The sequence below is a fragment of the Pyrus communis genome, chromosome 16, assembly GCF_041283825.1.
Source record: "Pyrus communis isolate YQ-2024b chromosome 16, ASM4128382v1, whole genome shotgun sequence".
NCBI lineage: Eukaryota > Viridiplantae > Streptophyta > Magnoliopsida > Rosales > Rosaceae > Pyrus > Pyrus communis.
In genome coordinates this window covers 15,488,764-15,559,487 of record NC_142580.1, presented here as the reverse complement: position 1 = coordinate 15,559,487, position 70,724 = coordinate 15,488,764, and the positions used below count along the sequence as shown (strand labels likewise).

Below are 70,724 nucleotides of genomic sequence, written 5' to 3'. Positions count from 1 at the left end.
CAGCAGAAATGTTCGGAATCGACTTTGCTATCTATGTCGCATTGCTTCTCGTTTTCTTCGCACAACAGCGTTGGGAAAGCCATCGATTGATCGATATCCCAACACTCCACACAGACAACCCTCCAACCCTCATCCTCTATTTGGGTCCTCTCTCTCTCTCTCTCTCTCTCAATCCCGCTCCGCTGTCATCAGCATAACCAATCACATCTGCCCCTAATTTATTTCCAACCTTCTTGTTCTCCTCTCTTTTAAGAGAAATGCCCGCTTTGTCTCTCCCGCCGGATATCTGACTTCCGACCGCGACATCATCTCCCTCTCACTCATCCACCTCCGCCCTCGCTGCTATGGGCCCCCACCACCACTCTCGCCGCGAGTCCCTCTGCAGCTCCCTTCTCGCACCCCGTCCTGACTACCACGACTGTGACCCCGACCTCGTCTGGCCCTTTGGCAAGCTTGAGGGCATCGACCGCGATGACGTGCGTGAGACCGCGTACGAGATCTTCTTCACCGCGTGTCGTTCGTCCCCTGGCTTTGGAGGACGGAACGCCCTCGTGTTCTACTCCAACCACCACGATAACAACAGCAGTAATAGTAATGGTGGGGAGGGGAGCGGGTCCGGATCGGGGTCGAAGGTAAATGGGGTGGTGACAACGCCGACGAGCAGGGTGAAGCGGGCGCTCGGGCTGAAGATGCTGAAGCGGTCTCCGTCAAGGAGGATGGCGTCGGGCGCCGGAAATGGTGGATGGTCAAGTCCCTCCTCGCCGAACGCATCAAATAGTGGTGGCTCCCCCGGAATGTCTTTCACCTTGCCGCCCTCAAGGCCGAGGCGGCCAATGACATCCGCCGAGATTATGAGGCAGCAGATGAGGGTCACGGAAGGCAGCGATAATCGGCTGCGGAAGACGCTCATGAGGACCCTCGTAGGCCAAGTACGTATTTATTTCAATTTTGATATCTTCATGCATGTAAATGTGCTAAATGCATGATAATTAATTACAGATAAATTAGGTTTTCATCCATATTTTTGCTACTCCATTGATTAAAATTTTATTCCTTTTCAATTTTTGATTAAAGTCCTTAAGTTTTAATAAACGTTATTAATTATTTTAATAATAAAATATTTTTTTTATTTCTAAATATATTCATTTAGTTATAAATATTAAATTTTAGTATATTTATATTTATGGCTAAAGTTTTTATCATATATTTTTATTAGTCAGTACCCTTTTTTAATTTGCAACCCTTTTTTAATTTGTACCAATTTTCTTTTCATTTTTAATTTGTACCCATATATTAATTTCTTTTTGTGCCCATATTTATTTTAAAGTTTTATTTGTATTTGTACCCATTTTCAATTGTGCTAAATGTACCCATGCTAATTATATATATATATATATATATATATATATATATATATATATATTTATTTTATGTTTCAAAATATATCAGTAGTTATTTTTTAAAATATGTTAATAATTATGTGGGTACATATTTTCTTGGTATAATTTTGTGAAGGACAATATTACTCTAATATTTATTTTTAAGTATTTATTATATTTTGAAAATATTATTTGAATTTGTTTAAATTTCATAATTCATGGGACATTAAATGCATAATGTATGAGTTAAATCTCTTAAATGATGTTAAGGACCTCGATCAAAATATTTAAACAAACAAGGTTTTAGTCTAACAATTAGGTTGATTAGGTTAAGAACCGCAACCAAAATGACCCATTAATTAATGAATGTAAATTATAAAATTTAGCACAATGCGATCTAATAAATTAACAAGATATAGGGTTACTCAATTTTAAAAGGTAAGATAGGGATTTGTTTTGTGGATTTGAAAATTGGGAATAAGCATGAAAATCACACATGAAGTTCTGCAATCCCAAAGTAAAAGTTTGGTTTCTCATTCTCATCTTGTTTAATTTGACTTGTAACAAACAATGATGGATGAGAATGTTATGTAATATCCCACATCGTCCAGAGGAGTGGATCCTCCAAGCCTTATATGTATATTCTCATCTCTACCTAGCACGAGACCTTTTGGGAGCTTACTGGCTACGGGTTCCGTAGGAACTCTGAAGTTAAGCGAGTTCGTGCGAGAGCAATCCCATGATGGGTGACCCACTGGGAAGTTCTCGTATGAGTTCCCAAAAACAAAATCGTAAGGGTGTGGTAGGGGGCCCAAAGCGGACAATATCATGCTACGGTGGAGTCGGGCCTGAGATATGGTGGGGGCCCGGGCCGGGATGTAACAGTTATATTCTGTAGTTTTTTGTATTAAATCTCGTAGTTTCTTCAAAACTCTTTATATAAACTATTACTTTTATGACTTGTGACCTGATGCGTAGATATGGTACAAACAATTTTACAATGTCAGAAAATATGATGCATCATGCATGTATCACTAGTTCAATGACATTGATCTTGGTTGGTAATTAATCATGTCTTTCCTAATATATGATCACAGATGGGTAGGCGAGCAGAGACCATAATTCTCCCACTAGAACTCCTTCGACACCTAAAGCCATCCGAATTCAACGACTCCCACGAGTACCATTACTGGCAAAAGCGGCAGCTCAAGATCCTCGAAGTCGGCCTTCTTCTTCACCCTTCAATCCCACTAACCAAGTCCAACACATTCGCTTTGCGTCTCAGAGAGATCATTAGAGCCGGTGACACCAAAGCCATAGACACAGGAAAGAACTCAGACACCATGAGAACCCTTTGCAACTCTGTAGTCTCCTTATCGTGGCGTAGCTCCAACGGAACTCCAACAGATGTTTGTCACTGGGCTGATGGCTACCCCATCAACATCCACCTCTATGTTGCTCTCCTGCAATCAGTCTTCGACATCAGAGACGAGACACTAGTATTAGATGAAGTCGATGAAATGCTCGAGCTGATGAAGAAGACATGGTCGACATTGGGGATCACTAGGCCAATACACAATTTGTGCTTTACATGGGTGTTGTTTCAGCAATACGTGCAAACCGCACAGATAGAGGCCGACCTTTTGTGTGCTGCTCATGCTATGCTTGCAGAAGTGGCAAACAATGCCAAGAGGCCGGATAGGGAGGTTTTGTATGTCAAGATTTTGTCTTCGGTGTTGAGCTCAATGCAGGCGTGGGCGGAGAAGAAATTGCTTCGATACCATGATTATTTCCAAAGAGGGACAGTTGGCCAAATTGAGAACCTTCTCCCCTTGGCCTTGTCATCCTCCAAGATCTTAGGTGAAGATGTTTCAATCACAGAGAGGGGAAGAGGAGGGAAAGGTGAAATAAAGGTGGTGGACAACTCCGGTGACCGCGTGGACTACTACATTCGATCTTCAATGAAACAAGCTTTTGCAAAGGTTAATATGATGCAGCCTATTTGCTTCTTTGACATGCTCCTTAGTATTATATACGAGTAATGTTCTTTTACCAGATATCTAGCATGTTATGTTATTAGACTATAAATCAGGACTAGACACGATTTCATAATTTGGTAAAATAACAGGCCAATGTGACAATAGGCATTTCCCATTGCACCGTACAAATGTAATTGTGATATGCTTCTCATCTTCAATTTTTTCTGTAGATTATGGAAGCTAGGAATGTAACTGAAGTGGCAGAAGATGCCGTGACTGAAACCTTGCATCAGTTAGCTAAAGAGACAGAGGAGTTGGCCTTAAAAGAGAGAGAAAGCTTCAGTCCCATACTCAAGAGGTGGCACACAACTGCAGCTGGTGTCGCGGCCATGACACTGCACAACTGTTACGGAGCTGTGTTGAAGCAATACCTAAATGGGGTCTCCACGCTTTCAGGCGATGCAGTTGAGATATTGCAAAGGGCAGGAAAACTAGAAAAGGTTCTGCTCCAAATGGTGGTTGAGGACTCTGCTGAGTGTGAAGATGGCGGCAAAGCAATTGTTAGAGAGATGGTTCCGTACGAAATTGATTCCATCATAATGAACCTCTTGAAAAGATGGATTCATGAGAAATTAAAGAGAGTGAAAGAGTGCGTTCACCGAGCGAAAGAAAGCGAGGTATGTTTTACGCTTTCTTTATAACTGCATTTGATAAAAATCTATGTTTGAATTTGAGCTTAAGTGAACAAGGTATTTGTGTTGTAGACATGGAATCCAAAGTCCAAATCGGAACCTTATGCGCAATCAGCTGAGGAGCTAATGAAATTGGCCACGGAAACCGTGGATGACTTCTTCCAAATTCCGATAGGAATTACTGAAGATTTAGTTCAAGATCTTGCTGATGGGTTGGAGCATGTCTTCAAGGAGTATACTTCATTTGTTACGTCTTGTGGTAAGAGCCGTTATTTCATATTAGGGATCAGTAATTTTTTTTTCTAAATAAATTTATGCCATGTTATATTTCAGTACAACTTTAAGATTCTGGTAATGTTTTGTGTTGATCAAAGTATATTCCTTTCTCAGGTTCGAAACAGAGTTATATCCCCACACTTCCTCCTCTAACAAGATGCAATCGAGACTCGAAGTTCCTCAAGCTGTGGAAAAAAGCTAGCCCTTGTAGCATTGGAGCAGAAGACTTTCACCCAAACGGAACAAATGAAGGTCACCATCCTCGCCCATCAACGAGTAGAGGAACACAACGCCTTTACATCCGCCTAAACACTTTGCACCATTTCCTTTCCCACCTTCATTCTCTTGACAAAAACCTGTCCCTCTCACCTCAAATCATTTCTTCAACACCTCGAAGTCGTCATGCTAATAATCGCAAGAGTCAAACCAACGCCTCTTCCTACTTTGAACTTGCACAATCAGGCATCCAATCTGCCTGCCAACATGTCTCGGAAGTAGCTGCCTACCGCTTGATCTTCCTCGACTCAAACTCAGTCTTCTATGAGAGCCTTTATGTTGGTGATGTAGCCAATGCAAGAATAAGACCTGCATTACGAATTCTCAAGCAGAATCTCACTCTCTTAGGAGTAATTCTCACTGATAAAGCGCAGGCCTTGGCAATCAAGGAAGTAATGAGGGCCTCTTTCGAAGCATTCCTCATGGTTTTGGTTGCTGGAGGAAGCTCCCGGGTGTTTTATCGAACTGACCATGAGATGATTGAGGAAGATTTCGACAGCTTAAAGCGTATTTTTTGCACTTGCGGTGAAGGGTTGATAACCAAGGATGTGGTGGAACATGAGGCGGAGACAACGGAAGGGGTGATAGAGCTGATGGGGCAATGTACTGAACAACTAATGGAGGATTTTAGCATTGTGACTTGCGAATCAAGCGGGATTGGAGTTGTGGGATCAGGGCAAAGGCTGCCAATGCCTCCGACAACAGGACGGTGGAACAGATCAGATCCAAACACATTATTGAGGGTGTTATGCCACAGGAATGACAAAGCAGCAAACCAATTCTTGAAAAGGACATTCCAGCTAGCGAAGAGAAGGTGATGGGAATAATTTTTCATGTACATGTGAAATCAATGTGTTTGTATCTGCAGTGCATTCTAGTACTAACTTCCAACATTGTAACGAAAAAAGAAACATTTAAGGAAAAAGTGAGGGGGCTCATTGTATCCAAGTCTACTGAACTTTTAATGCCAAACCATATATACTATTGGGGATCGCAATGGAGAGATGATTGTACAAATTTGTCATCGTTATTTGTAGGCATTGATTGTTAATCCTCATGCCCAATTAGGACAAGTTGTATTGTACCACAGCCGTTGCGCGCAAATGGAGTTTCTGAAGTTCATTTTTTGCAAAACAAATCAACTTACACCGTTATTTGTCTGCAAAACCTAAACAAATTCAAGAGTTGTTTCTGTTAAGATATGTTAAGATATTGGCAAGCATTTGACAAGTTTATATTTTCTTTTTCCCATTTCATTGATGATTTATAATACAATCAAACATACATAAAGCTGAGAACAATCAAGAAGGTCACCCTTTACCCTTTTATCTTCAATTTCTATCTCATATCTCACTTGTTATTTGACCTTTTCTTGAATCACCTTTATTGGACGCTTTGTACGTCGTCTCCCTCAATTCTTCCGTGAGCACTTTTATCGAATCTGAAATTTCAGCCTTGTACACATACATCTTAGTCATAAACAAGAAGAAAATAACATTGAAGACGTTTAGTACCGCGAAAAATGCATAGTAGTAATCAAGATGAGAAGCATTAAGGTTGTTCAGAATCCATCCTTTGTGGCCATGCTTTTTGGTGATGTGAGAAACTGTCGAAAGAATGAAGCTACTAATAAAGTTTCCCATTCCTAAAGTGGTCATGGCAAAAGAAGTCCCAAGGCTCTTCATATTTTCAGGTGCTTGGTCGTAGAAAAACTCAATCTTCGCAACCTCTAGAAAAGCATCAGCTGTTCCCATAAGCACAAATTGAGGAAGTAAAACCAATATAGTGATGGGAACTTGTCCTCCACTCTCGACTACTCCATGTTGCTTTGCAAGATGAAGCCTATAGCTTTCAGTTAGAGATGCAACAACCATAATGAAAACGTGGAAGACCATTCCAATTCCCATTCTTTGGAGGAGAGTGATTCCTCTAGGGTTTTTGGTCACTCTTTGCATGATCCTGACAAAGAACCGGTCATAGAGCACAACGCTTACAAGCATGGAGAGTGTCACAAACCCAGCTAAACTTGCTGGGGGGATTTTGAAGCTTCCGAGTGATCGATTGAGGGTTGTGCCTTGTTTGACAAATAGGGTATTAACCTGTGCAATCATAGTGCTTGGTATAAATGTGGCTACCAAGATTGGAATCATTCTTAGCATTTGCTTGGTCTCTTCTACTTGGGTTACTGAACATAGCATCCATGGACTAGCTGAGCCTGTTTTCAGAGCAGCTTTGTTGAGGAACCTGCATGAATGTACACATTAATGTGGTAGTTGGGGACATAACCAGGATGACAACAATGTGGAAGGACTTGGCGGTGTTGTTAGCCTATAAGTTTGTGCTAAGCTAGAGTTAAGTTGAACAAGTATCTGCACACACGAAAGTTTAGAACATAAAAAGTATATTGGGTCCTTGTAGAGCTCGTTTAGCCCTCCATGTAGTCCCGTCCCTAATAGTAGCCTAGATAGTATAAGTAATTGTTTAAAAGAAATGTATGTACCCAAACCTTAGGGTTGGGGTGGAATCAATCCTGAAATTTCCCTTCTTTGCATACTCCTCCAAGTTAAGCTCATAGAGCTCCTTAGGGTCACTAGGGAGAGTCACCCTCCATTTCCTCAATGCAGCCATTAGGACCTTAGCCATCCTTGTGAAGGGACTTCCACTTGGCACCTTGTGCCTATAAAATGGTGTGCCAACTAAGAAAATCAAAATAGATATGAGAAGCCCAAGAGTGGGAAGCCCATATCCCAAGGCCCATCCCACATTGTCCTGAATGTAGACAAGCACAGTGTTGGCAAACAGCGTCCCAAAGAAGATGCTAAACATCCACCAATTGAAGAAAGAAAGCTTATGGTTCTTCTCCTTGGGGTCAAAATCGTCAAATTGGTCTGCTCCGATGGTTGAGATGTTGGGTTTGGTCCCACCTGTTCCAATGGCAAGAGTGTAAAGGGCCCCATAAAACACAGCTAAATGGAGGGTGGAGGCCTTCTTGCAGTTTTCCACATGGGGATCTTGGCAGGGAGGTGGTTTGAGGGAAGGAAGTGAAACTGCTAGGGTTAATACAGACATTCCCTGAAAATTATTCAAAATTTGCTAATCAGCATGCATATTTCCTGTGTAATTTTATTTATAAACATGTATTGTAAACATTGCCACGTAGTTAATATTCTACTGTTATAATGTGAAGAACGACATGGTTGACTGTTCTACTTTTAGTGTATATTATTAAAAGAAATAAAAAAAACAAATATACGTGTATAATTTTGGTAGAATAATAACATCACTAACAGTAATTCAAACACACATAAAAATTGTTGCCTAACTAATTAATTAGGGTATTCAATGAGATAATCCAACTGTCATGACTAATATCGGTCATTGATTGTTTTTTTAATAGGAAAAAACTACATTGGATGAATTTCGATCTTCTTGTGAGGATCATTTTCGATGATCTTTTAATAGTGTTCATTCATTGTACATTGTGCGGTCAAAATTTTTTTTTATTTTTTTATTTAAAATTGAATATTTGACAAAAATTGACCGTACGATATATAATAAACAAACACAATTAAATTGACGGCCCATTTTGATTGTTTAGGCTTTTGCTTTGATAGAAAAGATCAAAGGCTTAGATTTATAACTTTGTGATAGCCTTGTATTATTCATTAACTTACTATATTTTTAGTACGCTATATTTAAAAATAGTGGCTAAACATAGCAACACAATTGGAGATGGCGTAACATTATCCTCCTCGCACATGTATCCTGGCTTTAGGGTTTTAGAGTTGGACCAAAAAAAAAAAAAAAAGCTTTTAGATTTGGACCACATCCGCATGCATATGTTTATGCGGATTTGTGGAGTTGACTCAAGAGAAACGTACGAGAAATGCCACTCGGTATATATGTAAGGCCAAGTGGCATTTTATATGTGTATGCATGAGTGACGTTTTGTGTACTCACGCGATATAAGTGTAAATGAAGAATAACTTATATTGAACGAGGTTATTGTTACTGCAGTATCCTGTTGTAATAAATGATGATATGTATAAATACATGTCAAACTATTTAGTAAATCATGACGCTATATCACGGTAAATTCATTCTACATAATTTATTTTCATATATGTGACGTCCTATTAAGATACTTTCTCTTTTTCGGAATTTTTATTATGAAATTATCTCCAAGTGGCAAAAAATAAAGAGACTAGAACGTAGAACGTAGACATAGACAAAGACGTAGATGTAGACATACACGTAGACTTGGATCAGTGCCGGCCAGAGAAATTGAAGATGGCAAAGTCAGTTGTGACCTCAACACTCTAGATAACAAGGACGTGTTCCTACTACTAAGTACCTTATCCTTATAAAAACAGATTTTCCAAGTCAAACTTTCATACACCAATAATCCAAGCATTTTTTTACCAACGAGATTCATGAGTTCTCCATCTATATATCCAAAGTTTGAAGTTGAATTAATCTCAATAATTATCTAATTTGGCTTGCGTGCATGAGATTTTGTAAGATTGTCCGTAATTAATAATTAAATTGTGATCAACTATGTATTGATCAATTGATTGGTTTTGGTCTTATCGTGAGTTCTCCACTAACATAATTAAGGGTTCTTTTTTTTTTTTTTGGTCAAAATAATTAAGGGTTCATTAAAAATACCTGTCAATGCTATACAAGTTGTAATGGAATATAGAGAAATTTGGAGGATGAGTGCTGTTGTAATTTTCTACCCTAACTAATAGTTACCTAATATTTATTGAAATAAGGGATTTTTTATATTAAATTACTTAATAATTGGAAATAGTTTCTTTCTAGAATTGTCTGGCTTGTAGCTACTTAGTACTACGGTTTAATGTTATTCCTCTTCACTTCAGTGAGAGGTCTTAAGTTCGATTCTCGCCAAAGGCAAATTTGAACCACATTATTGCTAGCTCATTGTGAGGCTGAGCCCACCCCCTCCACCACCTTAGTGTAGATGATATCGTTTGTTCAAAAAAAAAAAATATTAGTTGACTTGTTAGGTTTGTTATAGTGTTAAAATAAGAATCACTCATTAAGTGAATCGTTATTTGAAATATGATCTAGTTTCATGGTTGGTAATATATCTTATAGAGTTGGATTTTGCCTAGATTGTGAAAAGAAATGAATCATATAAATTGAAAATTCTAGTTAAGTTGAAATACGATCCAGATTCCTGATTTGGTAATATATCATATAGAGTTGGATCTGTCAATATAAACATTTTTATGGCAACGTAAGTTGACACTAAAATATTTCCCTATATGTACCATACTATTACAAACAATATAACTATTCTAAACTAGATTAAGGGAAAGTACGAAGGTTTGAACGTGTGACACTATGAATTGAAGAGAAATACCCTATTCACTGCGGCAACATCCACCACTAGCTAGCTTATTAATCCATTACATATAAAAGTCTCATTATATCAAATGTTCAGTCATTCAGTCTTACATTAACTGACTGTGAATTTAAATCATCATTCACTTGTTTTCATTCAAGATTCGGATTAGTATGGTAAGAGCAATAACCCATTACATGTATATATTATTGGACTTAATTTGTATAATAACGGGGCATTTAAGTTTAAAATGAATGTAGAAAATGAACTAGCTATTGCAATTTTGACCTTAGAGATAATGGAAGTGCGTTGAAGTTTGAAGGGCATACGTACCGATAGGTATATTAGGGAAGAGATGAGGAATGTCCAATAACGACCGAGATGAGCATCGGCGACATATGCACCCAAAATAGGAGTGATCCAAATGGTGCCAACCCAATTGGTCACATTATTAGCAGACGTGACAGTACCTTGATGAAGCTTCCTTGTCAAATACAAGATCAAGTTGGCCGATATTCCATAGTATGCCATGCGTTCGAACACCTCATACACTGCATGAAATATATTATAATGTCAAAAAACCAAAACAATGGGGAAAGTAAAAGGTTACACACACAAAATTCAAATCATATCTGAATCTCATGATTGGTGGGCATTCAATATTGCATATAATAATAAAGTGCAAGTTGGGTATGTATGGGTATTGATATGCGAAAATTATGGTTTTGTGTATGGCATACTTTTAATAAATGAATGGTTGGTTATGCAGCTAATTAAGCATCTAACAACCAAGAATTTAGTTGCGAAAAGAATAGTGATACGTGACATTTTTGTATGCTTCGGTGTGTGTGAGAGCCAAATGTGCAGTTAAAGGTCTAACAAACAAATTTATCCGTCAAGAATCCAACACCGGTGCATACTAAAAAAATACTAGTCGATAGAGGTTGGAAGGCAAAGTGGTATAAGAGCTCGATCTGCATCCGGTGCATGTGATATATATTGTCTACAGAGGGTTTGTTTTCAGGGATTTGGATCCCATCCAGATCCTCCTTGTGAGGATCCTAGTGATCCTCACATTTTATCCGTTCATCGTACATCATGGGACCAAAAGTCATTTTGAATTTTTTTAATTTAAAATTAAACACAAACAGTGTCTAACGAACATTGACTACACGATGTACGATAAACGAATAGGATGTGAGGATTCCTAAAATCTTCACAAAGAGGATCTAGAGAGGATCTAATCTCGAGTATGCTAATGGATGTGCGTGTTTTGACTGATTGTGTAGACAGCCGAAGACAAAATAAACATCTTAAGTAGCAAGTTTTTTTTTTTTTTTTTTGAAATATGTGACTGCCATTAACAACTTTCTTTGAATATCTAAAGCAATGTATCTTTAAATATCTAGGCTAAGATTGATTAGTGTGCATTTTTCATTTTTAAGTAATTGTAGGTTTAACTTGTCGGGTAAGATCAAGTTGAACTTTCCATGAATGTCGCCGGACAATGAAAGAAGAGCAAATATAAAAGAGGATTGTATATCCTACATGCGACAAAGCTATGAGTCTATGACAAACATATATATATATATATATATATATATATATGTGCGCGCACGGGCGAGTTTTCTTGTGGTTGTTTATGATACAAGCAATATTAGCAGACAATCTAACGTATAATTTCGGATATATTGGTGTACCCATTGTGACTTTATAGTCTTGCAATGTATGTGCATATATTTACCTGTGTATGAGAGAGAGACAGATGGGTCGACCAGTGTAATGCAAAATAAAATGATCCCTGCACTTTGTTTTCCTTCTTTAGCACATTTTTGTTTTCAATCCGAATTTCAGGAGCAAACATAAATGTGTAAAAATTGAGAAAAATAATATATAAAAATCATTTCTCGATGCAAATAGTATGGGCAAAATAAATATTGTGAATTTAATTAATAAATGTAGTTGATATGAAAGTAAGGTACTGAGCTATATGGGTGTTGGTTGGGTGGTGGGTTGACACTCATTCATGAGCCAGTCAACCAATAACCAGTATTGAAGGTTATTCCAAAGTAGTAAAGCACTGCTAATGGAGGAAAGGTGAAGAACAATCCTAGCTTAATTTGGATTCTTTTCGAACATTGAAAAGAGAAATATCACTATAAAAATAACTATTTCTAACATACTTTCTGAGTCTGTGTCGATCACTCATGGTCACTAAACCACCACGGCAAGAGGGACACCTCGGTTTGAAATGCCCCTCCAAGTTGTATGGAACCACGGGACCGGACCTGAGATTTTCGAGCACTGACCAACTAATAACTTAAGACAATTAGATTCTATAATCCTTTGAAGCATGAGAGAGTTAAGAGAAGAGAAAGAAAACATACGAACAACAAAAGAGCAAGCAGTCCATCCCCCTCTCTTGGATCGAAGGACGGGGTTTCCTTTAAGATCCACGGTACCATCTTGTGTATACTCATACTCATCAACCCTCCTTTGCCCAGATTCCTCGCCTTCCATTATCTCTACCTTGCTTGTTTCCTTTGGCTTCTACTGCTAGAGGCTAGAGCTCCCCGTTTTATTCTCACTTCACTTGCTCTTGCTCCCCTTTTTATAGAGACCTCAAATTGAATAGGTTTTGTCATATCCAGGCCGCTAGAAGCATTTTCGTATTACAAAAATACAAAACTATATTTATTGTTTTTGTTTTTCAAAACGGAAATTGTAATTAACACTCTAAAAATCTAATAGCGTACTCTTAACTTTCTATATTTACTATTTAGAAAGCAAATTACTCTTAGGAGAAGTGCACAATTAAATTTTTGAAATGCAAATAATAATTTCCTTTCAAAAGTTGTTTTTGTAAAACGTTATACGAGACCCTTACTCTATAAAATATGGGAAGTGTTATTGACACTCCAAGTGTATTTTTCTTTCCAAATATAGACAGTTTGGAGTGTAGAATGAGATTTTTGAAGTGCTAATAACGATTCCCTAAAATATACTCAAAAGTAGTCATTTTTTCCGTTTGGGTTTTGTCAAAGAAAAGAAAGAACACATACAAGAATTTACTTAGCTTTGATAGGGACTTTATAGACAACTATCCATACATAACATTAATAGGGGTCAGGGGCCACTGGCTCTGCTTTGGCGTATTGTTTAATGCGAGAATAAAAAAATAAGCTAGCACCTCATGTGGTATCGGAACTACATAGGAAGAAGATTAGTCTGTCACAAATGTTTGGTGAGATACCTCCTATGTTCAAAAAATTTGTGATGGCTTTATTATTTATATATTTGTTTTACAAGTGATATTACTACTTGTTAGGGTAAAGAAAAACTTCACCAATAAGTCCAAAGCCCAATCGTTGTGGATACATCACAAGCCAAGCTTAAATTCATGCAAAATGTGCGAGGGATATGTGAATTTAGAATCATGCCACGTTAATAAAAATAATAATTTACAAACTGGATATTTGTAAACTCGTACCAAGCCCACACAAATCATGCATATTATGGTGCCAATCCATATCATTATTAGTGTGACAATAAATCATGCATGCTAGAGTGGGCTCAAGCCTCGTAACAGGGCTTGTCAAGGGGATCGTTGTGTGGATGATTATGGAGTTCATTGGGTCTATGTAGAATTAAGATTGTGGAGGATTTTGGGCTGCTTGGGAATACCAAAATTCAAGCCAATGAGCTTGGAAAGGTGAAGCCAAGCATTTCAGGGAACCCATGGCCGCCAAATGTCTTGTAAACAATCAAGCCGAGCACGTCCCTATAAAGTTTAAAGGCATGAGTTTCTAGTAATAGAAGGGGCAAACTTAATCAGATAGCAACTCTAAGCCACGTGGCAGCGACTAGATAAAGAACAGAGGTCTATGAAATAACACAAAGGCTGATAGGAGAAATGCTCGGGTCCGAGTCCCCACCAATTTCAAGGCCGAGCAAGGTGCTCAGCCATGTCATCCCAAGAAAGGACACAAAAGGGTCTACTCCAGTGGCCCCTCGTTGCCACATGTCGACCAAAGAACATAGGGACAACTAGCAGGTCTACTTTATGCATTGGGCGCATTAAATGCAAAAGAGGTGATAAGTTCAAACCCAGAGGCTGAAGGTTTAGAGGAATGCCTATACAAAAAAGGACGAGTAGTCTTTAGAAGGGGTAAGTGGAATTGAGAGGGAAATTATACTATTCTAGCCGACCGCTACTTGTAACCTTGTTCTTCATATGTATAAGGAACTCAGTGGATATACCCCAACTTTGAGGGGAACCACTTCAATCTTGTGTCTATTATCATTCATTTGCAAAGCCCTAGTCCATCAATGACCAATGTTTAATCCATTAATTTGTTAGCCTAATAGTTTTGAGCATTAATAATTCTAATTCCACGTGGGAAAGCTTGAGAGAAATGTCTCACCTGTCCATTTTCCCTAACAAACCAAATAGGACACTTAGGAAACAACGAAAACCTAAAGCTGGGTTGACTGAATCTAAAACGAGATCACGTTTCAGTCTAGAGTCATGCGCCTCATTAATACGCATAGAAAGAACATTTCCCTCTAAGCTCATATAAGAAAACGAGAGAGAAAATAGAGAAGAGCGTTGACAACGATGGAGTTGTTTGTGGAACTTGGTGCCAGAAGAAGGAACTCTGGGCAGTATAATCAACCTAGGCTCCACGAGGTTACCAACCTCCTGCAACATATACAAAAGAGAGCCTTATAGCTGCAACCATGAAAAAGGAAGGAGAAGACTTAGGAAAACAGGACGAAGAAAGGAAATCAAGGGGTTCCCTAACCAGAACTTGGTGTTGAGGAATCCCTTCACCTATAAATCAAAGAAGTCAGTATGCTAAAGCAACAACAAGGAGGGGGAAAAGAACAAACTAAGGCAAGAACGTACAAAGTAGAGAAAGCTTCCTCTAAGTGCAGGAAACCCTAGTTTTTTAGGGATTAACTTTCCTTTCATTATGAGTCTTCTTATAAGCTTTCGTAGTCCTTAGAAAATCCCCAAAATAGTAGAAACCCTAGATTAGTCATCCTTAAACCATGCGAACAAGCATAGTATATTTCTCATGCTAAACTAGTGAACTTTTAGCTTCCATGCCACGCTTCACCCAGATAATTATTTACTGTAATTATTCAATCATTGCTCTTAATCGGAGACATTAATTCATCTAGAATGCTTCCTAAGACGTGCTAATTCTTCTAATGTATTTTAGGACTTGGTGACGCAAACGAACCAGGGGAGTTGAGTGTTTCCACCGAGGCCCAAATCTAACTCGATTAAAAGGTCTCTAACAATTTTTTTTTTTTTTTTTAACATAATGTTACACAATTTTTCTAAGATACATTTAGAGAAGGTTTTCTTTTTTTCTTTTTTTTTTTAAATCACAAATGGTCCTTTATGTTTTACTAACTCATAACTTTGGTCATTTATGTTTCAAGCTCGTTAACTTCTTCCTTTATATGTTGACTGGGTCTTCAATTTTGTCATAGCCAAGGACGGAGCTGTATAGGGCTTAAGGGGGGCATCCGCCCCCACTCAATTTTGTGTGTGTGTGTGTGTGTGTACTTTTGCATTCTAATTCCCAAGCCCTAATTAAACAATAAATGAAAAAATGGATTGCATTTCAATTCCAACGTCCGTTCTAATTAAACTATAAAAAAATGGTCCAACGGAAAAAAAAAAACAAGGTGTATCCGCTAATTTACATGTTTGTGACATTAGCACTAACTCTTCCGATTGCTACGACCATCGCTGAAAGATCATTTTCGGCCATGAAATTTCTGAAAAAATCGATTGAGAAATCAAATGGGAGATCAATGGATGAATGATAACATGATTATTTTTATAGAGAGATATTTGATGGTATTTGGTAATGATGTTGTCATGCACCGCTTTCAAACACATGAAAACACATCGAGCAAATTGTAAGATGTTGTATGAAAAAACTTTATAGATTAATATATAAGTGTCTTGTGTAGTGAATTCTTGAGTTTTTTAATTATACCTTGTTGTTTGAGGATGCCCCCATTCTTACAAATATCTCGCTTCGTCCCTAGTCATAGCCGTTAAATTCTGTTAAACAAAATGTTTGGTGACTGATTTTGTTGGTTCCACCACCTTTGGCGTGACAGATATGGCGGCTTAGCAATGATGAGTTTCAAATTTGGTTGAGCGATGAGGTTGCAGGTATATGTGGCTTGATGAGTAGATTGGTGGGTCCTTTCTTGGTGTAGGGCAATTTGTTGTTTTTTGTCACGCTAAAGCAATGGCTAGATGTTGTTTTCACCTTGAACGATGAGTTGTGCATGCTTGTCTACCAACGAAGATTTTATGTGGTATCACTCTTCCCGATGACTATATGTGACCTTGTCATTCGGCAATGATATGTTGTAGTCGCCCGTACATACATGCTACATCTATCATTTTGTATACATATTAGTACAGGTGGTGTTTGTAATCTCATGCATGTAGTAGTCGTTTTTTGTTTGTTTGAGCAAATTCGCCCCAAATCATTTTCTTTACTAAAGCATTGAACCCAATAAACTTCTTTGTATTTATTTAATTAATCAAGAAAATATCAAACTATTGTTTCTGATGGAAGAAATATCTCACTCATCCCTTAAACTAAAAATCATTGATGAAGCATGCATGACAGCAGGTTCCCTGGGCCCGTTCAGTATACCACACAGTTGCGTAACAGAGGGAAGCTAAGATTCCAAATCCCGAAACGAATCGGCGGGGGAAATTAAAAATTAAAATCTAGATTAGAAAGAAACACCAGGTATTTCATAAAAGAATATGGCGGTGAAAATCATTAGTTTATAGGTTGTATATAATAATCACGTTGTTTGGTAGTGTTAGTTTGTAAAGTAGCCAGCCTAAACGAAGTTCTGCCGATCTAGGACATGAGAAAATGACTTGCATAATATATAGGTTTAACTATAATCATTCAACTATAGACGTATTAAAATACAATTAAGAGATATATCAAATGATGTCATAGGTAATGTATCGTTCTCACTCTGAGATCAATTACAAATTTAGAACGCAAAGAAATCATATATATATATATATATCCACCACGTACATGATTCGGATTTAGAATATCACAAATATATATATATATATATATATATATATATATAAGAGGATCATTGCTATGTGCATTGCTAGTGACCTGCGATCATGTATCTGCATAAATAATTGAATCAATATTGATAATTTAGTTTGGGAACGTTCGGTAAAAAATATTACAGGTATTTAGATGTGATGTTAACTCTATTTATAAGAAGTTTGATCAATTTTGTTAGTGTGTTCAACTAAGTTTCTAAAGTTTAAGTTTCTAGAATGTGGATTAACATTAAAATCTAACAACATTAGACCATCAAGAACACGTAAGCATTCTCCCTTACACCTAAAATCTTGAGTTTGAATAAAAAGATACTTCAATAGGTCCTATTTTTAATTACTCATGTTAAAGAGTTTATGATTTCATCAGTAACTAAGCCATCAGGAGTAACTAAGCCATCAGAAGTAACTAAGCCATCAGGAGTAACTAAGCCATCAGAAGTAACTAAGCCATCAGGAAGAAGCTTTGATTGAACTTGGCTTTGAATTTGATAGTGTTGTTGTAATTAAGCTTCATCTGATCATTCGAGTTGAAGTGATTGTCAGTCACTTGCGTATATTATGCGGTATTTTTCGAGGTGCATGGATGTTCTGTAGATTTTAACTATTTAATTTATAATTACTTCCATGTTATAGAGTTCATGATTTCATCAGGAAATATGTTAATTTTGTGCTTATGTCTAAACAGTATCACTCTCTATACTTACATATGGATTAAATTGTGAATATGACACATTAAAAAAAAAATCAATCCAGTCAACCATTCAAATTATAAAATGAAATATCAAATTGAATAATTGGTATCAGCGATTAAATCCCTCAAAACTATTCAATAACAGCTCTCATGGCTTTCCACTTAGACGTGTGACAATTGGCTTTTCTATGTCATATTAAAATTTTCATTATGATTTTTTACAAAAAAAAAAATAGAAAATTTTAAGATTTTTATTTAGTAAAAAATTAATTCGTAAATAAAACAGAACCACGCCCTAAGGTGGGGGTTTTTATTCTCAAGAGATAATTTATGGTATTTTGAATGTTTCACCATTTTAGGGTGCTCTCTTTATATATATTGATTAAAAATAAATACTAACAAATGAAAAATAAATAGTTTTGTGCGGCTAGCTGGGTTGTGGGGGAAATATATGTTGGTGCTTTAAAATTGATGGTAGAGAGGAAGACAAGGGACGGGGAGGTAGGTGGTGGTGTTAAAATATTTTTAAAGGGTGGAGCTATTTACATTTTTTTTTTTTTTAACCTTTTATATATTCTCTATTAATTTCTGTTATTTGATTAGATTATCTTTAATTTACTCTATCTGATAATTGAAAACTGAGAGGTGTCTGTGGAGGTAAAACAGGTGTGTGGATAGCACCACTCTTTTTTATCACAGGAGCTCATTTTTGTTGGGTGATGCTACCCACACACCTCTTATTACCTTCCACACACCCGTGTTAATTTATGTTGTTTCACTTTCTGAATTATCCTACTCTTCTAGAAGACCCGCCTTGACAGTACTTAGGTGGGGATAATCATCACTCTTGCACTTGAAGAAGACATTTTGAAAAAATCCTACACAAAGATACCAGAAATATTCAGAAGATTATTCGAGGGAAAAAAAAAAAAAAAAAAACAACTCACCAAGCCATAGCCCAGCGCGCCAGTCCTACCGGTAGCCCATCGCTTCCTCCTCCTATGTGTGACTCGACCCAAGACGACCTCAGCTCTTAGCTCCAGCCGTGCTGACCGAGCCTCGCATCTTGCAGCCAGTGTTTAAATTTTTTTCGATACGGTCAATATTTTCATGGAAATATCCAAAAAAAATCATAAAAAGATATGGAAATGAGGGGTGAAGTCTAAACTTCACCTGATATCGGAGAAACTCTTAAATTTAGGCTAAAATCGACAAATATGTTGATATTTCTTACGCATCTATTAAATATCGAAGAAACTGTTATATTTTGTCCAAACTAATGTTTGACAATCATTAAAGTTTCATGTTAAATTTTCATCATTTTCATCGAAAGCAACCAATCTATATCAATATTTGATATATCCATTGATATCCCCACAAATTTGCATATCGATATTTCCACCAATTCCGATATTTTAAACACTGCTTGCCACCGACTCCACAAGGCTCCAACTGAGCCACAACGAGAAAAAAGGGAAGTAAAAAGTTTCCTTTTTGCTTACCTTGGGGCTACAACACCAACAATGACAACATCAATAAACTCTTCATGGGGCAAGCAAAGGAGAAATTTGGGGGAAACAATTTCCTCTGGTTTTCTCTCTTTCTTGTTTGGAAAATAATTGTCTTCTAGGTTTATTTAATCCTCTATATAGGGTAGAGTTAAATATATTCTAGAGGCAATTGGTGTCCATTTCTCAGAAGACTTTCACAAATCAGAGCTTAGAATCCACTGCAACCAAGAAACTAACTTTTGGCAAGCTCACACAACTTGAGAAGTCTACACCTCATGTGCATAGAACAACAAGGAGCATTTGTGAAATGAAAAAATAATTCAAAAATTTTGGAGTTGGCACGTGGACTTTTATCTACAATTGACTTCTCTGATAGGATTTTTATCACTTGCAAAAGTAAAAATAAAAACACTTAAAAATACTTGCAAGAGTACAAAGCAGTTGTTGTAAGAATACTCATGCAAAGTCGTTCTCCATAGAGATTATTTAAAATAATTTATGTTAAAACCAAATCTTAATTAATTATTTAAACCAAAGTTTAGAAAAGTTTGATTTTGCAATTTAAAATAATACAAACTAATTTTAATAAAAAAAAATTAATGAAATCAGTAAGAAAACAATTTTAAAGAAACCAATTGGAAAATAAACAGTTTTGAAAAACAATTATAAAAAGGCACTAGGATTTTTCCGTCACCTTAACAATCTGTAGTTTTACCAATTACTTATGAATTACACATGCAATTTTGAAGGTTAGGTTTTCCAAATGCATATTCTACTTGTGGCATTCAAGATAGAACGTAGATCAAATGTAAACATGCATGACTCATTACACTTTGCAAAAACTTTTTGAAAAACCATGCAACCTTTAAGACGTGGCATTCACCCTAAGTGAAATTACAATTATTAACCACAAGAAGAATTCCTTAATTTTCGGGGCATTCCAACAAATATTGCATCCAATTACTTATCTAAACATCCTAATGGTCGTGAAGCATTAAGACATAAAGATAGCTTAAACACAGTGATTAACAATTCATGTATGCATGCATAATATCATAAGCAATTAAATAAAGATTACATATTATGTCTTTGTCCTGCTTCTGGACACCTTGTGAGGGCGCATTGCATTTTGATGTGCTCCAAGAGTTTGTTCAACCATAGTCATCTATTGCACGAGGGCGTTGGTTAAGTCTGCAACCTACCGAGATAGGTGTTGATCGCCATTTGGGTTGGAAGAGCTTGGATGATGAGCATCTCCATGAGTGGTGGAAAGGTAGTGAGTTGCAGGTGAAAAACTCGGGCCCAGAATGGGCAAACCTAGGAAAAACTGGGACAAAAATAGGCTTGGTTCAATCACTGGTCCGATGGCCAGAATTTAAGTTGGCTGGACCAACTTTAGATCGGTCTGGAACAAGAGCTAGGTCGGCAAAACGAGTAGGTCGTGCGAGGGCTGAGTAGGGAGATTTGGCATGCCTGGCCCTGGGTTGTTGTGCGCTGAGCTCATGTGTGGGTCACTTGCCCATGGGCTTGGAGCGCCTGTGCTGCTACTTGCTGGGCTGCATATGGCCTTTAGCTGTTGTTGGTTGGTCTAGGCCTAGGAAGCTTGGGCATCATGGCCTACTTGCTTATGGACCTCTTATCTGCGGGTAGTTATTGCGCCACTTTGCTTCTGGGCCTCGACTTGGGCTGCTATTGCAGTGGTCCTTAACATTGGCTGCTGGGCAATGACCACGGTGGTGGTGGTGCTCCACAGCGGTGGGGCTTCTCTTGCCATTGAGTAAAGCCTTAAGGATCGTCAGCGTAGGGCCACATCTTGGTTTCCATCCTCCTGTCCCAATCCTTGAACATAAGGCATTCCTTTCGTTGTGGTTTCATAATTTCCCACCATTATATTTCTTCCCCAAGGCTATTCAAGTAATTTACAAAAAATAAATAAATAAAAAATAAAAAATTTACGAATATGAACGCGTGGGAAATTTTACATATATAATAGAAAAATTCAAAAGGTGAATGCAAGAGCATTCTTCGGTATCAAGCTCTTAATGAAAGCACAAATTTGTGGTAGCAAAAATTTGCCGTCTTCAATCTTGACGAATTTGTACCTACAAAACAATTAGTACATTTGATCAAAGACCAAAGCCTCACATGCCCACAAGGTAGGGCGTTTGGCCAATACATCTCTAATGCCTATGTCAATATCTCTGAAAAGAGTGAGTCTTTAGGGCTTGTATGCGTACCAAGAAGCTTACCAATGAATGGTGGAGATGAGGTATTTAAAGGAGGTGGTCGGTCATAGGGTTAGGTTTTGCCATACACTTGGCGCCAACCAATTGGCCAAGGTGTGTCATCTGTTGGATGAATGAAGAAATAATATTATCAAGAGATTAACTAGGAAACAATATCTTAGGATGATGATGGAAACATCCACGATTGATTATGATAAAAGTTTCTTACTTGATGGAGTTGATATCAATTGGGAATGTATTAAAGATAGGATTTGGTGATTAATTATATCTTTAATGCCTTTGACTTTTCCATGCCATGAGCAGGGAAGCTGGGTCAGCTACTAGAACCTTCAGGGATGTTGAGTTGCGCGTGGGAATATTAGTGTGCCCTACCTATTTAATGAGGGCAATCTTGTCTTTCTTGATAAAAAGTCCATATGTCATCTTTTGGATTTTTGAGATTATTTTTTGCTCCACATAGCTAGTTGTCAACACAATATTGTTTAATTGTCCAAACTGAAAATGTGTTGACGAGAGTATTAGAGTAATTAGTGTTTTTCTCATGGTTGTGAGAAAAGTTTTCCATAGAGAGAGAGTTTTCGAATAAATCCTTTTGAGTTGTTTGTTGAGTTAAAGGGGGCTTTCACGTTGCACAACCTCTTCTATTTATAAAGTAGACTTCGTGATAAACAGGTTTGCCAGGTTGAGTCCTGATAGGACTATGCCTACTCGGCATTTACCCAAATATTCCCTCTTTATCCCTTTAATCCCTTCTTTAGCCAAAACTCAATCTATATCCAGTCTCGACCTCTTTGACTTGAACCAGGATTCTATACCTAGTCCATTTATGAACTTGATTCATCCTCATCTGGTCAAATATAAATTCGGATCCTTATAATAATTCAAATTTTATCAGAATTTATCTTGATGGATAGCATGTTTAATTCACTTAAGACTCGATCGAGCCAAGCATGAACTCAATCTTTTAATAGTCATACTACTAAAGGGACTCAGTTGAATCAGTGCTTTGTTAGGTTTAGAGCCAACTGGCCTAAGGAATTATTACTGGGTTGAATTATGGCCTTTCAACTCAAGTTATCTATCATCGGTGCAAGCCTGTATTTCAAGCCTAAATGTTATCACAACCATGGTAATATGAAATAATTGGAAATCACCTTAATACTTCACCATCCGATTGCCCCGAACTCTGTTTATTCAACGGCCTCAACTGCACGGACCGATGATGCAATATTGGGTCCAAACAATTAGGCATTCATTTTATACTTTCTTCTTAAATGTGAATATCAATTGAAATTAACATTACTAGCAGACTATGAAACTTAAATATCTATACAAATCCAATAATTTCGCGTGTCTAGATAATTGTATTGTTTAAAGTACGTAAATTTTCTGACAAAAACAAAAAACAAAAAAAAAACAAAAATGATACTTTTACCACCTATTTGTGACGTCTCTCTAATAGAGATGAGACCCATATGCATTTTACGAGCTCTACCTTTATTAGAGATGATACAAATAAGCGTTAAGTGTAACTTTACTAAAAGAATATGAAAATTTGACTTTCATCAATTCATCTCCCTTGGTCTATAATGGTTCCATTTTCCTTATCTTTACAACCAAGATTAATGTTCTTTTCATTTTTGGTTTTGAACTTTATATTGGTGTGAATTTGGTTCTAATCCCTGCCGGAGCCCACTTAGTTGTAACTACCACAAAGTTAAGGATTTAATTACAACAAAACAAATCAACAAATTTAATTACTAAATCGACCTCATTTTTCCTTTTGTTTTGTGTACATAAATGATGAATCCGATTAATTTAATGATTTAAATGGAGACGATATCCAATGGCATGTATCAACTTATTATGGATAAGCATGCCGGGCTAGCCCATGCACTTTCCATTTTCTTGTTCTTTCTCTTTAATCTTTAATGCCAATTAGCTTGTATATATACCACCACTCCTCTTGGGTTTATAATCACTACATTCCAATTCATTGGAAAAATTAGATCCAAATTAAGCAGCAATCAGAGTATTCAACCATGAGATCTCAAGCTTTGCTCTCTCTTCTATTTGCCACTATCTTCCTCTCAGGCGAGAACTATATATATTTACAGCCATATATATCATAGAGTATATCAATTCTTTCTTAATCAATTTTTCCTTTTCTTGGTTGGGATTTATTTTTGTTGTCCTTGTCATCTATTTGATATTTGGAAAAGTAATGCTGGTTTTGGAGAAATGATTTCACGACGCTCATTTTTTACTTCTATACACCTTTATTTATTTTTATAAATTTATTTATTGATTTAAATGATAATATATCGGCCATAAAAAGCTTTGTACAGATTATGTTATAAGGAAATTCGTGTTAAAAAATTAGGATCTGTTTATAATTTTTAGATATGGTTTTTGTAGACTTTTGTTTTGTTTTTTTTTTTTTTTTTTTTTTTGTGTGTGTGTGTGTGTTCACACTCTTGTTTATTTTTATATATTTCTTATCTGTAATTCATATTCGAGTTTGGATCTAATTTGTGTTGGCATTAGCATAATATAAAGAAATTCAGGATCGTATTGATATGAGATATATTAACTTAATGTGATGAAATTCAGATTTGAAAGAACGGAAGTTTGATGTTTTTAAGATGATTTTTATGTTCGTTCTTTTGTTTTCCTTTTGTGTTGCATGACATGCAGGTGCTAATGCTGCCAAATTCACATTCCAAAACAAGTGCCCCTATACCGTTTGGCCAGGAACCCTGACCGGGACTGGTGCACAATTATCTTCCACCGGATTTGAGCTAGCATCTGGTGCCTCCTCATCGTTGGACGTCCCTTCACCATGGTCCGGTCGCTTCTGGGGCAGAACTCGTTGCTCTACAAACGCATCAGGAAAGTTTGTTTGTGAAACTGCAGACTGTGCATCTGGCCAAGTCGCATGCAACGGTGCTGGTGCAATCCCACCAGCATCATTGATAGAGTTGACACTTGCTCCAGGTGGAGGACAAGATTTCTACGATGTCAGCCTCGTCGATGGCTTCAACGTGCCTATTGGAGTAGCCCCACAGGGAGGGTCCGGTGGATGTAGTGCGACGAGCTGCCCGGCTGATGTGAACAGTGTTTGCCCTGATGAATTGGGTGTGAAAGGATCAGATGGGAGTGTGATTGCTTGCAAAAGTGCATGTTTGGCTTTCAACCAACCGCAGTATTGTTGCACAGGTGCTTATGGGAGTCCTACGACGTGCCCTCCGACCGCATATTCAAAGATCTTCAAGAGCCAGTGCCCACAGGCTTATAGTTATGCTTATGATGATAAAACTAGCATTTTTACATGTACTGGTGGACCTGACTATGTGATAACATTTTGTCCTTGATAGAATTAAGTGTCCTTAGTGGCAAAAATATATAATTAATTTCATGTGCGAAAAAAAAAAAATGTTAAGCATTAATATATTGTTGATGACCTAATCTCGTCTAATTTTTTTCTATTGAACTTACTGAAAAATAATATACATACCTACGAATATTAAAACAAATAATTATTTTATGTAAAGTTATGTTAAGGTATACTTTCAGTGTCGCCAGGGTCTCAAAAAGCTTTAGTACCGGCACTGGTTTCAATGTGTGATAACTTTTCTCCTCTAAATTATGAGAAACTTTTCTAAGTACATGGCACATATGTTGACATGGAGTTTCACCAATAATCACTTAACACCTTTATATTTTTATTCTTTTAAATTTTAAAAAATGACAGCTGTTTCAAAATAACCTCAAAAAAAAATTAAAAAAAAAAAATCAAAAACTCACTACTACCCTCAATCTTACGACACCAATCAACCACCCAGTGCACCCACCTCCATCGCCGGCTGGCGATTTTACTAGCTTCATCCGTCCCTTCTCTCTCTTTGACGTTCTCCTTTTTTATTTCCACTTCTTCTCTCTCGCCCTTACTTCTACATAGAACCTAGGAAACTCCAACTCAGATCTATCGCTGGGGTCGCCGGCATCCTTTGTGTTCTTTTTCTAGTGCAGAATAAATAAAAAGGGAAGAGAGAGAGAGAGAGAGAGAGAGAGAGAGGTGAGGGGATGGAGGGGATGGGTCGGGGGGATGGACGTGGCGGTGGACGGAACGGAAGAATCTCATCCTCTTCTTTCTTTTCCAGGCGCAGAAGAAATAAAAAAGGGAGAGAGAGAGAGAGAGAGAGGTGAAGGGATGGGTCGGGGGATGGTGGGGATGGACGTGACGGCGGACGAATGGAAGAATCTCATCCTCTTCTTTTTTTTTTAATTATTTTCTAAAAAATGAATTATTATTAGCATTTCAAAAATATTATTTAACACTTCAAATTTTTTATATTAAGAAAGAAAAATATATGGTAAGAAATGTTAAATGAGATTTTTTAAGAGAATTGGAATGACTAATTTTTATTTCTATTTTTTTTGTTGAAATTGGAATGGCTATTTGGTGTGTACGGTTAGGAGTAGGATCATCTTCTCCTCCTATTCACATCATTTTCCTTCTCTTCTTTCACATATTATTTTTTTTATTTTATTTTTTCTATAAAAAATCAATATAAGATGTTAATGTGATTAAACCGTAATCATTTAAATAGAAAGGGAGGGAAGGGAAAAAAATTAGGAGATGAGAGAATCCTCCTCTTTATATATTAGGCATTCATCTTCTATTTAAATTTCTTTTTGGTCTTCTTATTTTCTTTTTAAGATCATCTTCAATAAAAAAAGCTAAAATTCAAAATCCAAAAAAATGACATGATTTGTCAAAAAATCAAAACTCCGATGAAGGTCTCGGCTAGAAATCTGCGGAGCTCACAAGCCAACTAATAGCAAAAAGGCCATCGGGCTGGCTAACTTCAGCCACCCTTCCAGCCCGTTTCATGGGCCCAGCTGCCAAACTTTAGTAATGGTACAAATCCAATGGTTGGATTTGAAGGCATCCAATGGTACAGATAGGTAAACCAGCGTGCTAACGTCATCTGGCAAACGAAATTTAAAAAAAAAATAATAATAAAACTAATTTTTTTCATGCAAAATACCTATCCCATTTTTACACCATCAATCTCTCATATTCTTTTCACCTTTACATACTATTTTACCTCATTTTATTCTATTTTTTCACATTCTATTCACCTCAAAACATTCTTTTCATATACACACCTCTCTTACCTCTTCCAATAATATAAATTTTCACTTTTCATTATTTTTTTCAAATGGCTACATCTTCAACCAAAGAAGTTTGACCGCAAAAGAAAATGAAGCTCTTTGCAAGGCCTATAGATAGGTCTCTAAAGATAATGTCAAGGGTATTTGTCAATCAAGTGAAGGCCTTTGGACTAGTACGTCCAAAAAATACTATGAGTTTTATGAAGGCACCTCTCCGTCAAACCCAAGAAACCAGGTGAATTGTTTTTCCCATTGGAAAAAAAAAACTTTAACCGAGGTTGAACAAATGAAATTAAGCCTTGACAAAGGCTGAAAGGAGACAAGCTAGTACGACTAAGTAATTGTTTTCACAAGTTCTTTTAAATAATTAATTACATTTAACTTAATTTCATAAATTAATCCTTTAATTTTTGTAATTATATTTTTTTGGCAACGCCAAGCAGAGCTATTGTATATGGACGACCTGAAGAAAAAAAAAAATCCTTTTACTTATCATGATTGTTAGGAAATTGTAAAGGATGGGTGATATTTCAAGATCCACCTCAAGAACATTTGGTCATACACCAATGCTTGGAAATGTTTCCACTAATGTAGTTGGGGATTAAGACCTCTTGTCATTGAAGAAAATCAGTATCCAAGTTAATTTTCGATGCCTAGGGCTATGAGACGAAACAAGGCAAGGAAAAAAGGTAGGAAAATGAGGAGTTAGACTTTTGAGAGGAAATTGTAGCCTCATTGCGATTAATAGCTGAATAAAATGTCATTACCTTGGAAGAAAAGAAGCAAAGACACGAAAACGAGCAAAATAAACACAAAAAGAGATGGATCAGAAGAACATGGCTAGTACACGAGTATGACTCCAATGAGAAAGACACATTTTTAAGGGAAAAAAGAGAGAAATTATGGTCTGACGGGAGTTGTTTTCAACATGTGACTATACTCTTACGGATGAAGATCATTATTAATTATTGTAGTCTTTAATATTTTAAGTTGTTGCATTTCAATTAAGTTGACGCATTTCAATTAAATTGTGATCTTTAAATGATTGTCTAAGTTGTGTAAATGATTAAAATTAAAATTAGTTAAACTAAACTGCAAGCAAGTCATCAATTAGCATCAGAAAGCAAAACAAAAGCCACAATTCCGTGATTAATTAGCTGCGTTGTCCTTCTCAATTTCAAATCACTAGGACCCTCATCCCATAATCCCAATTGTTGATTTATCATTTTAAGACTGGTTGCTGCTTAATCAATGGGTTAATGGGTCCATTGCTTTTGAAAGAAATTGATAATCCATGCATCAAGATCGTGATCTTTCAACTTGATGTTTGCTAATTCACAAGTAGTACTGTTTAGTTTCTAATCTACTTTGTCCTTTCAAATTTAATTGAGTAAACATATCTTAATTTCGAGAATATTTAATAAAATATGTCACAATACCAAATAAACAGATAACAACACAATCTCGAGCCTAGGACTACTCCAGAAAGTTAATGAAACTTAAACAACATTAAACGGATAAATTAGGCCAACATTAAACATTGAAAGCTTATTCGACCTCGGTCCATAAGGCCTAGGCCGACTTCATTGTTTTTTTTGGCTCAAAAATGTGCAACAAGTAAGCTACTTGTTTGTGATACGCGAACATAAATTTCAATTGAAGTTAAATATAAATTTCAATTGAAGTTAAATATAAATTTCAATTGAAATTAACATTACTAGCAGACTATGAAACTTAAACATCTCTAAAAAAAAAACTATCAGTTTTTTGTGATCAAAGAATTTTATGTAAATTTGACTTTCCTCAATTCATCCTCCTTGGTCAATGGTTCCATTTTCCTTATTTATTTTTATAACCAAGATTAATTGTTCTTTTCATTTTTTTTTTTTTTTTTTTTTTGTGGTAAGATTCTTTTTTGCATTAGAACTTTATATTGGGATAACTTTGGTCATAATCCCTGCCAGAGCCCACTTAGTTGTAATTACCACAAAGTTAAAGATTTAATTAAAATAAAACAAATCAAGAAATTTAATTAGTGAATCCACCATTTTTTTTTTTTTATGTGAGTACGTGAATGATGAATCCGAGTAATTTAATAATTTAATTGGAGACGATATTACCAATGGCATGTATCAATTTATTATGGCTAAGCAGCTCATGCACTTTCCATTTTTTCTTGTTCTTTCTCTTTAATCTTTACAGCCAATTAGCTTTATATATACCACCACACCTCTTGGGTTTGTATTCACTCGCTACATTCCAATTCATCGGAAATTAAGCAGCAATCAGAGCATTCAACCATGAGATCTCAAGCCTTGTTCTCTCTTCTATTGGTCACCGTCTTCCTCTTAGGAAAGAACTGTTGGAATATGATTATGATAACATGGTTTTCATAATATATGTAATCATATATGAAGGTACACCATAACATTGGTGTACTAATATACATATAATTGTAGTTACATAAGTTAATTAATTAATAAAGAAAATAATATAACTTCCTCTGAAGAATACAACTCCTCCAGAAAGGTTACTTCCATCTCTATATTTTCGTCAAATCTCTTTCTGTCAGATTCATTCAATTTAATTCAATATTCATTCTCTGTCTTCACATCATATTATGATCGATAGTCTAAGCGACATCAGTTTCCAATCCTGTGAATTACCCGATTTCTATCATTGGCATCAGAGCCAGGTTTTTCATGAATCAAAACAATTTGCCCAGTTGTTATCCGTGGTCTCGCCTTCCACTGTGGACTCGTCACGGCACCCCATCGACTCATAATATTGAATAGCGTGGTCGTGTTCTCCCACTGTGGTCACGTCCTCCAGCCGTGGTCTCGTGCTCTCGTGGTAATAAACCACGCTGACAACACCGTTATCCTCCAAGAAAAATTGTCTCTGCTGTTCGAGATTATCCACCGGGTTGCAGAACGAAGTTTTTCCACAGACAGCAGAGAGAGGCACCTGTTTTTTTCCCAGAAGAACTACTTCGAAAATAAAGATGAAGTGAATCATTTTGAAAATACAAAAGGAGAACTTGCTTTTGGAGAGGCTTCACGTGGGAAACAAATAAAATACAAGGAATTTTGTGGTTCTGAACAATTTGACAGTGCATTCAAAAGAGAACTTGCTTTTGGGGAGTCTTCACGTGGGAAACAATTTGATAGTGTATGTGAAAAGGCAAAGTGGTGTCCATCACAAACTCAAAGTCAAGAAAGGAACTTCTCCATTATTCAGCATTCTTTGGTTCAAAGAAATAAGAGATTTTCTTTTAATTATGAGCACTGTGATAGGGCACGTGAAGGACCAGAAGACAATAATAAAGAGTGTTGTATATCAAAAAGTCCAATTCGCAGGTCCTTTCAGGTGGGGTCATCTTCAAGTAGGCTAAATTCGAAAGGCCACCTGCAACCCAATTCAAACTCAGGTTTTATTAATCCTGTTTACTCTAATAATTTTACTCATAAGGTTGATTTGTAGAATACTTTGAATAACAGTCACAAAGATCAAAAGTGGAAGCAAAGATTTAATTTTAGGGATCCAAGAGTTAGAGTGCTATATCATTTGGATCAATATAATACTCATTACGGTTTTATATATTCTAATTTGACACAAAGAGAAATTTCAACTGCAAGAAATTTAAGGGGACCAAGACCACTAAGAATTGAAAGAGAATCCACTAGATGAGAAGAGGCTACTTTTGTGCACGAAAATAGAGAAAGAGTTGATCACACCTGGCTAAGTAGACAAGCAAGAAATCCACAAGCCTTTTATCGACGTGATTGCTTGAACAAGTACTCGTCTTTCACTAATTGGACAAAGCATATGTGAGTGCTTGTGGTATCTGCTCCTAAAAATAAATAAGTCTCCATTTTCATTTTATTTTGTTATTTAGTCTTTAATTTATTAAGAACATTTAGTATTTGTGGCTTTTAATAATTAAAAGTACACTAGTAGTTAGTATTTGTGGTTTATAACAATTAAAAGTACACTAGTAGTATGTGTATTTGTATTTAAGTTTGTATTAAGTATTGTGTTTGTTTTGTAATTTTCTGAGCTATGGCAACTAAATCTTCCAAATCCGAAGTTTTTAAAATGGAGAGGTTGAATAATGTTAATTATCGAATATGGAAGAGAATGATCACTTATCTTTTAACCCATAACAAGACTTTGTATACTATCAAGGAAGAGAGACCCCTTGGGCCCTTTCGAGTTTATAATAAGGGGAGTTTTAACGAAAAGCCAGCGGTATTGTTCACTCTAATGAAAAACCACATTTTTACACTAAAAAGTCAAACCTGGTACTATTCACTTTACCCTTTATTTTGCCCTTATCGTTAAAACTCAAAGTTTTCAAGCCATTTTCATTAGTTTTCCTTATAATAAATGGGTGGAAGATAATGAGTTGGATAAGGCCATAATCCTCAATTACATGGAAGATAAATTAATACCTCTCTATAAAGAATATGATTCGGCCAAAGAAATCATGGATGTACTTGAAAAGAAGTACGGCCCTAAATCTCAAACGTACATTCAGTTATTGCTTGAGAAATACAATGGGACAAAAATGGAGGAAACTGATTCTATGGTCGATCATATTACTAAAATGGAAGAAATGGCAAAAGACTTAGCCAATGTTGGCCATCCAGTTTCTGATAAAATGCAAGTTAGTGTTCTTCTTGGTAGCCTCCCAAATTCTTGGGAAAATGTAGTTACTTCCATGACTTATGGTCAAGTTAAATTAACGATGAACACAAAGCTTGCAATGTTGGCTATTGAAGAAGTCCGTAAAAATTATAGGAAAAAGGAAAATGGACAAGGCAGAGCCAACCTCCTCATAGCGGAAGATTCTCTAAAAAAACAAGCAACACATGCACAAGCCACATAGTAGTAACAAGCGCCCAAACTTCAAAAAGTTTGGACACCGCAAGTAGAACAAGTTTAAAGGAAAGGAGAGTGCATGTTACAATTGTGGAGAGATTGGTCATTATAGGTATAAGTGCCCAAAACAATGCAAGAACAACAAAAATCCCAAAGAATTGAATTTGACTGTCTTCGAAGCACTTATTGATGAAGATCAAGAACAATGGTGGATAGACTCAGGAGCAACTCGTCATGTATGCAAGGACAAAAGTTGCTTCATCAATTTCAATGAGAAAGCACTAGGAGAACATCGCCTCTACTTGGGTAACAATACTTATGTTGATGTTTTAGGTGAAGGAGATTGCAAGATCAACAATAGTAAATCTACCATTGTGCATAAAAATGTTTTGCTTGTACCAAATATAAGGAGGAATCTTGTCTCTGTCTCTATCCTAGAAAGGAAAGGTTTTGAGACAAGATTCATGAATGGTGCTGTCACTATTGAGAAAAAGGGTTATATTTATGTAAGGGGAATAAGAGTTGATGATATGTACTCAGTTTGTATTAATAAAAGTATTTCTTCCGAGTATGCCTTTGTCTCTACTTTTCAAAATTTGTCATATTTATGGCATTTACGTTTAGGTCACATAAATAAAAATAAAATGATACGCATGAGTAAAAATGAAATATTGCCTCAAATAAATGCACATGTTTTTGATACATGTGAATCATGTATTAAAGGGAAAATGACTAGAAAATCATTTTCTCAGCATTGGACTTCTACAAATTTACTTGAGATAGTGCATACAGATTTATGTGGACCAATGAGAACTAAAACCCATAGAGGAATGAAATATTTTGTGACTTTCATCAATGATTTTTCCCGTTATGGACATGTCTACTTCTTGCAACATAAAAAAGAAGCCTTAGACAAATTTAAAGAGTTTAAGGCAGAAGTAGAGAACCAATTAGGAAGATCCATAAATACCTTAATAGTGATAGAGGTGGAGAATTTGAAGCCTTTGATGTTTCTGCAAAGAGAATGGTATAAGGCATAATTATACTATGCCTTATGCACAACAACAAAATAGTATCACATAAAGAAGAATAATAATGAATTTAATTACAATTTAAAGAAAATCAATTTGTAAAAGCCTAGGGTTCCGCCATTCCCTTAACAATCCTATGCAATTTTACCAATTACTTATGAATTTCTACATACATGCTTTGAAGGTTAGGTTTTCCTAATACATATTTTCCTCGTGATGTTCAAGCAAAAATGTATATCTAACATGCAACCCGTCTGTGATGTTCAGATCAAATATAAACATGCAAGACTCATTAAGCTTTGTGAAAACCTTTTAAAAAACCATGCAACCCTTAAGAGCGTGATGTTCGCCTTAAGTGAACTTACAATTACTAATCACAAGAAGCCCTCCTCAATTTCAGGATGATGTTACAACAGAAATTGCATCAAATTATTTGTCTAAATATAATAATGGCGATCAATCATTAAAATATATAGATAATTTTAATCGCGGTGATTAATAATTCAAAACAAGCATGCATCCATTAATAAGAAAATTAATAAAATTACATATTCATACTAAGGTTCATGACCTAACCCTAGCAAAGGAATTAGTTATACATACTCATAATAAAAATCAAAAAAAATATTATTAAGAAGAAAAGGAATGAAAACACCTTAAAGTAGAAAATCTCTAAGAACCCTAGGAATTATTCTCTATCTCCAAAGTTGCATAAAAGAAAGCGTAGAAAAGACTAAGAATGGCAAAGCAATATATTTGCTAAACCCTTGCACAAACCTTAAGACATAGGTCTCTTATTCCAACTAGGAAACTAAATAATAATAAAATAACTTAGAAAATAGAGTCTTAATTAAGCTACGAGAATATGCACAGAAACTGTCCAGCCACGTTTTAACCTCAAATCTCCTCCAAATCCGGCCCATAATAGCTTGTTTTGAAGATCGGGACGTTCTGAACACATCTCCAAAGGGCCACAAACTCATCCGAGGTCATCTTGGACTTCAAAAACGCAATTTAAGCCCAAAAATGTCACTTTATAGCATCTTGCACTGCTCATTTATTCTATTGCCAGAAAATCATCGCTTAGTAGAAAAATCTGATATTTTGATACGATCAAGCCAAGTGACTCACGAACGTCCTCCAACTGGAATTATTCCAAAATTCGTCTATTTGGTCATGTTTTGCTCCAGAGGAAGTCGAAAGTCCTATATCAAAAATACAACTCAAAGTATCAAAATTCTTCCAAAATATTAACCAAAATATACTAAGAATAGGGTTAAATATATAATATAAAATCTACTCATCACTTACCTCTACATTTTTTTGGGTGATGCTTTGGCTACTGCAGCATATATATTGAATAAAGTTCATACAAAGGCAAAGCCACTGACTCTATATGAATTATGGCCTGGGCGAAAACCTGATTTATCAAACTTAAAAGTTTGGGGTTGTAAAGCGCATGTCCTCATTCCAAAGCCATTGCGAAATAAATTACAAGCAAAAACTTTGGAATGTAAATTTATAGGATATCCTGATAATAGTAACGGATATATGTTTTATTATCTTGAGAAAGGATTGATCGAAAATAGAGATGCTACTTTTATTGAAACTAATTATTTGATTAATCCCATACAAGAATTGGAATATTTGGGAGAAGAAAATTTTCATGCGGATGATCAAAATTTCCATCTTGATTTAGACTTGTCTCATGATCATGACATTGACAATGATCAAGTGGGAGACGTAAACATGGGTGACCATAACAATGTCAATAATGACACACACATGGATGATGATCATGATATTATCATGGAAGATATAAATAGTGGGAGAACTAATCAAATCAGTGGGAGTAAAAGAAAAAAGGAACCATCTAGAAGATTGAAAGATCATTTTGTTTTCAATCTTGAAGAGGTAGGTCATTTAGTGGAGATCTAGATCCAAGGAATTATAAATAAGCAATGGATAGTTTTGAGTCTAAACAATGGCAACAAGCAATGAATGAAGAACTAGATTCCATAAAGAAAAATGAAGTTTGGGAATTGGTTGATTTACCTAATGGAAGAAAGCCCATTGGTTGTAAGTGGGTATTTTGTAAGAAATACAAATCAGATGGTACCTTGGATAAGTTTAAGGCTCGACTTGTAGCTAAGGGTTATACTCATAAACCCTATATAGATTTTGTGGACACTTACTCTCCAGTTGCGAAGTTTACATCCATTCGTATTCTTATGGCAATTGTTGCTAGAATGGATTTAGAACTTCATCAGTTAGATGTCAAAACAACATTCTTGAATGGAGATTTGAAGGAAGACATCTATATGATTTGACCGGAAGGATATCATGTCAAAGGACATGAAAACAAAGTCTATAAATTAAGACAATGGTATTTAAAGTTCCACCAAGCCATTATGGAAATGGGCTACAAAATAAATCCATTGGATCATTGTGTTTACTCTTGGAGGTGCCAAGATAATTTCTATTTGTTGTCACTATATGTAGATTACATCTTACTTACAGGTAACTCTATAGATATGATTGAAAAGACTAAGTCATATCTGAGATCCAAATTTGAAATGAAAGATATTGGAGAAGCATTTTATGTTCTAGGAATTAAAATTACTAGGGATAGAGATGCCAAAACGCTATATTTGGATCAACAAAATTATCTGGATAAAATATTTAAAAGATTTATTATGCAAGATTGCAAGCCAGTTAGTACACCTATTTGTAGAGGAATGATGCTTTCTAAAAATATGTGTCCTGGTACAGAAGCAAGACATCATTGATATGCAAAATGTTCTGTATGCCCAAGTAGTTGGAAGTTTAATGTATGCTGTGACTAGCACAAGACCTGACATATATCATGCAGTTGGATTGGTAAATAGATATCAATCCAACCTCGGAAAGGATCATTGGATGGCAATAAAGAGAATTATTAGATATCTAAAAGGCACCCAAGGTATGAAACTTTGTTTCGGATTAAATGATCTGGATTTAGTTTGTTATTGTGATGCAAATTTCGCAGGTGACTTGGATGACAGTAAGTCAACAAGTGGTAACATTGTCTTGTTTGGTGGAACGGCTGTTTCTTGGTTAAGTAAAAAACAAGGTTGTGTTGCAAAGCCTACTATGGAAGCAAAATATATATCTTGTAACACAGCGGTAAGTACTGCAGTATGGGCTAAATGATTTATCGATAATTTAAATATAGGTATACCTAAGGAGCACGTCAATGTGTTTTGTGATAATAAGTTCGCCATTTTTCTGATAAAAGTGGAGCAAATAGTTCCAAAGGAAATCGCATTGATATTAAATATCACTATATACAAGATATAATGGAGAAAGGAGAGGTAAAGGTCGACTACATACCCTCCGAAGAGATGGTGGCCAATCCGATGACCAAGGGATTGTCTCTAGAAAAATTCAGAGAGCATGTGACTACAATGGGTTTGCAAAACATCTAGATGTGTTGTATTGTGAGACGTGCAGCGGGCATCGTTGTATAGTTTTAGGGACGCCTGGAATATGGACAATTAGATGCGACTCTATCTGGTTCTTTATTACTTGGCCGGTTAAAGATAGAGGGCACTAGCGAGGTAACCATGTTATAATAAATTGTCTTGAAAGTAAAATCCGTGATAAGCTTCAAGAAATAATTCATATAACACTGTGGCGTATAGTGCAGGACTAAGTCATCATTTGTAACCAGGAATGGATTATTTTTCCTAGTTACTTGGATATGATGCCATTTTATTAAAGAGTAAAATGTTATCAGATAAAGTGGAATGGTGCGCACCAGGTAAAGAAGCCACATATCTGATGTTACATTCAATTTGTTAATGAGTAATACTCTTAAGAAACATATCAAAATAGGAAACCATTTATGTTATCATAATCAAGTGGGAGATGTTGGAATATGATTATGATAACATGGTTTTCACAATATGTGTAATCATATGTGAAGGTACACCATAACATTGGTGTACTAATATACATATTATTGTAGTGAAATAAGTTAATTAATTAATAAAGAAAATAATATAATTAATTAATTCTAAAAGGATATGAACAGTTATATTTCAACGTAAAAAGTTATAACTTCCCCCGTTAGTTAAACTCCTCCAGAAAGGTTACTTCCATCTCTATAAATTTGTCAAATCTCTTTCTGTCAGATTCATTCAATTCAATTCAATATTCACTTTTTGTTCATATCTTTCACATCATACTGTGATCGATAGTTTAAGCGACATCAGCTTCCGATCCTGTGAATTACCTGATTTCTATCAAGAACTATACATATGCATATATATATATATATATATATATATATATATATATCAATTCCTGCTTATTCAATTTTTCCTTTTCTTGGTTGGGATTTGTTTATGTTGTCCTTTTCATCTATTTGATATTTGGTAAAGCGATGATGGTTTTGGAGAAATGATTTAGACACTCATTTTCTATTTCTACCGGCCTTTATTTATTTTTATAAATCTATTTATTGATTTTAAATGATAATATAATGGCCATAAAAGGCTTTGTATGGATTCTGTTATAAGGAAATTCGTGTATACAATTTAGGACTTGTTTATATTTTTGAGATATGATTTTTGTAGACTTTTTTTTTTTTTGTTTTTGTTTTTGATTTTTGTTTTTTGCTTTTTGTTTTTTTTTTTTTTTTGTGCACACTCTTGTTTATTTTTATATATTTCTTGTCTGTAATTTATATTCGAGTTGATCTTTAATTTGTGTTGGCATTTGCATAATTTAAAGATAAAGAAATTCATGATCGTAGTTATAAGAAATGTATTATTTTGATAAAGGTATTCATCAATTTACCTCATGAACTTGTAAGGAATGGTCAATTTCCCCCCTCAACTTTAATTTTGGTCAATTCTCCCACTCAACTCTCATAATTAGTCAATTTGCACCCTATTGTTAAATTTTTTAATTTTTCATCCATTCTTCCGTTATTTTCTTCCATTTCTCCGAACTTTCTCTTCTTCCTTTTCTCTAAGCCAAGCCCGTGCTGGGCTTAAGCCACCGGTTAAACCCTAAAACCGTACGGCTGGCCCTCGGGGGACTGATTGAGTATGTTAAGGACCAGGGGAGCTGTCGGGGTGATGTGGGAGAAGCTCAATTGGAGGCGTTGGGTTACGGAGAGGGGGTCGGAGCTAGAATCCTGTAGGAGCTTAGATGAGAGAGACTGAGCTAATTCGGACTGATCTGGATCTTGGGTCGGTGGGGTGGAGGAAAAGAAAGGTTTAGAGAGAAAGAAATAGGGTAGAGACAGACAGTGGGAGCTTGTTCCGGTGACTATGGCAAGTCGGGAATGGCGGAAATGGGTGGGATTTTGGGGGAGAAATGGAATGTGGGTTTGGGGTGTTTGGGAAGACGACGATGATGAAGAAGGTGGAGAGGTAACTGAGCAGGAGTCGGCGAAGTTGCAGAGGCTGTAAAGGCCACATTTTTAGAGAGAGGGGGAGGAGAGAGAAGCTCATTGTGAGATAACAGTTTATGATTGTTGGAGGAACAAAAACCTAAACGCTCCTTAGCTACCAAAACGATGCATTTTGGGTGAGTTTCTATGAATTGGGGCTACGCCTAAGAACTAGGCATTCTACATCACCAAGCTCTCTGCCACTCCCCTCTACGACAACGCCGCCCTCTGCCTTCTGGTCCGACCCCTTTTTCTCCCCTCTACGACAACGCCGCCCTCTGACTATGTGATAACATTTTGTCCTTGATAGAATTAGGTGTTCTAAGTGGCAAAAATACAGTTAGTTTCATGTGTGAAACTACAAAAAAAAAAAAAAAAAAAAAAAAAAAAGAATATTGAGCATTAATATATTGTTGATGACTTGTTCTGACTGGTCGTAAATTTCAATTTTCCTTAATTCACTAGTTTTTCTCAGTTTCTTCAATTCCAATTACGAATTAGTACATAATTTGTTAATGTGGGATGATGACTTTAGATTGAGAATCAAAAGATTTGGATGCCAAGTTTACTTAAATTCTCAAAGTCATTTATATATTTCAATGCTCTTAGGCATGTTTACTTTCAAGAAATGAAAATGAAAATTATTTTAATTCTTAAATTCTTCACATTTACTAAAATATAAGAATGGGAATCAGTTCACTTTTTTTTTCTAGTATTTAGGACTAACTTCCCTTTAGGTTTTCTTCTTAACCAAGAAAAAAGTAGGTTAAGTTTACAAAGTACCATATATAAGTGAAGTTCGAGAATTTTTTTGGTATGGACGATTATATTTTGTGACTATTTGACCGCATGCAGTACAGAAATAATTGGATGACATTTTGTATAGAGAAAAGGGCCTTATTTTGAAAAAAAGAACATTTCAAGCCCAGAAAGTAGCCCAATACCAGTTGTAGTGGCCCAACCCAAAAGACCTGATAAAACTCTCAAAGAAAAACTTATCCCCCACCCCAAACCATCGTCTCATTTCCTCACTCACACTCTCCCTCAAAAATGGTTCAAACCCTAGTCCGAGCAATTGCCATGGCCGCCGCCACCACCACGGTAACCGCTCGCCACCCCACAATCTCTCTCCTCATACCCAAACGCCTCTTCTCCACTTCCAGACTCACCCAACCTCCCTCCATCCCATCCCTCATGCTCGGCCGTCGATCCCTCGCCCCTCTCTCCCACGCCGTCCGATTCCCTACCGCCACCACCCGCTACACTCCGATCCGCTGCCGGGTCAACCGCTCTGGCGGTTCTTACTCGCCCCTTAACTCAGGTTCCAACTTCAGCGACCGTCCACCCACTGAAATGGCACCGCTATTTCCTGGCTGTGACTACGAGCACTGGCTCATCGTCATGGATAAGCCCGGTGGCGAGGGTGCTACAAAGCAGCAGATGATCGATTGCTATGTTCAGACCCTGGCTAAAGTTGTTGGGAGGTAATGGATTCTTTGATTTCTTGTTTGGTTTTGCTGGGAAAATGATGAAAAATAACTGGAAAACGAAAATTCACGTTTTGATATATGTGAATTTTATTTATAGTGTATTTCCTAAGTGACTTCTTTGTTTTTTATGAGAATTTTAGCTTATTTATTCTTAGCGGTTGTTCTTGACGTGATGATGATAGATATGTATACTTAATGGCAAATAGAAATATGTTTGCAATTCAATGGTTGAATTTTGTTTTCATCTTCGGGTTTAGGTTTACATAATTATATTTAAGATGTGGACTTTTGTTGCTTGGTGTGGCGTGGCAGTGAGGAAGAAGCAAAGAAGAAGATATACAATGTGTCATGCGAGAGGTATTTCGGTTTTGGTTGTGAGATTGATGAGGAGACCTCAAATAAGCTTGAAGGTTTGTGCTGTTAAATTGCAGCTATGTTATAATTTCTAAGTATAATTAGTAGATTATGCATACTGTTTATGCATGTTTATGATTCTTTTCTTGTTATCAGGCTTGCCCGGTGTTCTTTTTATTCTTCCGGATTCTTATGTTGATCCTGAATACAAAGACTATGGTGGTAAGTGTTTAAGGATCTAAAGTTTAAGCACTGTGATTTCAGATCTCGTGTGTTCTAATTTTAATCCGCATGCACCCACATTTTTCAACATAGAAGTTGCTTGAAGAGACATGGTGTCGGTTTTGAGCTCAAAGCAGTAGTTTTACTTTTTCAACTATCCAATTGAATGATGGAAGACTATCTGTTTTCCTTTTTTATTTGTATAGGTTACTATAGGTTACAGTTCGCCCGCATTCTTTTCAAGATTCGTTGTCCATCTTGGAGAAGTTAAATAGGCCATATAGGCATTATTTAACTTTGAATCCTAATGGACTTATATCAAATGTCTCTCTTGACTCTCCTGTACTTCTTATACTATGCGGGAATGCAGATCCGTGGAGATGAAACATTCTATAAGATTTTTTTAGTGTCGTGCAATTTTGATGCCATTCATCTTTCTTTGGGTTTGTGTTTATGAAGTTGCAGCCTCCGATATGTTGGTTATTGACTAACATTAATTTTTCAAAAATTGGAAAGACATCGTTTTTAGAAGTTTGTTTGGTTAGCATTTATATTTCTTTTTGTTTAACTCCCAGTCCATCTTGGCAAAGCTAGTAGCCCTCAGTTGGCGATGCCTAACTTTGAATGCTAATGGACTTATAATGATTCACTTCATCCTGTTCTGTTGCTTCTTGAGTGTTGTGGAGTTTCGGAATCATTGGAGTTGATACATTTCATGACCTTTATCCTTGAAAAGACAACCTTGCTGACACTGTAACTTGCAGTCCATCTTGGCAAAGCTAATAGCCCTCAGTTGGCAATGCCTAGCTTTGAATGCTAATGGACTTATAATGATTCCTGTTCTGTTGCTTCTTGAACGTTGTGGTGTTTCGGAATCATTGGAGTCGATACATTTGATTAGAATTTGTCATGTGATAGTTCATTCACCTCAGACTTGTAACTCCTATGCGGTTCCATTTTCTCTCATTCATTCGTGTTATTTCGGAGCTGTTATTTTGATTTCTTTCAGATTATACAAAATTCCTTGTTAAAAAAAGGCATAACTTTTTATTTAGAAACAAGCATGTACATATCTGCATTGCATACTGTTCTCCTGCTAAATGGTTTGCCACTGTTGCATGTTCACCGCTGTTTGAAATGGATGCTTGTTCTAAAATTTGTTCATTCTCTCTCAATTATTTTCAAACTTCTAAATGCAACCTATTCTTGTAACTCATGATTGTAACTTTCTTTGATGCAGCTGAGTTGTTTGTGAATGGAGAAATTGTTCAAAGGTCGCCTGAAAGGCAGAGGAGGGTGGAGCCACAGCCGTCAAGAGCTCAGGACAGACCAAGGTACAATGATAGAACCCGTTACGTGCGCCGGAGGGAAAATGCCCGGTGAAATAAATGGAAGGCTAGCTATGTAAATATCTTGGTGAAAATGGGAGCTAGCTTTCTGAAAGCTTGTGGAGCCTAAAATCCTATGCTCATCTGGGTCACGATTAGTCCAAAGTTTGCTTAGTAGTTGAACGATTGAAGTTGTAACTGCGGATTTGTTGATCATTATCCGCTCTTGTTAAACCCTTGAGTTCATGTTGAACTCGAGCCGAACCTTCAAGGCCATAAGCTATTCTATAAGTTGAACAACATTAGTAGTTTTGTGCGATTTGAGACTTTGTTAGTGGCCTCAGGCCATTTTCTTGACTGCTTTTTGGATGATTCAATTTGAGGCTCAAGGCCCTCTCCTAGGGCAACCGTCCTCTTGAGCCCGGTGTACGAGCCGGGTTCTCTTTCAGGTCTTTATATTGCCGTGTTTTGGAGAAGAGAAGGAGATTAAGGTGATTCCACTAAAAAATTGAGCTAGAATGCTGCTGCCTTGGGCTTTGTCCAGCAAGGGAGCAATTGAATCTCATCATATCTAGGGTAAGAGTTCAATTCTTAGCCCTAAAGGAGAGGACAATCGCGTTTTGCACCCATGTGGTTTAGGTGTGTGACAATTTGGTCCATTTTTGTAAAAGATTTCATAAACGTCTCATACAAATGCAAATCCCTAGGCTATTATTGGTCACGTCGTTAGTTAAACTCTTACTAAAATTTAACCAACGGAGGGACCAATGTGTAAAGATGAAAAAATCAGGGTGATAAGTGTTTACTTATGTTATAGGGATACTTGTGTCTCACACCCTTCGGGTTTGGGTGGTTTTCAATATGGCTATCAAGTTACAATTTTTTCATATTGCACAATGAAGCTTTAAATTTTTTCGACTGTTTTGGGTATAAATGTGATTTTTTACATTAAGAAAAGCGGGAGGTTGGAATAATAACATATAGAAGGCCCAGACATTAAGCCCATCATAGCCACAGCCCACGCTAGGCCATGTCCCTCCAAAACCTGATCCGTTTTCAGAAAATACAGATAAGAGACCAAAGAGATAACCGAGCTCCCAGAGTTCTTCACTGAGAAGAGCAGCAATGGCAGCAGCATCGGCAACGACCGCCGTGTTCTTCGGCACCACCCGAACTCCGTGCTTCCGCAGGGCCGACGCTTCCAAGCGATTCCCGCACCCTTTCAAGGCGGAGGCAGTTTCCGACGTCGGGTTCGTTACCAGTCAGCTGAGCGGCGTCAGAATCTCCTACGACATGTCGTCTCAGCTTCCCAGTATCTCCACTCCTTCCCTCCCCGCCCTTCAGCCCATCGTTGCCCGTAAATCTCTCACCTTCCATCTCCCATGTTTTCTCTGCTCATGTGTTTATTAGAAATTTTGGTTAATCACTTTTAATTTTTGCTAATTATGCAATTTAAGTGCATTTTCGGAAAGTCTGCTTTTCCCAATTAGACAATGAATTAGAGAATTGTTTTATATGTTTGGAAATTTGATGTGATGATAAAATGAAGCTCAACAAATTTTTTCATTTACTAATAATGTACCCATTTGTCTTTAAAAATGTATCACTTTGTTATATGTAAAATGTACGCCTTTTTTTTTATGAGATGATATTCTAAGCTACTGTAATCTACGGGGGAGTTGGATTCGAACTTGGGTGAATGCCGGGCACACTACTCGAGCCAACTAGCCTAACACGAATCTGCTCATTTCGTTAATTTTTTTGGAGTGGGAATATAGGGGTACAAATGCATTTGCTAAGATATGGCATCCGCCTTGTAATTGCATTTGTTCTCAACTCTCGTGGTCAATTGGTCATTATTTAATTTACTAAGTTTCGTTAGAATGGTGAAAATTGATTTACATTGTGATTTGTTCATCCTTTTCAGGTAGAATTTGTCCTTTCACAGGGAAGAAAGCAAACAGGGCAAACAAGATTTCCTTCTCAGCCCACAAGACCAAGAAGTTGCAGTTTGTGAACCTACAGTACAAGAGGGTTTGGTGGGAAGCTGGGAAGCGCTTTCTTAAACTGCGTTTGTCGACTAAAGCATTGAAGACCATAGAGAAGAACGGGATTGATGCCGTTGCCAAGAAGGCCGGGATTGATCTTCGCAAGTTATGATTCTTGGTTTTGTACACTTGTTCTGTTGTAAGGCATGCCCGATCACTCTAGTTCTAATCAAACTACTTTTTGTTTCTATTTTACCCGAATATTTTTTCAATCTTGAGCTTTAGTTTCCATTACTGCAACCAGCAAGTTCTTAGCTCTCTCCGATGTATGTGTGGTCGATTCAGTCTATGACGATTATTTTCTTCAAGCACAAGGAATGTCACAACAGAGCAGGCATATTTCCGCAAATATAGACCGCCTTGTTTTTTTTTTTATCTATCATACGTTGCAGATCCAACGTTAGTTATAATTCTGTACTCTAGAGAGAAAAGTGAACCCGTCTCATCTAATGGTTAAAACAGCTGATGTATGTCGTACGACGTAATTTTCCCTATTCTTTGGGTGATAAAAGGCATTTTTGTGCTCTAGTCTGTCAGTAAGAGCTCGACAGACCTTTTCAATTTGCTTGACATGAAAACTTGGCGTGCACTACTCCATGTTCAGATAATAACAGCAAGAAATGCGGGAATGGATGTTCATTAAAAAGATCCCGAAAATATTATGAAAAAATTTGAAGTCACATTCACTTAGCTAAAGGCCCACGCTACAAGGCTCGGCAAGCCCGTACCGGATGATTGCAGTTGTTAAGATGAAGCACTTTTTAGTTGGATGATTACAAAAGTTAGGTGATGACTAGTTAGGGCGGCTCTGAGGCAACTGAAATTTGTGATTGACTAAAAACATTTGAAGAACAAGTTTTTCTTTGTTTGAAAGAAATCAACGAATCGCCAATTTCCGTGCCTTCCTTTCCTGCTGATCTTGCTGAACTCTGTTACGATATTGTATTTCATCGTTTTGGTCCTCATTTTCTGGAATGTCCGACCATTAATGGGCCGAAACTCGGGAATTATCAACTGGCACTCGGTGTCTTTGAGGAGGAAAGCATATTATCAACAACTTAGCAAGTTCTTGTTGGTGATGGATGCTTCTAAGGCTATACAACTTACTAATTATAGGGCACAGAAGTTGAACTGCTGTGCAACTCCTTTAGGACTTGTATATAAATAGCAAGTCATTGGTTGATACGTTGATGGTATTGGGACTTCGAATCCGACTATAAATTGGCCCGAAACCAAAACGGAGTTTCATCATCCATCGGAACAGAAAAAACGAAAAATAATTAAGAAAGCGAACAATCAAATTTAGTCAAAAAATGTGTGTATTGGGAATGTTTGTGTTGTTATTGTTAACATCTACAACTAAAGCTCATGAGTCCGAACACGATTCTAGTGTTTTTGATGTGACAAGTGCAGAATATGGTGCAAGGCCTGGCTCTGATATTACGTTTGCATTGGCCAAGGCTTGGAATGACTCGTGTGCATCACCGTCCGCTAGTAAAGTTGTTGTTCCGAGGGGGACATACAAGTTAAGAGGAGCAAGTTTTCGAGGTCCTTGCAAGGCTCCGATTGAGCTTCAAGTGCACGGAACATTGCAGGCTCCAGAAAAGGACAGCGAGCTCACAACTAATGAGACTTGGGTTGGTTTCGAGCACGTTGACATGATCACCGTATCAGGTAGCGGAACTTTTGATGGCCAAGTAGCACTTCCTTGGAGCCGTAATAACTGCAGCAAAAGCAAAAATTGTGCTGGTTCCGTTAATCTGAGGTTCAGCTTCGTCACGAATTCCACAATTCAGGACGTAAGTTCACTTAACAGCAAAAACTTCCACATCCATGTTTTCAGGTGCATCAATGTTACGTTCCAACACGTTCACATAACAGCACCCGGAGACAGCAAAAATACGGATGGAATTCATATTGGGAAATCGACAGGGATCAACATTACTCACACAAACATTGGAACTGGGGATAACTGTGTTTCAATAGGTGATGGCAGCAACCAAATCACCTTGACCAACGTTACTTGTGGTCCAGGTCATGGCATAAGCATAGGAAGTCTCGGAAGATACAACAATGAGGAATCTTTGGCTGGAATCAGAGTCAAGAACAGCACCCTGATCAACACACAGAATGGCGTGCGCATCAAAACATGGCCGAATTCTCCTTTGGCTACCACCGCCTCTGATATACACTTTGAGGATATTATCATGGTTAATGTGGGTAACCCTATTGTCATAGACCAACTTTATTGCCCATATAAGAAGTGTGATAATTTGCCTCCGTCAAAGGTTAAGATCAGCAATGTCAGCTTCAAGAACATTAAGGGCTCATCTGCAACTGCACTTGCACTCAAGATTGTGTGCAGCAGTGGCTCGCAATGTGAGAATGTAGAGTTGACTGACATTGATCTCACCTACAATGGAGCCAAAGGAACTCTTAGCTCTCAATGTTTGAACGTCAAGCCAACAATTTCTGGCCTGATGAGCGCTCTTGCTTGCGCTACATCCATTGTGATGCCTCCTCCGTTGATCTAAGAAGAAGAAAGTACTAATGTTCTCGACGTAAATTGTTGTGCTCTTTGTATTCCTTTTGTATAAATTGAGTAAATAAATGACATCATAGCAGTGGACACTTGGTTTGTGACCGGGTGTGTGTAATGGGGGCAACTGAAATAAACCCCAGAGTGACAGTGAAAGTGCAAGTGTATGTTAATGCAATGCATAAAGGGTATTATTCTGTAGAAACCGGAGAAAACATCTTAAGGCTTCATATGAACAAATGCTGATGGGAAAATGGTAACGAAACTTCAAAAGAATGCTACATAAAGGGATAGAAAGGAATAATCATACATATCATATCAGTAACAAAGACACAGATTTAATGGCAATGGTTGAATCCAACGAAATTTCAGTGACGAAAATGGGATTGAACAGGTCGGAAATGCTATAAGAAATCTTGTTGGCATTTGATGTATGTTAGGGTGGACAGGTGCGTTGTTGTTAGTGATTAATATTCTCATGTTAAACAAATTACTAATTATAGGATAGAAAGTTAAACTACAATGCATCTTCTTAGGGACAGGTTTTTAAAATAGTTAGCAATTAGTTACATATTTTCTGTTCTGCCTTCAGGTAGGACTATAAATTGACCTGAAACTCACATGGTGTTTCATCAACTTTCAAACAAAAAGAAAACAATCAAGTGAAAAATTAAGATGGCTAGCAAATTGAATATCCTGGCAGTGTTTTTGTTAGCTGAGGCCAGAGTGTTTGATGTCACAAGTGCAACATATGGTGCGAAGCCCGGCTCTGATATCACACAGGCTTTAGCCCAGGCTTGGACTGATGCGTGCGCATCACCAATGACAAGAAAGGTTGTTGTTCCGAGGGGGACATAAATGTTAACAGAAGCAAGTTTTAGGTCCTTGCAAGACTCCTATTGAGATTCAAGTCCAAGGGAAATTGCAGGCTCCAGCAGACGGCAGAAAACTTACCAAACCGGATACTTGGGTTGGTTTTGAGCACATTAATATGCTCACTGTATCAGGTGGTGGAACTTTTGATGGGCAAGGAGCACTTGTTTCGAAGCAAAATGACTGCAACATAAACAAAGATTGCAAACCTATTGCCATTAATATAAGGTTCAACTTCGTTACCAATTCCATAATTCAGGACATAACTTCCCTCGACAGCACGAATTTTCACATCAACATTTTGGGATGTAACAATGTCACATTCCACCGTGTTAATGTCACAGCACCTGGAGAGAGCATAAATACTGATGGAATCCATATTGGGCGTTCAACTGGAATCAACATTACTGATACACACATTGGGACTGGTGGTGACTGTGTTTCCATTGGTGATGGAAACAAAGAAATCAATGTGACTAGGGTTACTTGTGGACCAGGCCATGGGATAAGCGTTGGAAGTCTTGGAAGGTACCCGAATGAAGAACCTGTGGTTGGAATCAGAGTTAAGAACTGCACCTTGACTAATACATCCAACGGCATGAGAATTAAAACATGACCTACTTCCCCTTCGGATGGTATTGCATCAGATATGCACCTTGATGATATTATCATGGTCAATGTCAGCAACCCTGTCCTCATAGACCAACAGTATTGCCCGTGGAACCAGTGTAAACAGAACGTTCCTTCAAAAGTTAAGATCAGCAATGTCAGCTTCAAGAACATTAAGGGCTCATCTGCAACACCACTTGCAGTTCAGATTGTATGCAGCAGTGGCATACCGTGTGAGAATGTGGAATTGGTTGACATCGATCTCACCTACAATGGAAACAAAGGACCTCTTACCGCTCAATGTTCAAACGTGAAGCCCACCATTACACGTGTGCCTAAGGCTCTTGCGCGTGCAACATCTGCTTGATCAAAGAATTAGAAAATTGTTTCATTCTTTTACTCTTTTTTGATTTTGTACTACTACCGTTATATATTTTTCTTTCGGCCATATACCTGCATATGTCATAAGAACTGAAAAATACAAATGTATTGATCTTCCCAAATATATTGCTTGTGTTAAAGAACAAAATACATTCACTGGTTCTTCACTGTCAAGATATTGCATTAGTTTCTACTTCTTATTCTTAGCCTACGGACACTCCTATAACAACAGCAGGGCATTCGTCCTTCTGTCCCAGTCACTTTTGAATTTGATAACACACCAAAAATATAATTTGAAGTTTATGAGTTAGACTTTTCCTTCTACTGTTTCACTTCTCCGATCAATGTGTACCTTCCTGCAAAAAACAAGGACAACTAAAGCAAACTAAACATCTTGGTAAAACATCTAGATGGAAGATAAAGCTGATTGAATGTTGAACGGAAAGCTTATAGTGATGGGAAAACACGGTCTTACATATCAGTAACAAGAAGGAGACTAGCTCCGGTGGCACATAATCAAATGCAGGATTAACAACGTTAAGAATAAGAGCTACACTGCCGATACTAAAATCCATGAAATCGGAGATTTCCCCAAAAGATAAAGGGTTCTGAAGGGCATCTCGTATCATTCACCAAAACCTCTGGAGTATTAGGATACAGTGGACACAACCGCAAAACAAACAAAAATATATCAAGGAATAAAAATTAAAAGGAGACGAACATGTTACCCAAACATTGTGTGAATGTGTTCAAATTTGATTATGCCTAGAGTGCCAGCAACCACAACAAATGGAACAGCATGCTTTTTTGCAGCAAGTGCAACCATATTCGTCCCAACGGAAGCTATGACACCGCCATTGGCTATCATGGCATGAACCCCAATATGACCTGTACGCGAAGTTTAAAAAAAATAAGGGTACATTATTCATAAAATTCGCGTAAAAGAAAGGGAATTGTTATTAGCACTCCAAAAATCTTATTCTACACTCCAAACCTTCTATATTAGGAAAGAAAAATACACTTGTGAGGAGTGTAGAATGAGAATTTTGGAGTGCCAATAACACTTCCCAAAAGAAAAAGAGTAAGGAAAGTGAACATTTACCATGTTTACTCGTGAAATCATGGCAAAAACTGAAGAATTGGTAATCATTGTAATTTGTATACCTTTTGCAGCCAACTCTTTCACAATAACATGAACCAGATACCTAAGAAAAACCAAGTAACCAACAGATCAAAACAAAAGAGGGGAAAGATCGATTAATCAACAAGTAGGTACGATCAAGTAGACTTTGGAGCACCCTCAGCAACAAAGACCTGGAATGGTCGTTTCTTCTTTGCAGCACATAGGAACTTCTTCACGGTTCTCGACTGACCTAATTAAGGTTAGTACCATCTCACTGAAAAGTAGATGCAGTTGTAATGAAGCCGGGATGGAAAATCAGATATTCATAATAAACACATATACACAAAGTTCAATTGCTTATCACAAGATGTGTGTCTAATGTCTGTACATAGACTACTATGTTAAGTATGCATTTAACCAGGAGGAGTAAAAATCTCCACTTCAAAATATTAAGAAGCACAGGTTATGAGTTACTGCTGCAAAGCCAATCCATATCCCCTATTTGGCTTGATCTATCATGTGCATTCGGTAGACATTTAAGGAAAAAATTTACCAATTAAGAACATTCCGGCCAAACTAATTCGTTATGGATGTAAGACCAACAGTATATAACAACCATGTGTGGATTTTTCCACGTAAATTCTTATCTACTGAGTATATGGGGATGATGATCAGAGTTGAGACTTATTATCTCCATGAGTTATGGCATCAAAATGTTTTAAAGCTAGAGAATAACATCGCTAAGTGCATACTACACGTGAGAAACCAGAAGAGCATGAATTGAAAAAAAATATAGAAAATAGTTTCAATGTTTGAAGAAACTCGGTAGTGAAAAAACATGTTCAGGGTGAAACAAAAAATTACTTTCGATGTACAAGCTCCACCATCAGATCCGCAATCTGTTCATGGCAAGTTTTTATATCTTCAATGAGGTCATTAACTGCTTCTGTGACAACTTTTGTCAGCTGCAAAGAAAATATGGCATTTAGTAAAGAAATATATTTTACAATGCCTAACTAAGATTTAATTATGTGTTGGATCTTATATATAAACTACAGCGATTGCTCAAACTTGCCTTTCCCCTGAATTTAATGATTCGTTTAAGCTGGTAAGTGGTAACACAGCGATTTTGGTCCCAAGAAGATCAGCCAATGAAGGGGAACGCAGAAGCCTTTGAGAAGTAACGACATACATAGGAATGGTTTATCATCTCCCTCATCACTATCTTTATGCCTGCCTTGAGTGGATAAAAACAAAGTGAAAGCTCCTCTTCCCTAATAATATGGAAAATATGCCTCACGATGTTCCCAATAGCAAAAGGTCCTTGTAAGATGGAGGCAGACATCTTGTTAATCAAAAGCCTGGTATGATATACTATAACAATTACATGAAGCGTTTTGATATCTAATCGATCAATACGGTAAAATCCCAGAACATTAATCACAAAGCTGTGTAGAACAACTAAAAGTGTATGCCTAAAACAAAAAGGCATACCAACAGGATTAGCAGCAATAAGCCGCTGACCAACGCCTCTTATGGCCTCAATAAGAGCAGCTGCTGGGTTTGTAGGTGATGGCAACTTCTGTGCCGATATAACTGTCCGAAGCAACTCCACCGTTAGCCGAGCCGTCTCCCGTGAACACTCGATTTTCCTGCCACCGCAAAAATTGATAAACAACGCTTACCAAAGAAAAAGAACACCAACAGCCACACAAAAATACATGCATGCATAGATACACACGTACAGTAAAACTCACCGTTTCCGGAGCTTGGTGGCAAGCTCATTCACGAGAGACGAGACCTTGGACGTCCGCCATAACTAAACTACACCCTAGCCGGAAAAAGATAAAAAGAAGAGAACCAGCGAGTCAGTTGATTTGAAATGGAACAAATAATTTATGGGGTTTGCTTTTCTTTTGGAAAGAAAGAGGACGCGATCGTAACTGTAATTTGTAAAGGGGGGCTTGGAGTCTTACGAAGTGTGAGAACGTCACTTTGTTTGTACGACACAAAAAAAAAATTATTAAGATTTATAGAGAGAAGGATATGTAATATCGAACTTGATAAGCAACGTCTAGTTCTTGATCTAGTGGTACTCTTCTCTTCAAAGTTGGAAATCGAATCTCCTTCTCACCCGGTGATTTAGACAAAATTAAACTAGGGAGGGAGATTTCAAAGCTTCGACGGCTTTTCTTTCGGTAAAGAATGTTACTGAAAGCTGAACCATCACCCACACTTTTGGTCTAATTGTATTTTGTCTCCACGGCTTGTTTAGTTTACAAGATGGACAAGTAAAAGTATTGTCCTCGATAGATAGGATTTTCCTCTTCAACACAATGCCTCTTAAGTTCAAACATCCCACTCTCCTTAATATAGAGGATGATGCTATCCATACATCAATTTTTACCTCTCACAGACCCTCTCAAGTTCCGGCCGTCTAATTAAATGAATTGAAGAAGATCAATGACAAAAATTAATAAAGGTGTGTGAGAGGTAAAAAAGTATGTAAATACTAGTACTATAAATCAGAATAGTAATATCTTTTGTAATTAAAAAAAAAATCAAGTAACTTAAACAAAGATGAAGTAAGGAAAAAGAATCAAATCAACCAACTATCTCTGATTAATATACTTATTGATTTTTACTAGCAATTGAGCCCCTGCGCGATGCCGCGGGTTTTATGACCGTTTTAAGATGATATTATTTTACATATAATATGTTTATACTGAAAGAGATGATTTTAAAGTGTTATTTACAAAAGAGATGATACTATTTACAACCAACTCAAATTACACCGACAGTCTGCTCTTTGAGCAAGTTTTTGACAAACCTGAACAATAAAACGGACAAATCAATAGGTTGCAGGAGATGAATGAAATTTCAACTTGATTTACCATGAATGGAATAATGAAGAATCGACAATAACATTAAACATGGTAGTCATACAGATTAGGAACCCATCCATCTATAAGCCAGTCCTCATAAGTTCATTCACTTGCACTATTCTTCTAGCGTCTGATAAACAAAACGAAGTTCCTGTAAGTGCTCCCTAACCATATGAGCAATAAAATCTTTTAAAAGGAATCCCAATTTTCTCCACATTAAAGAAAACCATAAAAGCATTACTAATGACTATATCTGCAAACCAAATCTCATTTTTTGTACCCGCTAAAGTACACATTTGTATTACTTGGAGAGCGAGTTTCTCTCCTCATTACTAAATAAAGGCATAAGGATTGGGGAATTAACACACAATTCCTCAAGTCCATTCTCCACTCTCTTTCTCTCCATGCCGCACCCCTTGGTTAAATATAAGCCACAACAAGAGAAGTGATTTTCACTCTTTTTAACCTCTCACACACTAGTCAAACATCTCTCTTTGTTTCTAACAATCAGATTGAATAAATCAAAAAGAATAACAGACGATTAAACAAGAGTGGGGAGATCAAGAGGAGTGCGCGGTTACCATTTCCCAATCAAAATTATTCCAACTCTCAAGTTCAACTCACATGTATGGGCGGGTACAAAATACATTTGTGATGAACTCGATTTCAACTCAAGTTACAACTGATACTAACTCTTGGTTATGGGAACTTTTAGGTGCAGAATCCCCATCAAAAAACACAAATCATCCATACAGGAAACTGAAAATCTATATATCAAAACAGTGTCAATGATATTAGAAACGGAAAAAAATCTCTGAAAAGCTAAAATTGATTGAAGATCCGATACAGTTTCGAAAAAGAAATCCATGATAAAATTGTAAACTAAAATTATTGCCTAAGCTGCACTCTGCTTCTTCAGTTTTGCAAGTTCATTTCTGACAAGCCCAGCTTTCTGCAAATGAGGGAAAGGGATTTAATTTGAAAGAGTTCAACATGACAAAGATGAACAATTGCAACCGTCTACAAACATTCCAAACTAAGCCACATAAGGAAACATGCGATTTTACAGAAACGAATACGTAGTTTGAAACTTAGTAGTTATTAATGGCAAAATAACCAACCTTAATCTTAGCCAGCATGAGCTTGAACCGATCAAAGTCATTAAGAGCCGCCCTTCTTTTCTGAACAATCAGTTTTCTACCCCACGAGCTGTTCTCCCACTTCTTCTTCACATCTGCCAACATGTATAAAAATATTGAGAATAAAACTATGACATGAAAACAAGACTATTACTGTTTACAAGTTTTTGGGCTTACCAGCGGTCTCCATGGCAGCAAGCAGTTCCTTCTTCTTGGGGACCCTCTTGATGTCGATTTTGATGTCAGTCAGAGAAAGTCTCTTGAAATTCATTTGGGACCTCACCATATCAGGGGCATCAACCAGAGCCTACAGAGACAATTACTAGAGGATCAAAACACTGACGTCAATGCAGAAGAAACATAAAATAAGACGACCAATCATACAATTACATATGGGCAGAGATTGAACTGGTTCTGATTGAAGCCCAATCCAACACCAATTAAAAATTATACAACTCAGGGAAATTCGGATCAGATTGGATTGGTAATCACGTTATAATTTGCAGTGAAACGAAAAGTTTAGATAAAAATTTCTCACTGGCAAGTAGCAAAGTAACAAAATGCAAGGCCCAGAGGATAAGTCGTAAGAAATGCTAAAATTTAACCCTTCTAAAAGGAGACTCAATGAAACAGATTTTCGTAAATTAAAACTATAATTCTAAAGACATCATAACATACACCCGAGAAATTATGCATATAAAACACAATGGAAGAAGATGAAATTCTAAATTTTCGTATATCAATCCAAAACTCTTTCTTTACTAAAGAACCTATTATTCCATTAGTTCATTTGACCTCATTTATATATCCAAGTACAACTCAAACAACACAGTAAAGCCTTATTGTTTATGGAATGGTTGAGTTTGTCATAAATTGTTAGTTCGAGATTCCGAAAACAATAGTAAAAACTCAACTCAGAGCACAAAATATGCTTACTAGCTCCAAAATTCTTGAGGAAAAAACAAATATATGTAGCACTGAAGCTTCCGAAGTACAATTTCCCCCTATTTCCCCTCAAGTTTTGTACTCAGAAAAACAGAATGCGAAAAAAATTCAAAATTTACGAACAAATATTGAAATTTGATAAAATCAAATAATAAAAAATAAAATAAAATTGGAAAAAGGAAGGAGAAGGGTACCCTGTTCTGGTCAAGGACGTCGACGATGACGACGAGCTTCCCATAGTCCTCGCCGTAGTTGACGAGAGCCACCCTTCCGATCTCAACGTACCTCTTGAAAGGCTGTTTAAAAAAAAAAAAAGAAAAAAGAAAAACAGGATGAGATCAAAGAAGAACAACGAAACAAAGTCGTTTCTAGAGAGTATACAGAGAAGATAAACGCCATGGATTAGACAAGAGAGCTCACCATTTTTCTGGTTCTGTGTGACAGCTCTGGCAGTAGAGGAGGCGGAGCGGAGAAGAGCAAGTGTAGTCAAGGTCGGGGATTTAGGGTTTTGTCATTATCATTGTGAACTAGAATTAATAATTTAAAATTGAGTCAGGTGAGTCCGGTACCCTCAAATGTTAGAGCAACTCCACCCCTAAAGACTTTGCGCAAGCACCCAACTCATTTATCCACTTAATTGAACAGTAATAGATCACGTAGTGCCACGTGACATTGTCCAGAACCTCATCTTTTTTTTTTTGTCCATATAAACCCTACATCCCTATATCCATCCTCACACTAAACTCAATCTTTTTTTTTAGCTCAGAATTCTTCTTTATCGTTTTCAAATCTTGAGTTCTTACAATGTCTTCTTCAAGGAAAACGTATAAACAGTTGCAAGAGCAGCATAAAAGGTTGTTGGCATAACAGGAAAAATTGGTCAATCTTGACCAAGGTGGAGGTGGAGATGAGGCCTTCGCAATGGAGGAGGATGAGGATGATCACCATAGAAGGCAGAGGGCCTCACATTCCCGCCGTATCATGGAAGCTATGGGTCAGATAGCCAAACCTAGACGTGCAGCAAACATCGATAGAAGAAGGGAAAGATGAGGTAAAGATCTCTTGGAAGATTATTTTATTTCCAACAGCGTTTTCCCTGATCATGTTTTTAGACGTCGTTTTAGAATGCAACGAAGTTTGTTCGATAAAATCATGAGTGATGTTTACAACCATGATCCATATTTTGTGCAAAAAGATGATGCTTTTCATGTTCTAGGTCTTCTTCCTGAGCAAAAAATTATGGTTGCCTTGCAAATGCTTGCATATGGAGCATCTGCAGATCAAGTGGATGAGATCGCAAGGATGGGAAAATCAACAGTTCTGGAGTCCCTGATGCGGTTTTGCTCTGCAATTGAAGCCCTCTACACCAATGAGTACCTTCGGCAACCCACGCCAAGGGACATGCGAAGGCTTCTGAGGAAGGGTGAGATGCGAGGCTTCCCTGGCATGATTGGAAGCATCGACTGCATGCACTGGACATGAAAAAACTGTCCAAGTGCGTGGCAAGGAGCTTATGGCGACAGAAAAGGAGCCAAAAGCATCATTCTGGAAGCGGTGGCTTCTTTTGATACATGGATTTGGCATGCTTTTTTTGGTGTTCTAGGAGCTCAGAATGACCTAAATGTCATTACCCAATCTCCAGTGTTTGACGAACTGCTACAATGAAATGGGCCGAGATGTACATATTGGGTTAATGGTAATAAATACGAGGGACCATACTACCATGCAAATGGTATTTACCCAAGGTGGTCAACATTTGTCAAAACAGTGCCACATCCGCAGAGTGAAAAAGAGAAACACTTCGTAAAGTGTCAAGAAGGGTGTAGGAAGGATGTTGAGCGTTGTTTTGGTATCATGCAAGCTCGTTGGGCCATTGTCAGGGCTGCAGCTAGAATGTTTGATGTCGAGGCTCTTCGATCCATCATGATGACGTGTATTATTCTCCACAACATGATTGTTGAAGACGAGTATGATTATGATGCCGTCGATGAATACGAGCCGGATCCGATGAACAACTCAAGAACACAAATCTACTATGCTCATGACCGGACCGAAGATCCCGTGCAACACGAGCCGTTGGAACCGGATGGACGTTACAATGAATTGATCCTTCAACGGTACACTTCATTGCAAGAGCCATACTGGCACATAACCCGCCAGAATGACTTGATTGACCATCAGTGGAGATTGCACGAAGACGAAGATAATTAAAATAAGGCTTGTGGTTGAAGATTAAAGTGTATTGTAATGTTATTTGGTGTGTTTTTTTTTTAAGTCTGTTTTATTTTTTAAAGTTTAAATGGTGAGGTTATGTAATGTTATTTGGTGTAATTTTAAATAAAGTTCTAAAAATAAATAAGAAATTAAATAAAGTTGTAAAAGTAAATAAGAAATTAAATAAAGTTCTAAAAATAAATAAGAAATTACATAAGAAATTAAATAAAGTTGTAAAAGTAAATAAGAAATTACATTAAGAAATTAAATAAAGTTCTAAAAATAATTAAGAAATTACATAAGAAATTAAATAAAGTTCTAAAAGTAAATAAGAAATTACATAAGAAATTAAATAAAGTTCTAAAAATAAATAAGAAATTAAATAAAGTAGTACAAATAAATGCGAAATTATACAAAGTCTGTGGAGTTAGGATATGTGGTGCTAGGATCTTGGTTGCTAGGATTTCTGTAGCTGTAACCCCCTTAACTTGTTTCGGCATCTCTTGCACGCCTCCTTCGCACGACATCTCTTTTTTCTGATGTCCAAAAATATTTTGAATTCGGAGACAGTCCTACTAGAGACTTGTTCATAGTGTCACGATCTGTTTGAGTCATCCTTTCTTCTCTAAGCATCTCATTCTCTCGATGAAGTGCTTCTCTAATCATCTCGTTCTCTCGATTAACTATTTCTCTTTGTCTCTCAACCGCCGCATCACGAGCCTCAGTAGCTGCTATTATTGCTGCCATAGCAGTAGCTTTTTCCTCATCTCGTTCCTTTTCTCATGCCATGTTCAGTTCACCTTGACGAGTAAGTTCCTCCATATATTTACTGTAGTCATTTTTGGAAGAACTACCTTTTTTCTTTGATGCCTTTTTACCTTGAGGCATGAGGGACTGACGAGTCGGTTGGGTCTCTGGCACTTGTTCAGGCGTCCCTTCCGTGTCTTCAAATGTGTTGGCTTCTTGTTCGGCTGTGTCTGCTTCTGGCGAACTGTGTAGACCCATACCGTGCATGACAACTTCTGGACCGGTTGCCACAATTTTGTATCTAGGGCAATCTTTGACAATTTGCCAACATTCCCATTTGTTGAATGATTTGTTATGGTTCTTTGCATTGTAGAATGCTTGTGCTTGTAGTGTCTATAAAAATGTGGGATAAGATAGTATTAAAAAATACGGGTGTAACACAAATAAATAAATTAAAATATTGATGGACGTGGAATGCATATAAATTACATAAGAAATTACATAGAAATTACATAAGAAATTAAATAAATTAAAATATTGATGTGGGTGTAACACAAATAAATAAATTACAATATTGATGGGCGTGGAATGCATATTACATAGAAATTACATAAGAAATTAAATAAATTAAAATATTGATGTGGGTGTAACACAAATAAATAAATTACAATATTGATGGGCGTGTAATGCATATTACATAGAAATTACATAAGAAATTAAATAAATTAAAATATTGATGTGGGTGGAATGCATATAAATAAATACAAATATTGTTACCTCATCCGCTAAACTTGTCCCACTACGCAGATTACCAGAAGCATGAGAGATGGCGTTTTTCCAACAAGTAAAGGATGCGTTGAGTTTTTTCCAACGACCTTGAAGACCTTGACTAGATCTGGCATCTTTTCCATGTACATCGCAAAACGCTTTCGTAATTTTACTTCACATTTTTCGCTTATCCATCTCATTACCCGTAATTGGGTCATGAGTAGTGCGAACCCAACATTTACACAACGTAACATCTTCATTGAGCTTCCACGAAGTCATTTTTTCTCTCTCAAAGTGTACAAAATATTCAAATGTAGAAAGTGTAGAAAGTGTAGAAAATATTGAAATGTGGTGTAAGGTAGAAGATGAGGGTTAGGTATTTATAGAAAAAAAAATTAATTTTTTAAAATTTTTCTGTATTTTTTAAAAAAATTTCACAATTTTTAATTATTTTTTAATAAATTTTAATGTTGTAATTAATCTGGACCGTTGGATTTGAAAAATAATCAAATCCAACAGCCAATAAGTTGCCACGTGGCCAACGGTCAAAATTCTGACCGTTGGGCCTTTTTTTTTTTGGTGAAAAAAACGTGGACCGTTGATTTGTGATCGAACGGTCCATTTTAAAAGTCAAATTTAAATTTCTTTTTATCGTTGGAAATCCAATGGCCTACAAAAACTAGCCGTTGGAAATCCAACGACTCTGAGCATGGCCACGTGGCCCTCACCGGTTCGAACCCACTTGCGCTGACACGCAGGGCCCGCGCGCTGCAGCGCTGTCGGCTACTCGCGGCCAGTCGCGAGTGTTATGCACGCGCCAGGGAATTGGACGGCTTCTGGGTCTGTCCGAAATGGGCTAGCCTGCTGCCTGGCGTGGGCTGGGTGCCAGGCTGTTTCACGGGCTGGAGGGTATGGACTGGGTGCTGGGCTGCTAATTGGACAGGGTGCTGGGCAAAAAAGTGTGGGGTGGATCTGCTCTTAAAGAATATTTATTCGAAATATATTTTGTAAATCAAATATTGTGACTGTTTTAAAATTTTAGTAATTTTATAAGATTAATTTTAAAATTCTAATAATTCTGCCACATTTATTTTAGAATTTATGCACTTTTGCAAGATTAATGGCTAAATTCTAACATTTTTATAAGTTCATTTTCAAAAATTATTTATCCAAATATCAAAACCACAAAATTAAACACTTTTAGAAAATACAAAATAAAAAATAAAAAAATAGAAAATCTCAATCATTCTCATAAAATCAAGGATCTAAAAGACGTTGAGTGCTAGTTAAGCAGTGGGTTAGAGTCTAGCGCCTAGGCGTGTAGGCAAAAGCCTAGGCGGACTAGATGGTTCTAAGTAAATTATCTATATCGTATAAGTAAGTGCCAATATATATTTAAAAAATACATAATTGTATTGGAATACATAAGTCGCAAAGTAGAATGACATTTATCTAGATTATAAAGTATTAGAACATATTGAAAACATAGGGAACAAGCATATAATGAGTGTTCATCCAAGTATTATGCACCTACAAAAAAATAACACTTAAGATCAAGGCCAAGAGCCTTACGCGCCCACGATGAATTGGGGGAGGGCTTTGGCCGAAGAATCTCCGATGCCAAAGTTAGAATTTGAGAGAGAAAGTGTTTAGAGAATTTTAGGGAGAGAATGAACTTAGGTTTTTGGAGAAATATGAGGCTATATATAGGGGTGTGATTGGCCCTATTTAGAGAAATAGGGACCGGCCACTTATGGTGGTATTTTTAATATTATTGCACATATTCTGTCAAATAATATCTTGCAATTAATTTGGTAATTAATCCAAATTTGAAAGGAATAATTGAGAGTTATCTTGTGGGTGATAATTTGATGAGGAGTGATGATGGGGTTTTGAATAAATACCATTTTGATCACTTTTGACCCCGATTGAGCTGTTATTGTCCGTTGTATGCGCGTGGGAATCTTGATGTGCTTTAAGGGTAATTTTGTCTTTTTACCCAAAAGTCCACTTTTCGCCTTCATAATTTTCTTGATTATTTTTTGCTCCACATCTCTTACATTCTAGTGAAAAAAAATAAAATAAAATGCAACATGGAAGTTATTTATTTTCTATCTAAGTGATAGTCGTGACACAGGCGGGTCTAGGTGGGCTTCTAGGTTGGCTTGGTGAGCACCTAAGTAGGTCTACGCGCCCTTTCTTAATTTTCAAATGCCTAGTGTTAATCGAGGCGATGACCAACCGCCTAATGCTTAGGCAAGGTTTAAGTGGCACTAAACAATAATTTTAAGAATAGTGCATTAAAAAAAAAAAGCACTCATAAATCTAAGGTATAACACAAAGAAGAAGAAGGGGAGAAAGAGAAGTATAAAGAAGTACGAGAGAGAAGGAACAATAAGAAGGAGGAGGAGAGAGAAAAAGAAAAGTAGGAAGAAGGAGGAGGAGTGAAAGAGAGAGACACACCGAAGAAAAAAAAAAGAGAAATAAGGAGAAAGAAACTCATCTTTCAAACATAGAAAGGTAAAATTGTAAATGCAAAGCTAATTAGAAAAATAATTATGACATCACCGAGAAATTATTAGATGGTACACTACCACCACGTGGCATTGACAGCTAGTAGTACCCACCAATAAATAAATGACACGTGGCATAATAATTATTAAATGAAAAGAAATAGTTGGATTTTCATCTTCCCTAACATCGTTAGTTCTCTGCCAAAACCAATAACTGCTGCCCCTCGTATTCCACCTCATTTCCGCCTCCGTTTTCGCTTGAATCAAATCCACAAACTGCAATCTTTCTTTTCCACCAAAACATAAAATTCCCTTGGCCTCTCTTTTTCCTTGAATCTCATCTCTTTTTGCTTGAAATTAAATCCATAAACTGTAAAAATCAGAAATCTCAGGCTACAAGTACTGTAATTTTTTGCTTGAATTTTGTTTAATCCTATTTGGATTCTAGCCTGCATGAATTTTGGGGTTTGATTTAAGCAAGCTTGAATCTGACTGTCGTTTCTTGCTTGAATTTTATTTTACCCTTTTGGATTCTAGCTTGTGTAAATTTTGGGGTGGGTCATCTTAGATTGTGTGTGTGTGGGTGGTTTTATTTATTTATTTATTTATTTATTTTGCTTATTTGGAGTATTTTCTTTTTACAATCGCTACATGTCGAGTAATTGCTCTGCTTATTCAATTAATTGGGGCACCAACTCTATCTCTGTTCTTGTTTTCTTCTTAAACCTAAAATTTTTGTATTATAAATGTTAGGTAAATACTAGTTTTCTATTTAACAAAGAGAGCTAGAGAGAAAGTAAAAGGTAGAGGTACTTGAAAAAATTACAAACGCGATATGCAAGACTTGAATGCTTTGTTTTATGGTTTGTGTCCTTTCTATTATTTATCGATTCGTAAGACTTTGGCAATTTATGAGTCTAGTTAAACAAATTGGGTTTAAAGTGTCTTTGTTTTTACTAATTCATTGTATTTGATTAAGTGGGATTTTGGTATGTGCCAAGAACTAAAAGAATGTCTATCAAGATCTGATGAAACTCCAGGAAGTGCCTTATGTCCTTCGGGTATAAAGTCCACAGATTGAAAGAGAACTTCTATGAGATTTGTTTTCATTTGATTAAGCTTTTCTCTCTAATGTTTTTTGGGGGTGTCAGATTGCAAGAATGAAAGACAACTTGAATTGGATTTTGGGTTGCTTCAGATTACTACTTTCAGTTATAACTACCGTTCATTTTAGGTTATATGTATAGAATTGGATTTGTTGTATCAAATGCTACAATTTTGTAGTGACATACAAAGTGTTAATAGCCTTTTGCTATTGTAAGTACAAGTGAGCCTGTGGTTGTAAATTGTAATGAGACAAAACGGTATCTTATACAACTCATCATATGGCTGACATGATTTCTTATACATTGACCTTTTACTCCTTATGTTCTTTATTCACTATGATATATTGCATGACAATACGTTACTCAAATGACAGGCGCACTTAATCTTAAAACGAGAAAGATATGGAAAAATAATTAAGAGCAAAGTTATTGTTTCCAGTGGCTGTAATCTCAATGCTTCCTACTCTCCAAAATAACAAAGTTGTCGAACAAATATTCACCATAGTACACATCCGGTTCAAAATCAAAATAAGTAAAGGCTTCTAATAAAAAAATAAAAAAAAATTTAAAGGTTTCCAACCCAAAACATATCATCTTCCACCTGCACCCAAAAATTATAAATCAAGTTTAGTAGTGAAAAACAAGAAAAATTTTAGGGTGACTTAAAAGCATTTAAAAGTGATTTACTCTTAGGGGACGTTTGTTACACCGGAATATCTCGGACTGGACTAGCTTTAAGGACTAAGCTGGATTGCCTTAGAATAGACTAAGCTAGACTAACTTAATAAAGCGTTTGATGCAGTGGCGGACTAAGAAGCAGGATAATTAATAAGTTCTAATATTATATTAATTTATCTATATCTCTTTTAATATTTTATTCTTACTTCTCTCATTTTTTCCTTCTTTTTTCTGAAAGCTCTTCCTCTTCTTCGAAACCCAGTTCCATACTTTGAGATCAAATCAAAACCAACGCCTCCGAGGGAATGGTCTCCCATAACCGCCGCCGTCGTAGTTCTCTCGGATTTGAGATGAGGGAATGGTCTCCCATAACCGCCGCCATTACGATCTCAACACCGGATGCCAGTACTTCATCCAAGGCCTTCGCCTCGTCGACCTTGAGTACCTCCGCCGCACCAGCAACTTCCTCCCCCCACCCAACGCCTCCGAGTCCTACTGGGTGCCTCCGCCTGCAACTAGTCTCTCGAAAATGGATCGCCCTGTGCCCTCTGCACCACCAGAATGACCTTGCAGAGCTTGCTCTTGACCGGCGAGTCCGTCGGAAACGTCTCCACCTGCGCGGCGTACCCGTCTTGGTGTGGTGCTGTGATCTCGTTGGAGAGAGGACGCAACGCAGACGAAGCAAAGTCTTCGCAAAGGGAGGACACTAAGCGACACAAAGGAGACGAAGCAGGTCTTAGCAGTCCCGTGGTTTTCGGGGGGTTTCGCTAAGACGACTTAGCGAGGGAGATAGTCCACACGAGTCCGGGCTAGTCTCATTTAAGTTAGTCCCCAAGCTTACCAAACATGGGACAATAATCCTAGCCAGTCCAATCCTATTTAAGAAGGTGAAACAAATGCCCCCTTATTGTATTGTAGAAATTACTCCTCTGGATTATGTTGTAGATATTACTCTTCTGTGACATGTACAAATTAGCTCAACATGTTGAGCAATACGACTATTTACTCTGAGAAAAGAAGGCTTCGAAGTTCTCGTCCAAAGGAACAATTTACAAAAATCCCACGGTCAGTTATGCGTCGACCAAAGCTGAAGAATATGCCAGTATAGACGCGGCCAAAATAATAATTGACAAGCCATATATATGCAAGGCGTTGGCTCATGCCAATCCCAAAGATGCCAAAACTCGCTTGGCCCCTGAAGAGCCTACTGTCAAATCAGCGAAAGTTTATACTTTCGACATTACTAGGGCCAATGCCATCTTCAATCAACTGCTACTTGCCAAAATTATCAAACTTCGGCCTGGGCATAATATCCCCAAAGCTGAAGAATTGAAAGGAAAAACGTATTGCAAGTACCGTAACTTGAACAAGCACAAGACAAACAATTGCGTCGTATTTCGAGACGTCATCCAAAGCTGGATTGACAATGATAAACTCAAGTTTCCAGAAAAGAAAATGGGCATCGATATCGACCCATATCTTACGACAACAATAAATGTGGTACATGCTCATCTGCCTAAAGACAAAGGCAAAGGAAAGGCCAAGTTTTTTCCAATGCAACACGTCCCAAAGTAGAACTCTCGACCACCGCTCAAGAATGATTTATTTTAAACAAGCCGCCTAGAGATTTTTTAGGACCAGCTGTAGTCGAGCTTATGTAAGACTTCAGCGCAGAAGAAGCGGATGGGCCAGTGTAAGGCAAATGTCATCTTCACCAAGCCAAAAGAGAAACCACCTCAGGTTATAAACAACCGCCTCCTACGGCCGCAACAACACCTCAAAAGGTGCTCGGCGTAGAACAACGCTAGAGAGTTTTCGATAGACTCGACCCTCAGACACGGATCGATGAGCAACCTTTGGTTAGACGACGCCTTGATTTCGACACACCATTTTATAACGAGGACTATTATGTGCGTAACTCTAGCAACTTGAGTTATTCTGTGAGCCAAAAGACCTTCAAGCCACCCGAGCCACGCAACCAAAGGTGGTATAGTTACAATTCTCCTACCGGCGTGTATATAGCATTTTCCAAATCGTAGAAACACCGGTGCCAATGAATAGACTGCATGGCTCGTCGACAAGCAACTCAAGCTACCTTGGCTACCAAATGGCAGCCGAAAGAAATAACAGATAACGAAGATGATCGACAACCTTCAACAATCATGGCTGAATTACTTCACGGAAAGAAGGCGATTGATCATAATTTTGAGATCACGATAAAATAGTCTGAGAAGCGCATCAAACTCCTTCTCTAGCCTGGGGAAATGAAGGCTCGTTTCAAACATCTCAAGAAGGAAGCGGAAAGCAAACTTCCTCCATTGCCTTCACAAGAGCCATTAATAAAGGTCCGATGAAATCTACACCCCCCATTTCTCGGCGAAGCCTTGGAGTACATGTAGAAATTTCACAAGAAATATTCCGTTAATGACCTATATGACTTACCAAAGGTGTGTCAAGAGGTGCTCGACCTGGCACTAAGTTGCCCTGATGCCGAACAAATTATTCAAAAGACTACTGATTCGGGAATGAAGGCCAAGTTCCAGCATATACGAGAAGCTTGAGTTATTGGCTTCGAGGTCGACCCATATACTAATATAGATACTACCGAGCTTCCTTTCTCCCTTGAAGACCTCCAATATTTACGATACCATTTTGAAGTTTTCTTAGCCGTGTTTCTTTTTGGCCTGACGACCGATGAGAAAGAACGCGTGGTACGGCTAGATGTTTACTTAAACACGAAAGATGCCCGAATTACCTATCAGGAGCGTGCCAGTAAGGCGTCCCAAGGATGAGACCGGTTTCCAATGTCGAACGAACTCGGGGATAACAATCAGAATGAAACTGGAATGCTGGATGCACAATAGGAACAATTACTTGAAAAGAAAAATGATCAGGTTTATGACACTCCAAAGTAGGATACTTTGCTCGATAGTCCGAAGACGACGACCATAACCTAATGGGCCATTCGGTTCTTGACAACATGGAAATTAGCATGGTCTACATTCTACTGACTGAATTTCAGCCAACCACGTCCCAACCAAATTTCTTGGATGGTGATGTGGTTGCTGAAGAAGCAATGCAAGTCGACTCGTCATCATGGAGGAAGACGAGCAAGTAAGCAAAGAAGACAAACTCAAAATAGCCCTTGTCGAGTTGTTTCCCCGCTCTTCCTCAGCCAATCTTCACCATTTAAAGTTATTGTATGTCACAGCTCACATCGAAAGATATCCAGTCTCCCAAATCTTCGTTAACTGCGGAGTAATGGTCAACATCATGCCCGTCTTCATCATGAAAGCACTACGTCGCTCTAACAACAAACTTTTCCCATCAGGAGTCACCATGAGTAGCTTCGTCAGAGACAAATCCCAGACCAAGGGGAACTTCCGTTAGAAGTCAATATCGCAGGTTGCAATCACATGACTACATTCTTCATCGTCGACTCGAAGATTGAATATAACGCATTGCTTGGTTAGGATTGGATTTATCAAACAGGCTATATCCCTTCATTGTTGTATCAAGTCTTCATATTTTGGGATGAGAAATCGGTCGTGGTTCATCTAGCCGATAGTCAGCCATTCAAAGCTAACATGATCCATGCACGTTATTATGACGACCACGTCGACTATATCACCTTGCACAGTCTCAACGATGAAGGAATGGCGACTCAGATTTTGGTTCAAAAAGCCATCAAGGTTGGCATCGAGACTATTCAACAGGATTAGGTGAGACTCGGGTTGGCTAACCTCATTATCAATCCCGATGTTTGATACCAAACACTGGGCTGCGGTTTTATCTACTATGGAATGACTGCTGGCCCACTGGTATACTATTTCCAAACAGCCGAATTTGGGTGTAAACCTCGTGGAGTTTCTCGCCGAAAGAGATAATGGTCCCGTCCTATCCTTTGATAAAGTTCAAGCTACCTCGGTCGAGCTCGAAGATAGTCGACCCCAAGTCAAAGGCCTATTAGAAGAAATAAATGTTGGAACGACTGATGACCCTCGGCCGTTATTTGTTAGTGCATTGTTACCTCAATTCATGAAAACTGAACTTTGTAAATTACTCAACAAGTTTAAAGATTGTTTTGCTTGGAGTTACCATGAGATGCGTGGTCTAGATCGAAACCTTGTCGAGCATGAATTACGCATCAAAGCTGGTTGTAAGCCTTTTCGCCAACCCCTTCGGTGATTCTTGACCGAAGTACAACTCGACATAAAAGACGAACTAGTTCAGCTTTTAAAAGCCGAATTTATTTGGACAGCTCGATACGTTGAATGGTTGGTGAATATCGTACCAGTGTTAAAGAAAAGCAATGCTCTACGCATTTGCATCAATTTTCATAATTTGAATTTGGAAACCCCCAAAGATGAATATTCGATGCTAATTTCAGATTTGTTAATTGACGCCGAGACCAATCATGAAATATTGTCCTTCATGGACGGCCATGCGAGCTACAATCAGATCTTTATCGCCGAAGTTGATGTTCATAAAACTACCTTTCTTTGTCCGGGGGCACTCGAGACATACGAATAGGTAGTCATGCCATTCGGCCTTAAAAACGCTGGTGCCACGTACCAATGTGTCATGAATACCATCTTTCATGACCTGATTGGTATAATCATAGAGGTATATATCACGACATAGTCGTCAAATTGAAACGCCGCGAAACCCATTTAGATGACCTTCGGCAAGCTTTCCTTCGTATGCGCTAGCATAGCCTTAAAATGAACCCAGCCAAATGTGCCTTCGGCGTATCAGCCGGTAATTTCTTAGGTTTCCTTGTGCATCATTGTGGCATAGAGGTGGACGAAAACAAAGCTCGTGCAATCATCGATGCTCCACCCCTCACGACCAAAAAGCAACTTTAGTCTTTACTCGGCCAGATAAACTTTCTCCGTCGTTTCATAGCTAATTCAACAGGAAAAATGAAGGCGTTCTCTACGCTTTTGAAACTCAAGAATTCGGATAAGTTTGAGTGGCGTGAAGAACATCAAGCTGCTTTCACACAAATCAAGGTTTCCTTTACAACCCCACTCGTCCTTGTACCGCCTCGACATGGTAAACCTCTTAAGCTATACATTTTGACGGCCAAAGAGTCCATCGATTGCCTTCTCGCACAAGGCAACTATATCGGCCGTGAACATGCCATCTTTTATCTTAGCCAAAATCTTAACTCACCTGAAATCAATTATTCAGCTGTAGAAAAGCTCTGCCTAGCATTGTTTTTTGCTACATCTAAATTCAGGCATTACATTGTTTTTTTGTCAACTGCTAAAACATGTGCCTAACCTACATGATATATATTTTGCCACCTTAGATTAATTTGGTTCTCACTAAATGAATCAAAAAATCACAAGACTAGAACCATTGGTTTCCCAAAAAAGTTGGTTTTTGAATATTTTCATTTATGCTTTCAGTTCTTGGAATGGACTTCCTGTAATCCAAAATGAGCTATTGAACAACTCTTTTGCTACGTTGTGTTTGCAAATCAATATTTAGGCTAATAATTGAAGGTTGATTCTTTTTTTTTTTGAAAAATGTAATCTGGATTCTTATACTGTGGTGATTATTGTGGTTTTTAGGTGAATTTTTCGAGTGGGGGAGAAGGGGTGGGTGGGAGCTTTAAATTGTTATTCTCAATTGGTATATAAATATTTAAATGTGCAAAACATGGATATCATGGAAGAATTCAAATGTTTTTCCTGCATTAGGTTGGAGAGCATGATCATTTTCTGTTTGCACATCACAAATGTTCTTCCTGCATTAGTATATATCTCAAATTTCTCTCAATTGCTAATGGATTTATTTTCTTTGGAAATTTCAGAAAGTCGGGTTGTTGGAGGAAGAAGCTGGTTTGTTGCCATTTTTAGGTATATAATCATGTGCCCTGATAGCATATTCAAAGCTAATTTAGTTATATGGATTTTTTATTTTTTTCTAAAGCTTTTGTGCCTAGATTTTAAATATGTGATTGGTAATTACTTAGCTCGATAATTGTCAAGCATATGATGTGCTATTTAGAAATTCGGCATTTTCGTCATCCAATTCAATAGCATTTGGGATACTATGCTAGAATTCTATTACAACTCCAGCTAAGAGATGTGAAGCATGAAGAATATCTCTTTAGGAAGTATTAGCTAATCCGGTTAATTGGTCAACAAAATTAGCCATTTTTGTCGTTTAGATTGGATAACCTAGGAAGAATGTTAGAATGATTGATCATATTCGTTAGCCCTATGTTTTTTTATTGCATAATGATGGAATTGACGCGTCATTTAGTCATAGTAATTGATGTAATAAGTACGTATCAACTGCCGCATTCACTCATTTATCTCTCTCTTCATTAAGGTAAAATGTATCTTATTCATACAGTTCGAGGTTATGCATTCAAGTCCCGCGGCAACGCGCGGGCACATTTTCTAGTAAACCCTAAAATTGAATCTTAATCCCAAAAACTCAAAACACCTAGTCAGCTATCAAACTACCTTAGGAACCCTAATTAAACAAAACCCATATACAAGCTCCAAACTTTATCCTTTTTAAATAACTCAAATTTCCCTTTATTTCATTAGTTAAAAATTCAAAAAAATACTTATGATGAAGAGAAATTAGGAAACAATAAAAAATAAATTAAAAACAGAAATTAAAAACCACGTGATGAAGAGATTTGGAACTATTATTATGCTTGTATGTGGAAAGATTTACATGAAACCGATTGACCTGAATGTGTCGTTTTTCAAAAACAATAATATTTGTATGTGTAAGTTTTTCTAAAAAAATGGTAAGTCGTTTTAAGTCGTTTTGCAGATGGAGAGAGAAATGCCAACATGTAAGGTTGGGTTGAGAAAAAGAAACGCGAACCTAAACCATTAAACATGAAACGAAAACAGTTCAGAGAACGAAGTTTATGATAGCAAATTGTTATTAACCCTTGCACCAGACTAATGACTAGTACTACGATATAACGGTACTTGCCAAAGCAGCAAGGGAAGCAATAGCGCCAACTCAAAGAAATGTTATCACATACACAAATGCTTAGATTAATGTCAAAATTAAACCATCCTGTTTGGGTAAATAATAGGAGAATAAATAAATAAACAAACAAACTTTCACATATATATTTTCAAGCGAAGCAGATGAAACAAGGATACCAACATTTTTCCTTTTCTATGCATTCACCTTTTTGTATAATTTCAAAAAAAAAAATATATATATATATTACAAACCACTTTCTGATTCTATCATACATAGTTTCGAAGGTGCAACAAGTAGAGGTGGTCATCGAAAGGGTTCGATCGGAGCATGTTCTTCAAAAAAGGCTGCTGCCTCAAAGCACTCGGCTGTTTCTAGCGTTGATGCCCTCGCATCAGCTTTGTACAGCAGCCCGAGATTGTACCAAGCACAAGGGTTTCCTCTGTCAAGTCGTAGCGCATCCATGAGAAAGCTTCTGGCGACTGGTAAAGATTGGCCACCGAACTGTCTTAGAATACAGGCAGCGGATATCAAGCTTGGGACGTGGGTAGGTTCGAAATCTAATGCCTTCCTGAAAGATTCCAAAGCTTCTTGCTGGAGACCCTTAGCTTCATAGAGGAAACCTAGCAAAATAACCAAAGTTTTACAAGAAGATCCACAGTGAAGGATTATGAAAGACAGATTTCGCAACAAACTTGAGTACTTTCCTCCCAAAAGTAACAAGCTATGGCTTTTTACTCTTTTGAGATTTTCTGCTAAGGAGACAAATGCGTAATAAAAAGTAATCATGCCATCAATATAAGAATCCAAGACGGAAAGACTCCAATGAATTCCAGTGTTTCATATAAACAAATATAGCTACAGAAATATACCTGTAGAATGCCATCTGGAAGCAGAATGAGGATTGATGCTCTGGGATTTTGAAAGGCAGACCTCAGCATCCCGCCATTGGGACAAGCTTGTATATAAATTGGCCAAGTCGTGCCACGTCTCCATTTCCAAACTTCTATTATGGTTTCTCCTACTCTGTAAATGTATAAAGAGACATAATATATCCTAAAATTTGCTACCTAAAAACAGTTTTCTGTAAATATTAATTGGGTACTCAGGATAAACTTTAATAGCATATTCCTTAAACATCTCAAATAACAAATAATGGTTATGCATTATAACACTAAAATATTGTCAAATCAATATTTGGAAATACATGAAGTTTATGATCCACTAGTGTTACGAAATAATGCAAAATTTGGCTACAAGTAAGAAAAGATTTGCCAGCAATACAGTGAAGACACATTTCAAATATAGTAAATGGATCACAATGAATTACCACCATTTACCTTTAAAAGCCTCTTGTCAACACCTAAGTTTTTAGTCCGAACTTGAAGAACAGCCAGAAGATGGGTGTATGTTTCTATGGCATTCTTCAGCTGGCCTTGTGCAATATGTAGTTTTGCTTTAGTTCGCAACAGTTCTCCTTGATCCCACTTCCCCGTCTGATCTAGAGCAGCATTGATTACAGTCTCAGCATCAATGAACCGTTTTTGAGCTGACAATATTCGTGCCAAAAGAGCATATGATTTTACACTGGACCCAGCCTCAAGTTTTAATAGCTGATTTGCATAATAAAGTGCAATATCCAACTTCCTTTGCTCAGCGAGTTCTAGACAAAGGTGAAATAAA

General features: G+C 37.2%; 7 protein-coding genes, 1 long non-coding RNA gene and 3 pseudogenes across 9 annotated transcripts in view; 7 read left to right on the top strand and 4 right to left on the bottom strand.

The window, feature by feature from the left end:
• Window positions 1–61: 61 nt before the first annotated feature.
• On the top strand, window positions 62–5,740 carry LOC137732343 (protein unc-13 homolog). The gene is made up of 5 exons (XM_068471653.2): window positions 62–929; window positions 2,477–3,361; window positions 3,589–4,035; window positions 4,123–4,309; window positions 4,441–5,740. Exons 1-5 carry the CDS (start codon window positions 345–347, stop codon window positions 5,418–5,420), a joined length of 3,084 nt encoding a protein of 1,027 aa, XP_068327754.2. The 5' UTR covers window positions 62–344; the 3' UTR covers window positions 5,421–5,740.
• An 84-nt stretch (window positions 5,741–5,824) lies between these two features.
• LOC137732763 (protein NRT1/ PTR FAMILY 5.2-like) lies at window positions 5,825–12,580 on the bottom strand. Its single transcript, XM_068472038.2, has 4 exons — window positions 12,361–12,580; window positions 10,307–10,524; window positions 7,109–7,674; window positions 5,825–6,846 (listed from the first exon to the last, which is right to left on the bottom strand). Exons 1-4 carry the CDS (start codon window positions 12,491–12,493, stop codon window positions 5,946–5,948), a joined length of 1,818 nt encoding a protein of 605 aa, XP_068328139.2. The 5' UTR covers window positions 12,494–12,580; the 3' UTR covers window positions 5,825–5,945.
• Window positions 12,581–23,501: 10,921 nt separating this feature from the next.
• Window positions 23,502–25,046, top strand: LOC137732762 (thaumatin-like protein 1b). The gene is made up of 2 exons (XM_088688344.1): window positions 23,502–23,662; window positions 24,266–25,046. Exons 1-2 carry the CDS (start codon window positions 23,611–23,613, stop codon window positions 24,940–24,942), a joined length of 729 nt encoding a protein of 242 aa, XP_088544470.1. The 5' UTR covers window positions 23,502–23,610; the 3' UTR covers window positions 24,943–25,046.
• A 14,011-nt stretch (window positions 25,047–39,057) lies between these two features.
• On the top strand, window positions 39,058–41,820 carry LOC137731827 (multiple organellar RNA editing factor 2, chloroplastic). Its single transcript, XM_068471059.2, has 4 exons — window positions 39,058–39,591; window positions 39,910–40,007; window positions 40,108–40,173; window positions 41,414–41,820. Exons 1-4 carry the CDS (start codon window positions 39,158–39,160, stop codon window positions 41,554–41,556), a joined length of 741 nt encoding a protein of 246 aa, XP_068327160.2. The 5' UTR covers window positions 39,058–39,157; the 3' UTR covers window positions 41,557–41,820.
• Window positions 41,821–42,559: 739 nt separating this feature from the next.
• Window positions 42,560–43,761, top strand: LOC137731856 (large ribosomal subunit protein bL28c). The gene is made up of 2 exons (XM_068471098.2): window positions 42,560–42,858; window positions 43,429–43,761. The coding sequence occupies exons 1-2, from the start codon at window positions 42,627–42,629 to the stop codon at window positions 43,659–43,661; spliced, it is 465 nt and encodes a 154-aa protein (XP_068327199.1). The 5' UTR covers window positions 42,560–42,626; the 3' UTR covers window positions 43,662–43,761.
• Window positions 43,762–44,862: 1,101 nt separating this feature from the next.
• LOC137736103 (exopolygalacturonase pseudogene) lies at window positions 44,863–46,083 on the top strand (annotated as a pseudogene).
• A 675-nt stretch (window positions 46,084–46,758) lies between these two features.
• LOC137731855 (polygalacturonase pseudogene) lies at window positions 46,759–48,263 on the top strand (annotated as a pseudogene).
• On the top strand, window positions 46,764–47,577 carry LOC148690041 (exopolygalacturonase pseudogene; annotated as a pseudogene).
• Window positions 48,264–48,846: 583 nt separating the features above from the next.
• LOC137730691 (uncharacterized) lies at window positions 48,847–50,337 on the bottom strand. The gene is made up of 4 exons (XR_015957998.1): window positions 50,150–50,337; window positions 49,939–50,039; window positions 49,240–49,348; window positions 48,847–49,156 (listed from the first exon to the last, which is right to left on the bottom strand). It is a non-coding gene; the product is annotated as an uncharacterized LOC137730691 (long non-coding RNA).
• A 2,372-nt stretch (window positions 50,338–52,709) lies between these two features.
• LOC137731672 (large ribosomal subunit protein eL14z) lies at window positions 52,710–54,604 on the bottom strand. The gene is made up of 5 exons (XM_068470853.2): window positions 54,464–54,604; window positions 54,238–54,339; window positions 53,276–53,405; window positions 53,081–53,193; window positions 52,710–52,911 (listed from the first exon to the last, which is right to left on the bottom strand). Exons 1-5 carry the CDS (start codon window positions 54,464–54,466, stop codon window positions 52,855–52,857), a joined length of 405 nt encoding a protein of 134 aa, XP_068326954.2. The 5' UTR covers window positions 54,467–54,604; the 3' UTR covers window positions 52,710–52,854.
• Window positions 54,605–69,134: 14,530 nt separating this feature from the next.
• LOC137731715 (protein NPGR2) overlaps window positions 69,135–70,724 on the bottom strand; it is a 5,332-nt gene continuing 3,742 nt past the window's right edge. For both annotated transcript variants that reach the window (XM_068470905.2, XM_068470906.2), the window contains exons 4-6: window positions 70,382–70,724; window positions 69,914–70,067; window positions 69,135–69,664 (exon numbers count right to left, since the gene is read on the bottom strand). The exon at window positions 70,382–70,724 is cut by the window's right edge and continues 874 nt beyond it. In XM_068470905.2, coding sequence (XP_068327006.2) covers window positions 69,348–69,664; window positions 69,914–70,067; window positions 70,382–70,724 — 814 coding nt within the window. In that variant the 3' untranslated portion in view covers window positions 69,135–69,347. The remainder of the gene's footprint in view (window positions 69,665–69,913; window positions 70,068–70,381) is intronic.

Coding starts and splice junctions, on each gene's coding strand:
- LOC137732343 (XM_068471653.2), top strand. CDS start 345: ATGGGCCCCCACCACCACTCTCGCCGCGAGTCCCTCTGCAGCTCCCTT. Junction 3,362..3,588: donor TGAAACAAGCTTTTGCAAAG/GTTAATATGATG, acceptor TTTTTTCTGTAG/ATTATGGAAGCTAGGAATGT. Junction 4,036..4,122: donor ACCGAGCGAAAGAAAGCGAG/GTATGTTTTACG, acceptor TTTGTGTTGTAG/ACATGGAATCCAAAGTCCAA.
- LOC137732763 (XM_068472038.2), bottom strand. CDS start 12,493: ATGGAAGGCGAGGAATCTGGGCAAAGGAGGGTTGATGAGTATGAGTAT. Junction 10,525..12,360: donor TGCTTGCTCTTTTGTTGTTC/GTATGTTTTCTT, acceptor TATTTCATGCAG/TGTATGAGGTGTTCGAACGC. Junction 7,675..10,306: donor CTTCCCTAATATACCTATCG/GTACGTATGCCC, acceptor AATAATTTTCAG/GGAATGTCTGTATTAACCCT.
- LOC137732762 (XM_088688344.1), top strand. CDS start 23,611: ATGAGATCTCAAGCTTTGCTCTCTCTTCTATTTGCCACTATCTTCCTC. Junction 23,663..24,265: donor TGCCACTATCTTCCTCTCAG/GCGAGAACTATA, acceptor CATGACATGCAG/GTGCTAATGCTGCCAAATTC.
- LOC137731827 (XM_068471059.2), top strand. CDS start 39,158: ATGGTTCAAACCCTAGTCCGAGCAATTGCCATGGCCGCCGCCACCACC. Junction 40,008..40,107: donor GACCTCAAATAAGCTTGAAG/GTTTGTGCTGTT, acceptor TCTTGTTATCAG/GCTTGCCCGGTGTTCTTTTT. Junction 40,174..41,413: donor TGAATACAAAGACTATGGTG/GTAAGTGTTTAA, acceptor TCTTTGATGCAG/CTGAGTTGTTTGTGAATGGA.
- LOC137731856 (XM_068471098.2), top strand. CDS start 42,627: ATGGCAGCAGCATCGGCAACGACCGCCGTGTTCTTCGGCACCACCCGA. Junction 42,859..43,428: donor CCTTCAGCCCATCGTTGCCC/GTAAATCTCTCA, acceptor CATCCTTTTCAG/GTAGAATTTGTCCTTTCACA.
- LOC137731672 (XM_068470853.2), bottom strand. Junction 53,194..53,275: donor TGCTGCCATGGAGACCGCTG/GTAAGCCCAAAA, acceptor ACATGTTGGCAG/ATGTGAAGAAGAAGTGGGAG. Junction 52,912..53,080: donor TCATGCTGGCTAAGATTAAG/GTTGGTTATTTT, acceptor CCTCATTTGCAG/AAAGCTGGGCTTGTCAGAAA.